The sequence below is a fragment of the Zootoca vivipara genome, chromosome Z2, assembly GCF_965207765.1.
Source record: "Zootoca vivipara chromosome Z2, rZooViv2.hap1.1, whole genome shotgun sequence".
Classification (NCBI taxonomy): Eukaryota; Metazoa; Chordata; class Lepidosauria; order Squamata; family Lacertidae; genus Zootoca; species Zootoca vivipara.
Window position 1 is genome coordinate 32,451,256 of NC_142585.1, and position 69,903 is coordinate 32,521,158.

Sequence of the window (69,903 nt, forward strand, 5' to 3'; positions counted from 1 at the left end):
TGTTATGCAGAAGGTACCAATGCCACTTCATTCATTTCCAAATGTGGCAAGCTAGCTGCCCTTCCTTCCTGGGATTGGGAGACCCCTCTCTCTCCTCCAGGGTTTTTTTTTTTGGTGGGGGGGGGACTGGGCTCCCCTTCTTCCTCAAAAAGCCACCTGCCTTCTGCCTGAAGATGCCAGAAAGACTTGTAAGCGGAAGCAGGAGACCCAATTGTGGAAGGAAGGAGAAGGGGAGGGGGGAAGCTTCCCCTCGGGTCTCTTTTTCCATCGGCGGGCAGAAATGTGCCTGGGCAGGCCTCCCCTTTAAAGAGCGTCTCCGCAGCATCATCCAGAGGAGGAGGAGGAAGGAGGAAGATGCGGCAGAAACGGGGAGGCAGCAGGGCCCCCCATCTCGGCCAGCCTGGAAGACCCACTGCCTTGGACCCACCGAGCCCTGCAGTCCCTGCCCTCTCCAGTCTGGCGTGAACGCAGCGCCTCCCCCCCTTCTGTCCAGGGGGGGCTTAGAACAAAAGAGACACCCCCCTGCACTGCCAGAGCCCAGCATGAGAAGGGTTGTGCAGCTGGTACTTTTTTGCCCCCTCTCCATGGGGCTGCAGGTGAGAGCGAAGGCGGGCGCGGATGTAGAGAGAAACGATGGAAGGGGAAGGGGTGTCTCTCTGGCCTCCGAGCTGAAGCTCAGTGCCGTTTTCGGGTACTGCGTGGGGGCGGGGGCGGGGAATTGATCTCTCAAGATGGAATGAGGCTTCGGAGCAAAAAATAACGATAAAAATGCCGCCCTTCTTGCTGGAGATTGTATACTGAGGCGCCGCGCGCCTTTGCCTCTTGCAATTGACAAGCTTGTCAATGTCAAAGGCAGCTTCTTCCCCACCACTGTCTGGACCGTTTACCGCTTAAGCGCCAAAGGGGTACTTACTTAGGCGTTACCTGATGCAGCAGGTAAAAAAGCAGGAGGAACCTTCTGGGGGCGAAGGAGGACCCCCTCTGGTTGGCCCCACAAGCAGGTGGAGGAGAACTCCTGCACCAGTTCATCTCCTATTCTAGTACACTCCCCTCCTTTTCTGGTTTTTGGGTTTTAGCTTCTACAAGCAGAAGCCCCTGCAAGAAGTGTGTTCACTGTGGAAGCACGTGTATTTATTATTTTTAATGAACCTTGGGGACTGGTTGTGTGTGTGTGGGTGGGGGGGAGATATTGAGGAAAGGCCAGAGACAGTGTGGGATGCCTCTGAGTGCTGGAGAATATTATCTGGCCCATTTGGAGGCAGCCATGCAAATCAGCCAGGCCAGCTGGCAACTGCAAAAGGCCAAGAGTTTGGGTGCATTCTGCACTGCAACATCTCTGGTGCCCAAATGCCAGGCAAATGCTGCAGCAGGGGCACACAAAGTGCCCTTCAAATCAAGCAAGGGTGTGTGTGTGTGTGTGTGTGTGTGTGTGTGTGTGTGTGTGTGTGTGAAGAATGAAAACTGGTTGGAAATGGCAGCGAGACCTCTCTTGAATCCTGCCATTCTCAGGAGAGGGGCAGTAGTGTTCAGATATCCAAAGGAAAAACACTCCCTGCCAGAATGGGTGGAGAGGTGCTGCCAGTCAGTGTTGAAAATATTTTCAGAGGATTTCTACTCAATGGCAGAACAGCTGCTGGGCATGCAGAAGGTCCCAGGTTCGATTCCTAATGGCATCTCCAGGTTGGGCTGGGGAAAGATGCCCTGCCTGAAGTGTGGGGAAGTGTGAATGCCAGTCAGTGTGGACAATACTGAAGCAGATGGACCAAGGGTCTGGCCCTGCAGAAGGCAGCTTCCAGTGTTCCCAACATCCTTTGCAGATGATGGTAAGAAATAGTGCATGGCTGTGGCTAGGCTGCTCTGCTCCCAGCGGGTCTGTGCATGTGTTAGAATAGGCGGCATCTCTTTCCCAAGTGCGAAGGCCAATGGACCTATGGTGGGGACGGACCAGATTTGGAATCATGTGTACAGTTCTGGCCTAGGAGTTGGAAAAGGTTCAGAAAAGGGCAACTGAAAGTGGACATGGAGCAACTCCTAGAGGAAAGGTTGGGACTTTTTATTTTAAGATGCAACATGATAGAAGTTTATAAAATTATGCATAGCATAATTCCTCCCTCTCTCACAACACTAAAACTTGTGGGCATCCAACAAAGCTGGATGTTGGAAGTTCAGGATAGGGAAAAGAAAATCCTTCTTCACCCAGTGCATTTAGCTTGTGGAACTCACTCCCACAGAAAGGAAGGTGACCAACTTAAATTGCTTTAAAAGAGAATTAGACAAATTAATGGAGGAAAGGGCTATCAATGGCTATTATTATTAGGGCTAGTAATGATTCTTCCGAATATTGGTTGCTGGAATCCACAGGAGGGGAAGAGGTGCTCTTATGGTCAAATCCTGCTTGCAGGTTTCCCGGAAGAGGCATCTGGTTGGCCACTGTGAGAACAGCAGGCTGGACTAGATGGGATTTTGGCTGATCTGATCCAGCATGCTTTTAATGTATCCTTTACCTGGGCTGCACTGTCATTGGACGATTTGCTCCATTGAATACAAGGGGATTTACACCTGACTAAACAAATATAGGGTTGTATTGTAAGGGACATTTTTTTCCTGTTTTGCCACTTCTCCCCCAACCCCCCTCACTAAATCGATATAATCTGGGCCAGGGTCCCCAAACTAAGGCCCGGGGGCTGGATGCGGCCCAATCGCCTTCTAAATCCAGCCCGCAGACGGTCTAGGAATCAGCATGTTTTTACATGAGTAGAATGTGTCCTTTTATTTAAAATGCATCTCTGGGTTATTTGTGGGGCATAGGAATTTGTTCATATTTTTTTCCAAAATATAGTCCGGCCCCCCACAAGGTCTGAGGGACAGTGGACTGGCCCCCTGCTGAAAAGGTTTGCTGACCCCTGATCTGGGCCATGTCAATCAAGCGTGTTGGATTTTTTTTAAGCTGATGAAACAGTGACAAGGCAGACGAATTAAGCTTCAATATATTTCGCCTGTTGTGAAAACCTCAATAGTGGCTGCCTTCCTGAGATGCTTTAGGAACTGCATCTGAAGAGGTACAGGTTATTGTTAAGGAAAAGGCCAATATCTTATACTATACTTACTTGGGAGTAACACCCACTAAACGTGGTGGGATTCCTTTCCATTCTTCAATTAGCCAAATGGCAATGTACTTTCTTGCCCACATGAAAAGGTTCGGCAAGGGTGTCCTTTCTCGAGTAAGGAAAGAAATGTTCACAGCCCCAGAGCCAAATCACACTTATTAGTTTGCATCAGCAGAATATTTTGGCAGTTTAATTTCTTTGATGCCTTTTTCAGGAAAGTAATCAAGGAATCTCTGTCATTAAAATACACAAAATTTTAAAATGATACGGACACCAATATCTGTATCATGTTAAAACCAAAGCAGCCCTCCTATTCGTTAAACACATCATGAATAATTGTCAACACAATGCAATTTTTTTTAAAAAAACTATCCCACCAAATGTCTGGGAATAGAGGACTCCCAACCTGCTGCTGAAAAGATTATAATTCATCTTTGCTTTGCAAGACTGAGATGGCCTTTATCAGTGAGAGTGGCATGAGCTTCCATCCAGTAAGCCCCCAAAGAGGCAAAATGTGAATTACATAACTGCAAAGTCCAAAATCCAGAGTGCTGACTCTCCACTGGGGGAGGAACCAGACAGCTCTTTCATCAGAACTTATACATCTAAGCTCAACCTTTGCCTGCCAGATGTTTGTGTGTTGCTGGCTGGTGCTGATGGGGGTTGTAGTCCAAAACATCAGGATGGCTCCAGGTTGGTGAAGGTCAAGGTAGCTTGACAACCTCCAGTCACCACCAGTCCCAAAACTCGCATGAAGAAACCAGCACAGTCAAGTTCCCACCTAAGAGTCACAGAGTAAAATAAAGGTAAGCTGTAAAAATAAATCCAAAATCTGTATTAGGCTAACCAGAAACATAGTGTGCAAGCTTTTCTGATTTCAAAACGTAAATGTGGTTACCTTTCCTAGGGTTGGAGACGTTAAGAGTTGTTGCTATTATTGCTGAAGTTGGAGAGTTTATAAGAAAAACAGCCATTGTGTCCCAAATCTGTCTGGAAACTCAAACCTCTAGTCTCTCAGACCTTTGTTTAATTCAACATTTTGTTTAGAACCACAAGGACTAACTATGCTACAGTCCTCTAACACAAGAACATAGGAAGCTATGGCCCTTCCCCCCTCAATCATGGCAAAATTCTAGTCCTCAAAGTTCTGAAGAAAGGTGAATTGAATAAGGCTGCTGCCTTAAACCGACTCAGACCATTGGTCTATCTAGTTCGGTATCAACTATACTGACTGGCAGCAGTGGATCGCCAGGGTTTCAAGGAGTTTTCCCAAGCATGGCCTAGAGATGCCATTGGAAATTGAACATGGGACCTTCTGCAGGCAAAGCCGGTGCTCTACCACTGACCCTTTTACTTAAGAAATAAGGCTATAGTCCTCATGTTCTAAATAATAAGCCAATTTAAATAAGATGCTGCCCTCTTATCAAGCTGGGCTCATTGTTCTATCTAACTCAGTACTGTCTACACTGACTGGCAGAAGCTCTCCATCATTTCAGGCAGGGAGCCTCTTTCTCATTTGAACCCTGGTCTCTGCCAGGTACTAGCAGCCTGACACTCACCAATATGCCATGCTGACTGGTACGCGCAGGTGCTGATCCAGGCAGACTTTGAAAGAGGAAAAAGCAAAAACGAAACTCTTGGTTTACTCTCGAGCTGTTGTGGTGCCAGCAGGGTTTTTTTCTGGGCTCGGGACACTGTACGTGGGCTGGGACCTTCACCTTGCTGTTGACAGATGTGGATTTTGTGTATATATAGATATATCCTTCCATACCTGTTTTGGCTCTCCTTAAATTTCTTTTGCTCTCTCTTCCCAACCCCACAGAGCCGTCTTCCTGGCATCAAGGTCAAGTACCTATTTTTTGCCTGGCTGGGCATTTTTGTGGGCAGTTGGGTGGTCTACATGCATTACTCGTCCTATTCAGAACTCTGCAGAGGACACGTCTGTCAGATGATCATTGTGAGTATCCCCCATCCACATTTGCAAAAATATTTATTATTACTATGATTACTGTGATTAATATTACATCGGAAGGCAGTGGGGTCTCCTTTGCTGGAGGCTAGGTGACCCTTGGGGGTTCCTTCCAACTCTAGGATTGCATGAATATCAGTTGCTAGGAATTGCAGGTCCTAGGCATTCAGGTCCTACTTCTGGGCTTCCTTTCGGGACAACTGGTCAGCCCCTGTGAGAGCAGGATGGTGGGGTAGATGTGCCATCGGCCTGATGGAGCTGTAACCAGGCTTCTCTTAAGGTCTATTGTGGTAGCATTTCCATTGAAAAAAGTTCCCTGTCAGCTGGGGGTGCTGCATGGACTTGGACCTATAACGGATCTGAAGCCGAATGAGCAGAAGAGAAGCCTGGAACTTTTGGTTGCTGGATAAGGAGCCTCCAGAGGAACTTCGATGGCCAGATGGCTGCTGTTTGCCATCTGCCACTTGCCCAGAGTGGCGCCTTCTAATGAAGAGTTTTCTGAGCTCTGATTTAATGATGGTTCAATGAGGAATGGTCCCCGACTGCTGGGGAAGGAGCAGGAGGGGCTTTTGGCCACAGTGGGGAAATGTGAGATTCTCCATCCTCTAAAAAATGTGGCATCCTCTTTTCTGCCTGGTTCTGGAGGGAAGGAAGTAACATGGGAACCCATTGCTTTGCTGAATAAACTGAGCTGTATAATCATAGAACTGTGGCATTTGAGGGGACACCAGCCCCAGGACATGAAGCTTACTGGTTGACTTTGGACCAGCCACTGTCTCTCAGGCCTACCCCAGGGTTGTTGGGAGGCTAAACAGGGGAAGCAGAGCCACATACACCACCTCACACTCCTTTGAGGAAAGGTGGGATATGATTGCTAACAGTTATTGATTCCTTTGTTTTCTCCCCCTCCTCCTTTCCAGTGTGACCAATATAATAAAGGAATAATTTCTGGGTCGACATGTAAAGACCTTTGCAAGGAGCATACACTGGTGTTCCAGCACTGCCTCTCGTCCTCTCCCACCCAGCAGGTAGGTTGACCTTCCATCGTTGGCTGGAGCTATGGAACGCTTTGAAGTGTGCACAAGTTGTTGGCAGGGTGCAGGGATGAGGTGGGGACATCACAGTGCTGGGCACGCTGCTCGAGTCTTGCCATATGCTGGTGGGAAGGTGGTCATTTAAATTGGTGAATTCGTCCAATCCTCTTTTTAAAACCATACATGTTGCTGGCTGCAAGTGCCTCCTGTGGGAACAAGTTCCAAAGCTTAATTGTGTGTTGCATGAAGGGCTTTTTGTCTGTCCTCGATCCTCCCAACATTCAGCGTCACTGAATGTCCATGAGTCCACGAAGGAAGGAGAAAACCCATTCCTCTTTCTATGCTATGTATAATTTTTGTAAATTTTTTATTTTATTGCCTATCTTTTTCTCAAAATGGAAAAGTCCTTTACTCAGAGGGGCACCGCTCCATCATCTACTTGATCATTTTGATTGCCATTTTCTAAACCTTTTCCTTCTCTACAATATCCTTTTTGCAAAGTCCCTACCAGAGAAGAATGGCAAACCAAGCTGATGGACTATGCTGAGATGGTAAAACTGATTGGAAAACTCAGGAGCCAAGGGGACAAAAACTTTATTTAAAAAAATGGGAAAAATTTGTAAGTTATTTAGGAGACCCACTGTAAGCATATGGAAACAAAGGCAGGATTTTGATTTCACTTGTAGTGTAAAAATTACGATGGATAATATGATTTGATATAAAAAATGGAGTATTGATGAGTATGCAGTAGTAGATATTTAAAATGAGACCCCATGGAGGGGATAGGGCAAAGTCTTGAGATTCAGAGAATCTCTTTATATAGATATACTTTTTATTCTCTGTTTATTTGTATTTTGTATTTGTAAAGCCAATAAAAATGATTTCTAAAAATAATAATATACAATATCCTTTTTGAGGCGAGGCAGCCAGAATGGCACACAATATTCCAAGCACAGTTACAACTTAGATCTGTATAACAGCTTAATGACACTGGCAGTTTATTTCCAATTCCTTCCATGATGATCCCTAGGCATGGTTTGTGTTTTTCATGACCACCAAACTGGCCCAACACCTGGCACCAAGTTCTTGCTCATGGTCCGCCACTTCCAATTCAGACCCCCATGTATGTTGAATTAAGATTTTTTTTGCCCCAGCATGCATCACTTTGCACATTGAGTTGCATCCACCCGATCATTCAGGCCGCCCTTTTAGGAATCTCTATTCTCATATTAACAGGCACATACTTCAGCTGGTCAACATAGCTGTGAATCCTGCGATGCAGGGAGTTGGACTAAGTGACCCTTTGGAGAGGGTGTGTGTCTTCCCTTCCAATGCTACATTCTGTGAACTTTGGGCACCTGTCAAATAAATATGTGTCCTGCAGATCCAGTTGGTCTCTCTAAGGTACATTCCTCTCCTTCGGTGCAGGTATACAGTGGCCTCTGGAAAGAGAAGGAGGTGATAATCAAATGTGGCATTGAAGAGGCCCTCAAGGCCGATGGCAACCCTGACTCAGCCCCCAGGAGAGATGTGGTCCTTTTCAGCAAGCCGACACGAGGGACATCAATGGATGAGTTCAAGGAGATGCTCCTGAATTTCTTAAAAGTGAGTTTGTCACTACACCAGCAGGGTATGGGGGAAGGCTTTCTTGTTTTCAGGGGGTTGTGGATCCAGAACAACAGAGCTGGCTGTTGGAAGTCCTGGAGGGAGGGCAAAGGGGTGGGGCTGTCACAAGCAGGGGTGGGGGTAACGGCGGGAAGCCAGCGAGCTCATAACAGTATTATTTACTGTTTTGGGTATGAGATGATGTAATACCCTGCTACTGCACTTTTGGGGTTGTTAATAATGGTAATAAAGGCTAGAAGCAAACAGGGAAAAAGGAGAGAGAAAATGGAATGAAGTAAAATGAAATGAAAAGCTATCTGTCTTTTGCAGTCCAATCTAGGCGACCAGGTCTCCTTCACCAACTTAGTGAACAAGATAATGGCCATGGCGGATGTCAGTCGAGATGGAAAACTGTCGCTGGCGGAGGCGAAATCCATCTGGGCACTGCTGCAGTTGAACGACTTCTTGCTGACGCTCTCCCTGCATGAGAAGGAGCACACCTCCCAGCTGCTGGGGCACTGCGGGGACCTGTACGTCACGGAGAAGATCCGCCACACCTCCCTCTATACTGTGGAGGTCCCTCGCTTCCTGCAGCCACTGCTGCCCGCGGCCATCCACAGGGTCCTCCACCGGTGGTTCTCCCCAGCCTGGCCACAGAGAGCGAAGATCGCCATTGGCCTCTTGGAGTTTGTGGAGGAGATCTTCCACGGGATGTACGGCAACTTCTACATCTGTGAGGCGGGCTTCAAGAACATGGGCTACAATGACAGGCATGACTTCAAGATGGTGGACCTCCGGAAGGTGGCAACAGAGATGACCATCCGGGGCTTCCTCAAAGGGCGCCACTGCGAGCAGAACGTGGACTGCACCTACGGGAGGGACTGTGTGGCCCCCTGCGACAAGCTCATGAAGCAGTGCAAGAGTGACGTGGTTCAGCCCAACCTGGCCAAGGTGTGTGGGCTTCTGCAGGAGTACTTGCTCCACGGGGCTCCCTCCGATCTGAAGGATGAGCTTCAGAAGCAGCTCAAGACCTGCACAACCCTCAGCGGCTTGGCCAGCCAGATGGAGGTCCACCACTCACTGGTGCTCAGCAGCCTCAAGACACTCTTGTGGAAGAAAATATCAAATACCAAATATTCATAAGTGTGGGACGCTGAAAACCACTGATGTTGCACACAGAGGATCACAGAATAGGAAGAGGGCTAGGGAGCACTCTGCTCTCGCCCCCTGCCCCCCAAAGTATGCAAGCAGGAAGATTTAGCACCAGGGGGGAAAGGACAAGTGGAATAACCAATGGGTCCTCCTCCCTTTCGGATGGACAGACTGTCAGTGAAGCAAGGGAAATTGTTTTGGATGAACAGCTTCTGATGTAAATAAATAGTGCTCTCTCTATCCCTTTGGCCTTGTCCGTAGGTTTATATGCCCTACCCCTCCTTCAAGAAACTCAAGGTAGTGAGTGTATTTTATCCCAACAATCACCCTACAAGGTAGGATAGGCTAAGAAGCAAGCGACTGCCCCAAGGTCAGCCAGTGACCTTCATGGCTGAGTAGGGGATTTGAATCCTGGTCTCCTTATGCAGAGTCACACCCTTGGGTTCATTCTAGCTTAGTGTTGTCCAGAAGGGCTGGAAGCAGCTCCCTAGCAATTCAGACAGGGCACATTCCCAGCCTCACCTGCATATGCTCCAAGGGATTGACCCTGGGGGCACTGATCTACCACCCAGCTGCAGCTTCCGAGCAACTTGCTGGCAATGCCAGGGTTTGAATCTGGGTCTTCACAAGCTCCAAGAGAGCCACAAACCTCATGGCCTCTGGACAGGGTGCAGAGATCTTTTGCAAAATGCTGTTTTAGCATGCTTTACTCCTAGAAACTAGAATTTGCTAGTTTGGGGAATTCCCCAATCTTACCAGTCTTGTCACTTCTTACAACATCAACACATTTTTTTCTTTCCCCCCCTTTTGCCTGGGGGTTGGGGAGCTTCGACAATCAGAGCCATGCCACACATGGCACATAAACACCATAAATCCATATGTGACTGTCACAGGAGGCGCGTTGCGGCTACTCTAGAGTAACAACTCTCCAGAACGTTGCCTTTTCATGCTTTTATTGTGTGCAAACTATTTACAGTGCTGGAGCTGTATAAGATACATATTCTCAGTCTGGGTCAGAACCCTGGAATGGCGATTCCCGCGTTCTTTTCCAACAAAGAAGTCTGGGAATCGCAAATCTCCTCCCCCGTTTCTTTTTGCGCAATTCCGGAACTGGAGGGAAAGGTTTTCTTGCCGTGTTTTCCTTCCTACCCCTTTCCCTCTCCCTTCCTTCCTCTCCCAAGCGGAGCAGGGGCTCTGCGACCCTGCCAGAGCCATGCCCTCTACTTCCTGCTTCCCCGCTGGACTCTTCCCCCTCTCCGCTCCCGCTGGTACTCGGGGAAGAACTGGTTCTCAAGATGGGAGGGGGTTGTCTGTAGTCCCTGTCCCTCACAGTGACCAAGACTGTTTGCTGTTGCTAACCACTTTGAATGACTCACTGGAGCAAGTTCAAGAAGGGTCAAATCTGTGGGAAGTTTTCCTGTCCTTATGTGTTATCTGATACACATCAGTAGACAAAAAAATTCCTTCAGTAGCACCTTAAAGACCAACTAAGTTTTTATTTTGGTATGAGCTTTCGTTTGCATGCACACTTCTTCAAGTACAGTGAAATAGAAGCCCCCAGGCACTTATGTAGAGAAGGGGTGGGGATGGTGAGGGGAGGGGAGGGGGGATCACTCAGAAGGGTGGTGGAAGTGGGTGATTGACTGACTGATAGCTGTTGATGACCGAAAACGACTGCAAATGGTTTTGCATGAAAAAGCAAGGGTTGAGATGGCTGAAGATCGCTTATCATGTATAATGAGATAAGAATCCGATATCTCTGTTCAAACCAGGTCCCTCCATCGGATTCTTATCTCATTATACATGATAAGCGATCTTCAGCCATCTCAACCCTTGCTTTTTCATGCAAAACCATTTGCAGTCGTTTTCGGTCATCAACAGCTATCAGTCAGTCAATCACCCACTTCCACCACCCTTCTGAGTGACCCCCCCTCCCCTCCCCTTCTCTACATAAGTGCCTGGGGACTTCTATTTCACTGTATCTGAAGAAGTGTGCATGCACACGAAAGCTCATACCAAAATAAAAACTTAGTTGGTCTTTAAGGTGCTACTGAAGGAATTTTTTTATTTTACTTCGACCCAGACCAACACGGCTACCTACCTGACATCAGTAGACAGATATTTTCAAGACACTGTCACTCAGTGAAGTAATAGGCTCTCCAGTTGAGAGTTTGGCTTTTCATACATTGGTCACATAGCATTGATGCACACACTCCAGTGAGTTGCACTTGCTGAATGCAGTGATGTGTTGAGGACTTGCTTCAGTATTTTTTAGAGTGGTGGACTGCAAGTGAAAAAAGTATATGTCTTTTGCACATAGTTGAAAAAAAAACCACTTCGTTTGGATACTGGTCTGTGCATCATGGCATCCTGAAAAATTAAGCAAGTGCATTACACAATTTGAAAAGAAAGCTTTGGGCACTTTCTGAAAAATTCGTGCTTGAACACCTTTATGAGCTTCAAAACATGGTTGCAACATTATCTGGCCAGGGCATGTGGAAAAGTCCATGCCCTGGACTAGCAATAGCTTCAGCAGTCTTATCGCTACAGTCTTCCATGCACAGAAAACGCTCGACAACTCCCCACTGCTCCTTGATCTTCACCACAAAATGAAACAAAAACACATGCCTCTCCTTGTGACAGCAATCAGGTATACCATCAATTATAATGTTATAATAGTAGTAGGAATCTCCAAATCCTTTTGCAAAATGCTCACCACCTTTTCCACATATGCTGCAATCAACTCATTTTGAAATCTATTTGATATACAGCTGAAAACAATAATTGTATTCTTCGTTCCTGACTGACTGCTCTCTGCAAGAAGATGCATATCTTGAAGAATACAGGTGAAAATCTCGCCTGTATCGCTTTCATCGACACACCCAAAATTACCAGAATCAGGTCTCTCAAACGGCTCCGGTTGTTCAGTAGAACAACTCCCTTGTTGTGGATCCTTGTTGGGTGCAGTCGTTGAAGTTGTCGTGGTCACACTGGTCTTGCCCATAAGCATGAATGAATCCACTGTGAGAGCGACTGATATGCTCTCTCAGCATCTGCTTTCTGCTTCTTTTTCCTCCTTTGCAGTTTGCACCATGGATGTACCTGTTTTATTGTTCCAACCGAGCTAAATTTTAAACAGAGAAAAAAATGGAAGTTCAGAAACCTTGTACATTCTACACCGATTTAACAAGTATTGTGCACTTCTCAACCATGTTTGCAAAACTAATTCTACACATCTCATTCTTACCCAAGACGAACCAGACACATGGCTCCGACAAACATGAGATGTGACATTGCAGCACTGTTGGCTAATCTGATCTGATGCTACACGTTGGTACTGTGAGCAGTAATGCAGGTGCAGATTTTACTGTCAAAGCCTTGAAGTGCACACAGGCAGGCGTGGTGTTTTGCCCATAGCTGTTTTGCCCAGTAAATCCCCGGTTGTCTGGGAGGCATATGGCATTCTTGGCATGACATCATAAGTCTGGCAGGCCCCTAGTGATGCCCCTGGCCAACTTAGCCCTCCAAGGCCTGGGGCAAGTGTACCTGGCTGCCTCCACTCTGCATGTATCTGGGTCACTACACACACACACACACACACACACACACACACACACACACACACATATGTGTGTGTGTATATATATATATATATATATATATATATATACACACATACCCTAAAACAAACCCTGGTATTTTTTTGAGCTTACAAGTGCAAACTCTACAAAGCTGCTGCATGGCAGCAAAATTCTTCAATCTGTGTCTGGAGAACCTGTTGCCAAGCTTATTTCATGCATTAAAATATCTGCTGCAGAAATCCAGCAGCAACTCTCCTTTGAACAGAAGAAAATAGGGTATTAAACAAACTAATCCATAGACCCTGAAATTATATGCTGAAATTGAAGGCCGCTGAAGGCTTGTGCTGCATTAAGCACAAGAAATCTGCACCCTCATTCCAAATAATATGTGGGGTTATTTATTTGACCTGGAGCAAGCCAGATATTCCTGCTTTAGTTTGTAGTTATACAGAATGAAGCTCAAATATCCCTGGAGGATGGACTTTTAACATCTCTGGTGCCTGGGTGAAAGCAAGCCAAATCTGCAGCCTGACATTATAAAAGGTCCTTGTTGTCTGCTCATCTGATCTACTGGAACACAGTTTATAAAAACACTATTTTCTCCTCACTAACCCATAAACTTCCCAGGTTAAACCCAGCAACATGCATTTTACAAGCGTGAAGAGAGGTGAGCTTGCAACTTTGTCAGGCTGTGAAAGTTGCTCTACCGGGTGGGGAAATTGTGGGAGGCACTGCCTGGAGCTCAGTGGTGGAGCATCTCCTTTGTGTGCAAATATCTGTCTCAGGTTCAATCCCTGACCACTCCAGGAAAGGCTGGGAAAGACTCCCTGCCTGAAATTCTGGACAGCCACTGCCAATCACAGCAGACATTACTGAGCTAGGTAGACTGCAAAGGGCTGGCTCAGTAGTAGAATGCAGTTTATTGTGTTCCTATTTAATTCAGCCCCTTATTCAGAACCATGAAGACTAGAATCTTGCTAAGACCCCTCAGTTTTGGACAGACAAAACATGATTTTTGCAGGAACCTTAACATCACATTTGAGGAAGTTGGGGACACTTGTCAGGCTACCAATCATTCTGAATGCTCACGGCTTGCAGAACACTGAGCGTAGGCATAGTCTGTTCCTTTCTGCCACCTACTGACACAACTCTGGCACATCAGCCACAGCTGCAACGCCTGTAGGGGAATGGGTGTCTCTGGGGATTCTCTGTCTCACTGCAGCTCAGGGAGCATGAGCTTATTAGCCTGGAACGCTGATCTATGCTGTTATTTCCCATCCTGCAAAGAGAAACAAGGAAAGGCATTTTAATCAGGTCACCTCTGGCAAGGAAGGTTCACCTTTGAGCAACCAGCGAGAGTATCTTTGGAACATATAATTATTAAGGCGTGTTATTTTTATATTGAGTCTGGATAGGCAGAAGGTTGAATAAAAAAATATTTGTGATTGTATCTGTGCGGCTGGTTTTTGATGCACAATCAGCTCTGCTCAGCTTACCACTTATGCATCTTACGGTACATCTGAATGAACTTTAGGCATGAGAAAAGGTGTGGGGGTAGCACAACTTTATCCTGATGAAGAGCGCCGAGGTGTGGATCAAAATGGGGACCCATGAGAGCTGCAAGAGCCCAATTTTAATTATAAGGAGTGAATCTATGTATGCATGACAGGGGAGTAGGACAACACAACTCTCTCAAACAAAAGTTTATATGTAGGATAGGAATTCAATGGATCCCTACCCAGACAATAAAAAACACTGCTCAGAGAGGCCACTTGTTGTTGTTTTTGACTGTGCTGACATTAATCTCCTTATTTATCCCTTCCTGAAGAAACTGAGGAAAACCATGAATGTTGCGAGGGAGAGGCTGCACCCCAAATTGTGAACCGGTAAGGCTTCCAGGACATGCTGCAAATACGATTGGTTGATGCCATGCTGGAATCCAGCAAAGCATCAATGGCCATCCCTGAAAAGCCTAGCAGGATGAGCCGAGCGTGGAATAATAATAATAATAATAATAATAATAATAATAATAATAATAATAATAATTTATTATTTATACCCCGCCCATCTGGCCGGGTTCCCCCAGCCACTCTGGGCGGCTTCCAACAAAACAGAAATTCTAAAATACAGAAATCCATCAAACATTAAAATACAGAAATCCATCACACATTAAAAGCTTCCCTAAACAGGGCTGCCTTGAGATGCCTTCTAAAGGTCTGGTAATTGTTGTTCTCTTTGACCTCTAGTGGGAGGGCATTCCACAGGGTGGGTGCCACTACCGAGAAGGCCCTCTGCCTGGTTCCCTGTAACTTGGCTTCTCGTAGTGAGGGAACCGCCAGAAGGCCCTCGGAGCTGGACCTCAGTGTCCGGGCAGAACGATGGGGGTGGAGACGCTCCTTCAGGTATACCGGACCGAGGCCATTTAGGGCTTTAAAGGTCAACACCAACACTTTGAATTGTGCTCGGAAACATACTGGGAGCCAATGTAGGTCTTTCAGGACTGGTGTTATGTAGTCTCGGCGGCTGCTCCCAGTCACCAGTCTAGCTGCCGCATTCTGGATTAGTTGTAGTTTCCGGGTCACCTTCAAAGGTAGCCCCACGTAGAGCGTATTGCAGTAGTCCAAGCGAGAGATAACTAGAGCATGCACCACTCTGGAGAGACAGTCAGTGGGCAGGTAGGGACTCAGCCTGCGTACCAGATGGAGCTGATAAACAGCTGCCTTGGACACAGAGTTGACCTGTGCCTCCATGGACAGCTGTGAGTCTAAGATGACTCCCAGGCTGCGCACCTGGTCTTTCAGGGGCACAGTTACCCCATTCAGGACCAGGGAGTCCTCCACACCTGCCCGCCTCCTGTCCCTCACAAACAGTACTTCTGTCTTGTCAGGATTCAATCTCAATCTGTTAGCCGCCATCCATCCTCCAACCGCCTCCAAGCACTCACACAGGACCTTCACCGCCTTCACTGGTTCTGATTTAAAAGAGAGGTAGAGCTGGGTATCATCAGCATACTGATGGACACCCAGCCCAAACCCCCTGATGATCTCTCCCAGCGGCTGCATATAGATGTTAAAAAGCATGGGGGAGAGGACAGAACCCTGAGGCACCCCACAAGTGAGAGCCCAGGGGTCTGAACACTCATCCTCCCCCACCACGTTCTGAACACGGCCCAGGAGGAAGGAGCGGAACCACTGCATGATAGTGCCCCCAGCTCCCAAGCCCTCTAGACGGTCCAGAAGGATGTTATGGTCGATGGTGTCAAAAGCCGCTGAGAGATCCAGCAGAACAAGGAAACAGCTCTTACCTTTGTCCCTAGCCCAAGTCAGTCCTCTGGGAATATGCAGGTAACCTTGGAAGGGACAGCACATGGAAGAATCCCAACCAAGCCTATGAAGAGGCGAGTAGTGGTGATTGGGGATTCCATACTGAGGGGTACAGAAGCAGTAATCTGTGGGCCTGACAAGATGTCTCGAGAGGTGTGCTGTCTACCTGGGGCCAAGATCGAAGATGTAACAGAACGGCTGCAAGGAATCATAAAACCCACCGACAAATACCCCTTCCTTTTGGTGCATGTGGGAACCAATGACACTGCAAGCCATAGCTTACAGAAGATCAAAAATGATTATGAGGCTCTGGGCAGGAAGTTGAAGCAATTAGATGCACAAATTGTCATCTCTTCTGTCCTCCCAGTTGAACGACATGGCCCAGGGAGAGAGGGAAAAATAGGGGAAGTGAACAACTGGCTTCGCAAATGGTGCAAACAGGAACGGTTTGGATTCCTAGATCACGGTCTGCAGTTTCTTGAAGATGGACTTCTGGCAAGTGATGGACTGCACCTCACAAAAGTTGGGAGGAATGTTTTTGCCACGAAACTCAAAAACCTCATCAGGAGGGCTTTAAACTGACTTATGTGGGGGAGGGAGACAGTGGTCCTGAAGGTAGGAGTCTATCAAATGCTGAAGATGATCATCCGAATGTCAAGGACCAAATGGAGCAAGCAGCATGCAGACCTAGTGGTGGGACGAAAATATCCTTAAATAAGAGACATGGGGGAATGATCAACGGTCTTCAATGTCTGTATACTAATGCACAGAGCATGGGAAATAAACAAGATGAACTTGAGCTCTTGGTACAGCAAACTAAATATGACATAATAGGCATCACTGAAACCTGGTGGGATGAGTCTCATGACTGGAATGTAGTAATAGAGGGATACAATCTATTTAAGAGAAATAGACCAAACAGGAAAGGAGGAGGAGTAGCTTTATATGTTAGGGATATGTATACCTGTGAAGAGATCCAGGATTTAAAACTTCAAAGCCAAATTGAGAGTATCTGGGTCAAAATTAAGGGAGAGAAAAACAACAGTGATCTCATTGTGGGAGTTTACTATAGATCCCCAAGCCAAACTGAGGACACAGATGATGCCTTCCTGGAACAGATGGCCAAGCATTCCAAAGGAAGTGAGATAGTAGTAATGGGGGATTTCAACTATCCTGATATTTGTTGGATGTCAAACTCAGCCAAGAGCATAAGGTCGAACAGATTCCTCACTGGCCTTGCAGACAACTTCATTGTCCAGAAAGTGGGAGAAGCAACAAGAGGATCAGCCATTTTAGATCTGGTCCTAACCAATAGTGATGACTTGGTTAGTGGGGTAGAAGTGGCAGGATCATTAGGTGGGAGTGACCATGCTCTTCTGGAGTTTATTATCCAGCGGAAAGGAGCAACCAAGCATACTAAGGTCCAAATTCTAGACTTTAAGAAAGCCGACTTCAGAAAACTTAGGGAAACGCTGGGTGAAATCCCATGGACAGTAATACTAAAAGGGAAGGGAGTTCACGATGGTTGGGAGTTTGTTAAAAGGGAGATATTAAAAGCACAACTTCAGGCAATACCAATGAGACGGAAACATGGAAGGTGCCTAAAGAAGCCAGGCTGGCTATCTAAAGAACTTTTGACTGAGTTAAGATTTAAAAGGGATATGTACAAAAAATGGAAAAGGGGGGAAATCTCCAGAGAGGAATTCAAACATATAGCCAGCACGTGTAGAGACAAAGTCAGAAAAGCTAAAGCACAGAATGAACTCAGGCTCGCCAGAGAGGTTAAAAGCAACAAAAAGGGCTTTTATGGGTATGTCCGTAGCAAAAGGAAAAACAAGGAAACAGTGGGGTCACTCAGAGGAGAAGATGGTGAAATGCAAACAGGGGACAGAGAAAGGGCAGAACTCCTCAATGCCTTCTTTGCCTCAGTCTTCTCCAAGAAAGAAAAAAACGCCCGACCTGAAGAATATGGAGCAGATGATTCAGCAGGGGAAACACAGCCCAGAATAAGTAAGGAGGTAGTACAAGAATACTTGGCTAGTTTAGATGTATTCAAGTCTCCAGGGCCAGATGAACTACATCCAAGAGTATTAAAAGAACTGGCAGAGGTGATTTCAGAACCACTGGCAATAATCTTTGAAAATTCCTGGAGAACAGGCGAAGTTCCAGCAGACTGGAGGAGGGCAAATGTTGTCCCTATTTTCAAAAAGGGGAAAAGAGAGGACCCAAACAATTACCGCCCAGTCAGCCTGACATCAATACCAGGAAAGATTCTAGAGCAGATCATTAAGCAAACGGTCTGTGAGCACCTAGAAAGAAACTCTGTGATCACTAAAAGTCAGCATGGGTTCCTGAAAAATAAGTCATGTCAGACTAATCTGATCTCATTTTTTGACAGAATTACAAGCCTGGTAGATGAAGGGAACGCTGTGGATGTAGCCTATCTTGATTTCAGCAAGGCCTTTGACAAAGTGCCCCATGGTATTCTTGTAAAGAAGCTGGTAAAATGTGGGCTAGACAATGCTACCATTCAGTGGATTTGTAGCTGGCTTACTGACCGAACCCAAAGGGTGCTCATCAATGGCTCCTCCTCATCCTGGAGAGTAGTGACTAGTGGGGTGCCACAGGGTTCTGTCTTGGGCCCAGTCTTGTTCAACATCTTTATCAATGACTTGGATGATGGGCTTGAGGGAATCCTGAGCAAGTTTGCAGATGACACCAAATTGGGAGGGGTGGCTAACACCCCAGAGGACAGGATCACACTTCAGAATGACCTTAACAGATTTGACAACTGGGCCAAAGCAAACAAGATGAATTTTAACAAGGAGAAATGTAAAGTACTACACTTGGGCAGACAAAATGAAAGGCACAAATACAGGATGGGAGACACCTGGCTTGAGAGCAGTACATGTGAAAAGGATCTAGGAGTTTTGGTTGACCACAAACTTGACATGAGTCAGCAGTGTGATGCAGCAGCTAAAAAAGCCAATGCAATTCTGGGCTGCATCAATAGGAGTATAGCATCTAGATCAAGGGAAGTAATAGTACCACTGTATTCTGCTCTGGTCAGACCTCACCTGGAGTATTGTGTCCAGTTCTGGGCACCACAGTTCAAGAAGGATACTGATAAGCTGGAACGTGTCCAGAAGAGGGCAACCAAAATGGTCAAAGGCCTGGAAACGATGCCTTATGAGGAACGGCTTAGGGAGCTGGGTATGTTTAGCCTGGAGAAGAGAAGGTTAAGGGGTGATATGATAACCATGTTCAAATATATAAAAGGATGTCATATAGAGGAGGGAGAACGGTTGTTTTCTGCTGCTCCAGAGAAGCGGACACGGAGCAACGGATTCAAACTACAAGAAAGAAAATTCCACCTAAACATTAGGAAGAACTTCCTGACAGTAAGAGCTGTTCGGCAGTGGAATTTGCTGCCAAGGAGTGTGGTGGAGTCTCCTTCTTTGGAGGTCTTTAAGCAGAGGCTTGACAGCCATCTGTCAGGAATGCTTTGATGGTGTTTCCTGCTTGGCAGGGGGTTGGACTGGATGGCCCTTGTGGTCTCTTCCAACTCTATGATTCTATGATTCTATGATTCTATGATTCTATGATTCTAGCCCGCCGGAGATCATCAACCAGTGCGACCGAGGCAGTTTCAGTCCCATGATGAGGCCTGAATCCTGACTGGAAGGGATCCAAATGGTCCGCTTCTTCCAGGCGTGCCTGGAGTTGTTCAGCAACCACTCGCTCAATCACCTTGCCCAAGAATGGAAGATTTGAGACTGGGCGATAGTTGGCCATATTGGCCGGATCTAAAGATTTTTTTTTAAGAAGCGGTTTAATAACCGCCTCTTTCAGCGGGTCATGGAGAGAAGCATTTACCAACCCGCGAAGCCCATCGCCCAGCCCTTCCCGGCTAGCTTTTATAAGCCAGGATGGGCAAGGATCAAGGAGACAGGTGGTTGGTTTCACTCGTCCAAGCAGCCTGTCCACATCCTCGGAGGTAACAGATTGAAATTGATCCCACAAAACTTGACTAGACAGGACTCTAGCACTCCCCCGCCCCGGTGGAAGACTGTTCTCTCCCCAACCCCCCGTTTTACAAATTTTATTTATACTTTTTAAGTTTATATATTTCACTAGTTATATACATTTCACTAATTTTACAATCGTTTTAACATTTAAAAACTTGACTTCCTTCCCCCTCTTTCTGCAGTTCCTTAAATTTATTTTTAATACCCTCTGCATATCCAAATTAACTTAATTTGCTCATTTATTCATCTACTTTAAATATATACAGTCATACTTCAGGTTATAGGCGCTTCAGGTTGTGTGTTTTCGGGTTGCGCACTGTGCTGAACCCAGAAGTACCAGAACAGGTTACTTCCGGGTTTCGGTGCTCGTACATGCGCAGAAGCGCTAAATCATGCTTTGTGCATGCACAGAAGCGTTGGATTGCGACCTGCGCATGCACAGACGCAGCACTGCGGGTTGTGAATGCTGCGGGTTGCGAACATGCCTCCTGCACGGATCACGTTCATGACCAGAGCGTCCACTGTACTCTTATAAAACTTCAGGTTATTACAATAACCCTGCCAATGAGCTTATCTGTTTACAATTTATCTGTAAATATTCAATTTCCATTCTTTTATTAAAAGTTTGTTTCTTGATTTCTTATTCTTCTGGTAAGTTTTGCCATTTCTTGCAGGAATTGTTCATTTCAAAGCCCCTCACTTCCCTACTAGGAGGCATTAGCTCAATATTATTTTAAACCCCCGATTCCCAGTAGTCAGTTTGCTAGCTTCAACAGAACTTATGCAAGGCTTTCAAGGATCAGCACCATAGCTGTCAAGTTCTCCCTTTTTTTAAGGGAAATTCCCTTATGCTGAATAAGCAAGGGAAAACTTGACAGCTATTCAGCATACATGTGCTTAAGGACATGTAGTGTTCCCTTTCCATTTCTGCTTTGCTATTTAGTGCGGGTTTCAGTGGCAAAATTGCCAAGCTCACTTTTCCACAGGTTTTTTGAAAATAGGTATTTCTGTTACTCTTTAGATCAAGGTGTGAATTTATTGTGAGATGTTGCCTCACAAACTGTATATTAAGCCGTCTGAAATAGCCTTTATATACATTCTGTCACTTCTACAGTATTTCATATAACAAACCAAGCTTTTTATCCTTTAGTGTGAAAGCTTAATTGTTGGCATAAGGTTAAAGGTAAACACATATTCATAACAAGCACATGTCCTAACTCCAGCAAAATATCCTAAACCTCTTGTCAGTGTGTGTATGAAAGACATGAGTGCTTGGACATGCAGCTGGGTTCAGACACATACTGTATAACAGGTAAAAAGGCAAAGGACCTCTGGATGGTTAAGTCCAGTCAAAGGCGACTCTGGGGTTGTGGTGCTCATTTCACTTCCAGGCTGAGGGAGCCGGTGTTTGTCCACAGACAGCTTTCCGGGTCATGTGGCCAGTATGACCAAACCCCTTCTGGCGCAACAGGACACCGTGATGGAAAGCAGAGCGCATGAAATACTGTAGCAATACCTAAATGACTCCTACTTGGAAGACAGAGCAAGTCTGTTGGAGAAGATTCAAATTATATTTAGGGAATTATTTTTGAGAATTGAAAGTCTGAACATCTAGGGAAACACAGAAGTTAAGGCATTAGGGAGAAAAGAGGAGATTATAAAGCAGGAAAATTGAGATACAAATAAAAGGATGAGATTAAGATGAATTAAGAAAGGTACGGGATGATGAAAATTAAAAGTAATGAAATAGAAACTGTTACGGATGAATTTAAAATGAAAATCAGATAGAGGGGAGCTGGGGAAGCAAAAGGGGCAATGATTTAAAAAGATGATACAAGATGATGTATGTGTTTATTGTTTGTATTGTTGTGTTTTTTTTTTGATGTTTTCGACGTTTTGTTGTGCTAATTTGTTATGTTTTCATGTTATGCAAAATTTTAATAAAAAATATTATATAAAAAAAAGGAAGACAGAGCAAGTCTGTTTTCTGCTGCTCCAGAGGGAAGGACCTGGACCAACTGATCCAAATTGCAATAATGGAGATTCTGACCTTAGGAGTAACTTTCTGGTGCTAAGAGCCCTTTGACGCTGGAGTAGATAAACAGAAGACAGAATCTGAAAACAGAAAGAGGAGGGCAGGCTTCTGGTCAGCGAGTATAAAATGAGAGAAGGAACTCCAGGTAATACACGGTGTTGGAAACAGGACTGGCACATCTCCCCTGCTTGTTTATTTCAAAAAAATTCCTTCAGTAGCACCTTAAAGACCAACTAAGTTTTTATTTTGGTATGAGCTTTCGTGTGCATGCACACTTCTTCAGATACAGTGAAATGGGAGTCCCCAGGCACTTATGTAGAGAAGGGGTGGGGAGGGGTGGGGATGGGGAGGGGGGATCACTCAGAAGGGTGGTGGAAATGGGTGATTGACTGACTGATAGCTGTTGATGACCGCAAACGACTGCAAATGGTTTTGCATGAAAAAGCAAGGGTTGAGATGGCTGAAGATCGCTTATCATGTATAATGAGATAAGAATCCGATATCTCTGTTCAAACCAGGTCCCTCCATGGTTTTGAGCTTGGTGATAATTTATTTCAACACTGCCTTCAGAAAGGACAGGGTATTTAAAAACTGCCACACGAACTAATTAGATTAATTATTCCAGTTAAAACTATGGAACTTGCTCTCGCAGGAGGCATTGATAACCAACTTGGATAGCTTTAAAACAGGACTGGACAAATCCCGGGAGAAGATGGCTGTCAGTGGCTACTACAGCTATGGTAGCTATCCTTTGGCCTCCATGGTTGGAGGCAGTAATGCTTCTGAATACCAGTCACTGGAAACTGCAGGAAGGGAGAGTGGCTGTTGTGCTCGGATCCTGCTTGGGGGCTTCCCATAATAAGCATCTAAGTAGCCGCTGGGAGAACAGGATGCTGGACTAGATGGGCTCCTTTGGCTGGATTCAGCGGCAGGGCTCTTTTTATGTTGTTAATTAAATAAATACATAAATGCTTCTGTTTGCAAACATACCTTTATTTTTTGTAAGGGAAAACAAACATGGGGTTGAAAAAAGGGTGCGAGAAACAACTTCCAATGCAGAAGCAAAGGCATTTGGCCCAGTCTACCACTGCTCTCTATCCTGTGGCACTGCTCTCTAATCTGTGGCCCTCCCGATGTTGCTGGACTCTAGCTTGCAGCATCCCTAGCCAGAGTGGCCAATGGTAAGAGATGATGGGAGTTGTAGTTCAGAAGCACCTGCACAGCCCCAGAGATTTCCCACTCCTGCTGTCCTAGGAAATGCTGGAAGCTATCCTCTTCTCACAATTAACTTTTTCAGATACATGTCCTGCTTCAGAGCTGCTGTTGCTTTAAAAGTGATGATGGGACAGTCAAGACCAGGCTTCCTCAACCTCGGCCCTCCAGATGTTTTTGGCCTACAACTCCCATGATCCCTAGCTAGCAGGACCCGTGGCCAGGGATGATGGGAATTGTAGTCTCAAAACATCAGGAGGGCAGAGGTTGAGGAAGCCTGGGCAAGATGTACAGCAAAGGCGAGGCGGAATGGCACGTCTTGTGGGGTTGAAGGAAAGTTATTGCACTCTAGGCGGAAGTTTCCTGGGAAAATAACCTTAAGAGTTATCGTGGTATGGTATGCATCCGTTTGCTTTCTTGCAAGCATGCTTTGAATTGCAACCTGAGGCCACGCTTAAAACACACAATTAAAGCGCTCCGTTATCACTCTGAACATTCATGGCTTCCCCCAAAAGAATCCTGGAAGCTATAGTGTGTTAAGGGGGCTGAAGAGCTGTTAGGAGACGCCCTCTATCCCATTCAGAACTACAATTCCCAGAGTGATTTAACAATAAGTCCTTGTCCACAGGGAACGCTTGAGAATTATAGTTCTGGGAGGGGGAACAGCATGGTCTCCTTTTAACTCGCAGCACCCTGAACACACTACAGTTCTCAGGATTCTTTGGGGGAATCCACAGCTGTTTAAAGTGGTGTTAAGAATGCTTTGAAATGTATGGACAGGACCTAACACAGGCCACATTCACACCAGACATTTGAAGTGTTGTGATACCACTTCAAACAGCCATAGGTTTACTCAGAGCATCCTGGGAACTTTTGCTTGTTCAGGGTGTCGAGAGTTAGGAGACCCCTCTTCCCTCCCACAGAGCTATAATTTCCAGACTTCCCTGGGGAAGAGGGATTGGCTGCTAAACCACTCTGCAAACTGTAGCTCTGGGAAGGGAATAGGGGATCTCCTAGCATCTCTCAGCACTCTTAACAAACTACAGTTCCTAGGATTCTTTTGAGAAACCATGGCTCTAAAATGATACCATGGTGTTTTAAACAAATGATGTGAATGTGGTTCAGTTGCCTGTAGCCAAGACAGTCTGACAGAATTTGCACCTGGGACCAGCTAGTGAATTTTTCAGGAGTAGGGGGGATGGTTTCCCACCAAGCCGCTCCGGCCTCCTTAGCAAGGCTTGTCCTGCCCTCTGCACAAGACCTCCATCTGCCTCCGCTTGTCCTTCGCTCTCGTGATGGTCATCTTGAAGAGCCGGAGGTAGAGCTCGACTGCCGAGGGGGTGTCGTCATTACCCGGAATGGGGTAGGTGATGAGGCTTGGGTTGCAGTTCGTGTCTACCACGCCCACCGTGGGGATGTTCATCTTAGCTGCGTCCCGGATGGCTATGTGGGGCTCGAAGACGTTGGTGAGGGTGTGGGTGAGGATGATGAGGTCAGGCAGGCGGACGCCCAGCCCATACTGGATATCGGCATTGGTCATCAGGCCGCCCTGCCAGTAGCGAGTGTGAGCATATTCGCCGCATTCCTTGGCGGTGGCCTCTATCCGGTGGGAAAACTGACGGTTCCGGCTGATGAAGAGGATTATGCCTTTGCGGTAGGCGATGTGAGCCGTGAAGTTGAGAGCCAGCTGGAGGTGTGCCATCGTCTGCTCCAGGTTGATGATGTCCTGATCGAGGCGGCACCCAAAAATGTATGGCTCCATGAATCTGTAGGAGACAGAGGCCAAACATGAGCAGTGGTGGGGTTTGGTATTTGGTCTTCGTAAAGCCATGGGAGACTTGACACACCTACAGTACCTCTTTATCTACTAGAACATAAAGCCCTTCACAACTTGGGACCAGTAAACCTGCCGGGTAGCTTAAGCATGAGAACCAGTGTGGTGTAGTGATTAGAGTGTAGGACCGTCCTGTCCCCCCCCGGCCATCAGGTGATCTTGGGCCAGTCACTCGCTCTCAGCCTTACTGACCTCACAGGGTTGTTGTGAGGGTGAAATGCAGAGGAGATGCTCGAGCCCATTCATTTCGGTGGTTCTAGGATGAGAAAAACTGCCACAGGCTGCAATCCATTAACTCAGTCTTTTATTGAGAATGATGAGAACTAGAATCTTATTTAATGTTTAAGAAAAAGACCATGGCTCAGTGCCATGGCATCTGCTTTGCGTGCAGGTTCAATCTCCAATGGCATCTTCAGGTAGGGCAGGGAATGTTCCGTCTGAAAACCTGGCAAGTCACAGCTGCCAGATAGTGTAAACTAGGGGTCAGCAACCTTTATCAGCCGTGGGCCAGTCCACCGTCCCTCAGACCATGTAGTGGGCCGGACTATATTTTGAAAAAAAAATATGAACAAATTCCTATGCCCCACCAATTACCCAGAGATGCATTTTAAATAAAAGGACACATTCTACTCATGTAAAAACATGCTGATTCCTGGACTGTCCGTGAGCTGGATTGAGAAGGCGATTGGGCCACATCCGGTCCACGGGCCTTAGGTTGCCTATCCCTGGTGTAAACAATACTGAGCTAGATGGGCAATTGGCTTGCCTCGGTACAAGGCAGTTCTTATATCCCTATTTCATCCAACTTTTTCTCCAGAATGATGAGGACTAGAGTTTTATTTTCTTATTAGGGGAAGGGCCACTTCTCAGCCAGGAATGTCCCCTGCCTGAAACCCTGGATAGCTGCTGCCAGTCAGTGTAGGCAGTGTACAGTGTTGACGGTACTAAGCCAGATGGATCTTTGCTTCTGTTTGATTCAGCCCTTTCTTCAGAACCATGAGGACTAGAATCTTATTTTATTTTTAGGAGACAAGCCATAGCTATGGATCAAGGGTCTAACATGCTATTAGGGCTCTGTTTACAAGAAAACTGATGGAATCACTGACCTGTGACGGCAACCCTTCTTGTGGCCCAGGTGGACTCTGGCATCAAAGAGGTCCTTTAAGGAGAAAAGCTCTTGCACGTTGAAGAAATCTGGTTTTTTCAGGGGCTCCCCTAGGAGCCTGTCATAATCAACTGAAAGAATGAAAAAAGTGGCTAATTGGCTCACAGGAGCAGAGGAAATCTTTGGGAATTGCATCAAAACCTTGCACAAAAACATCACAGCTCCTCTTGATTTTCCAGCTATTCGCCCCACAACCCTTTAGGGCTACCCTTTCAGTGGCTTTGAAGTTCATAGAAATGGCTACTAACCATTATGGCTATGCTGCTGCTGAATCCCAGTTGCTGGAAACCACAGCAGGGGAGAGGGCTCTTGTGCTTGGGTCCTGCCCATGGGCTTCCTGTTGGGGCATCTGGTTGGCCACAGAGATGCCGGGCTAGACATCCCTTTGGCCTGATTCTGCAGGACTAATTCTCATAGGTTCACTCACCCCATTTTCCTTTCGTCAACACCTCCTGCTCCCCGCCCTTTTCTGAATGGAAGAGAGGGTTGAAATGGCCTAGAATCCCTCCCCCACCCCAATCCAGCCACAACTTGTGACTGGTGTGACTTTGAATCCCAGGGCCAAATCCAGCACTCCCGTCAGCTACAATTCCACCGTCCTCTTTCCCCAGTGATTGCTCACCAGTGGGAACTTCTTCTGGACTTGTTGCTTGAAGAGTCGTATAAAGCCTCTGAAGGGTGGGAGGAGTCTTGGTCCAAGCACCCAAGCTGCAAAGTCTGGGGAGGACTGATCCAGGCAGAGAATACAGAGAGAAACCAGGGTGGGGGTGGGGGACACCACAATTTTGTAGACGGTAAGTCACAACAAACTTCTGAAATAGATGGGCATGGTAACTAAGTCTGTTGGAAGATTCAGGACAGATAAAAGTACTTCTTGGCGCAGCACAGAATTTATGCAGGAATCTCAACTAAAATATACATGACAGATGGTCATGTAACCTGTGCTTAAAAACCTCTGAGGAGAACCTACCACCACTTGAGGGAGCCTGTTCCACTATCGAACAGTTCTTACAGTCATGATGTCTTTCTTCTAAACTTGAATCCATTGATTTGGTTCCCAGCCTCTGGAGCAGGAGAAAACAAGCTTGCTCCAGATGTGAGGGCGATCTGGCTGCGACATCTCTCACCCCATTGATCACCTTCCATGCGACAGCCCTTTAGATACAGGTGAAACTCGGAAAATTAGAATATCATCGAAAAGTGCATTTATTTCAGTAACGCAACTTAAAAAGGTGAAACCAAACTATGAGATAGATGCATGACATGCAAAGCAAGATATGTCAAGTCTTTATTTGTTGTAATTGTAATTACAGTGGAACCTCGGTTTACGACTACCTCCGTTTACGAACGCTTCAGCAAGCGAACGCTGCAGACCAGGAAGTTTTTACATCCGGGCTCCGTGGTGTCGGATGCGCAGAAGCGCTCTGCACAGCGCGCGCAGAAGCGCTCTATCGCTGCTTTGCGCACGCGCAGAAGCGTGCTTTCAGCTAGCGAACGCCTCAGCGGAATGGATTGCAGTCGCAAACCGAGGTACCACTGTATTTGTTGTTAGACGGGTCAATTATAAATGGAATGTAATTAATAAAATGTAATAGCGGTGTTTATTTTTGTATTATTGTAACTATTTGTTTTATTACTGTGGAATTTCCAAAAGAAAGCATTTGTAAAAATTAAAATTAAAAAATTAAAATTGCATTACTGAAATAAATGCACTTTTCGACGACATTCTAATCTTCCGAGTTTCACCTGTAACTGAAGATGGCTATCATATGTCCTCTTGGTCTCCTCTGTTCCAGGCTAAATATACCCGATTCCCTCAACTGTTCACCATAAAAGCTTGGTTTCCAGACCCTTCATAATCTTGGTCACCCTCCTCTGTGCACACTGTCAATATCCTTCTTAAATGGTATTGCTCAGAACTGGACACAGTACACCAACTGTGGTCTGACCAAGGCAGAATAAGGCAGGACTATTACTTTCTACGGCCGGCACACTATATTTTTGTTGATGCAGCCTAGAAAAGCATTAGTGCTTTTTGCTGCTGCATCACACTGTTGACTCATGTTCAGCTTGTAGTCTTATACGTCTCCAACATCCTTTTCACACATACTACGGGCAAGGCAGGTGTCCTCTATCTTATTTTTGTCCAGGTCCAGAGGAAGTCTATCTAAATCCCTAGGTTTTTAGGGAAGTTTGGCCACTACGTGAACAGGATGCTGGACGAGATGGGCCCCCAGCAGCCAGGCACTTCTTAAGTCCTCAAGTCTGCATTATGGTTTGTAGGCCCCGTCTCCATTTTCCTACCCTACAAAAGACTATGAGAACCCCCTAACCCCGATTCAGCAGTCCCGGAGCATGTACAACGTGCCTTTTTCCTTTCCGTACACGCGTGCACGCGGGGCTTGGGATCTGCATCGCGCTTGGAGGCAGACTATTTTGCACCTCCTCCTCCTCCTGCTGCGTTGCAGGCGTAAAAATTGCTTTGCGCGGAGCGCCCAGCGGGAGGGAACCATTGCCCGCCGCGTTCGCCCTTCCTTTTCCTTACCTGCCGCTGCTCCTCGGAGGAGCCTGGGCGCCGCCATCATGCCTCTCCTGGCCGCAGGAAGGAAGGAAGGAAGGTTGGAGGGAGGGAGGGACGAGAGGCCGCCTGTCCCTGCGCGTAGCAGCTCCACCTGCTGTTGCAAAAGCGCAAAACGGACTCAAACGCAATTCCCTCCCCTCCAATGCAGCTTTACAGAACGAAGTGAATTGTGCGCGGTCAATGCGGATCCCCAAAGCCCATTTTTGTCACGCCTGGCTCAGAGACCTAACTTACAAAAATAAGCATTCAAAACAACCTGAAAGAGTCATCAAATAATACATCTTATTGATAGGAACAGGGCAAGCTGCCTTATACTCAATCAAGACATTGCTCCATCTTTTCTTTGTGTTGTCAACTGACTGACAGCTACTCTCCTGGGTTTCGGGGAGAGAGGTTCTTCCAGGGCTGCCATTGGGAACTGAACCTGGGACCTTTTGTACGCAAAGCAGATTATCTACCACCAAACTAGGACTCTTCCCCAAATTTAATATATACTGTATATTATTAAGCAGATCCAATTCAACCCTGCCCCACTAAAAGATCAGCAGGAACCGGGTATATGGCGGTATATAAATTCAAACCACCACCACCTCCACCACCAGGAAAGTCTCTGCCAGTCAGTGTTGACAATACTAATCTAGGTGGGCAAATGTCCTGATTGGTTTAATGCAGCTTCCCATACTCTTATTTAATTCAGCCTTTTATTCAGAACCACGAGGACTAGAATCTTACTTCATTTTCAGGGGAAAAGCAATACAGTACTTCAGTGGTTGAGCATCTGCTTTGCATGCAGAAGGTCTCAGGTTCAATGCCCACTGAAGCATTTCCAGGTAGGGTTGGGGGATGACTTATGTCTGAAGCCCCGAGAAGCTGCTGCCATTCAGTGTAGACAGCACTGAGCTATATGGACCCATGTTCCTGTTTTAATGCAGGCTTTTTTCAGGGCTAGGAGCTCTAGAATTTTATATTATTTTCAGGGGAAGGGCTGTAGCCCAGTGGTCCAGACTCCAGCACCTGCTTTGCATTCAGAAGGTCCCAGGTTCAACCCCCACTGGCATCTCAAGATAGGGCTAAGAATGTCCCATCTGAAACCTTGGAGAGCTGCTGCCAGTCAGTGTCTGCAATATTGAGCTAGATGAACCGGTGGTTTGACCCACTATCAATCCAGAGACGGGGGTGGGTGGGACTTGGTGGTCCTGTCCTATGTATTATGAATTTGATTTACAGCCCATCTTTCCTCCATGGAGCTCAAGGTGGTGTACAACAGCCCTGTGAGGTAGATTGGTCAGTGAGAGGCCCAAGGCCACTGAATAAGCTTCCTGACTGAGTGGGGATTTGAACCTTGCTGTAACTACCACACAACACTGCCTAGTATTACTGGGTGTCAAATCCATACCGATATTCTCGGACGCTGGTCCCTTTAAGAGCTGTTCCTGCTTCGTAGGGTTTCCTAGCAACCCAGTGGCTTTGTTTCTACACAAGAACCAACCACCATCTTTGAGGTCTGGGTTCTTTCTTGCCACTCCCCCCCCCCTCACTGCAGGCTTTCAGAAAGAGAGTTACAACCTCCCCCCCAAAATAGCCCCTTCTCTCTGCAATGTCCCAGGAACAGGTTTGCCCAGGCACAACAGTCTCCCTTGAGAAAAAGGATGGGGAGGTGGGACAGAGGACCTCTGATTACTACAGAGTGGATCCAACCTTGCCTCCCCGATTCAACAACCCTGGATGGTTCCGAGGCTACAGGTGAGAGGGATGGATGGTGGGCACCTGCTTTGCAAACAGGTGTGCCCTCCCCTCAAGGAATCACCAAGTTGGGTGTGGGGTGGGGAGAAGAACCTTGCCTGAAACTCTGGAGAGCAGCTGCCAGTCAGTGCCTGCTTTTTTCTTTTTGTAAATATGATTAAATATCATTTTATCGTGTATATAAAACAAGGAGAACTGTTATAACAGATGCAAATTAAAACATGAAAAATGGAACTACAAAGTAGGCACATAGCAAATCCAGTGCACAGAGGTTAAAATAATGAAACTGCTGCCGTAGTAAAGACTACTTTCACATTTGCCAGGCTTGTGATGAGGTTTGTCCTGAAAATGATGGTTCTGCTGTTTACGTCATAAAGGAATGCCAAATCACATAAAAAGTGTCTGGAAGTTTTAGTCCCTGTTGGGATCTCAAATCATATGTAATTTAACCCATTTTAGCTCTGTTCCAGAGTGAGTGGTACCGAGTGTCCAGTGTCAGTTTTGGGGGTCCCCCCCATTGAATTGCAATTACTGTCCGAGCTGCTAAGATCATATATATGACCAATTCTTCTGCCAACATTGGTTGTCCTAATAGTAATAGGAAAAGTGTGATTACCTATATTCAACTGGAATCCTGTCTTTCAGATATAAAGAGCCCAACCCACTGTTCAGGACCACCAACATGGACTACGGTGGGAAACCCCCCACGGTGCATGACATGCCGGTATGAGCAGTTTTGCTGACTTGTTAAGTTGTGCCCCAGACAGGTTCATGGCCCTTGTGTTAATTCACAGAGCCCTAGAAATCATGAGGCCAAAGTATACCTTAAGAAGCACTTGATCTCTTATGCTCTACGTCAATCACTGAGGTTATGTATTTTATTTATATCCCGCTTTTTTCTTCTTCAAGGAGCTCAAGGTGGCATACTTGGTTCTGCCTTTGCTCAATCTCCACAACAACCCTGCAATGTAGGTTTGGGTGATAGGCAGGGCCTGGCCTGGCCCAATGTCATGCCCAGTGTGCTTCATGGTGAGTAGGGAATTGAACCCTGGTCTCTCCCAGGTCCTAGTCCAACAACTTTAACCACAACACTGTACATGTCCCCGGTTTCTTCTCCTAACATCCCTTCGAGGTAGGCTGGCTCAAGATCACACCCAGTGCACTTCGTGACGAGTGGGGATTCGAACCCAGGCCTCCCAGGTCCTACTCCAGCACTCTAACCACTACACCACACTGGTTCATTCAGCCTTTATTAGGGAGGCCCTGCCCTGTGTAACTCCCTGCCAGTGGAGGTTTGGTAGGAATCATTTTTTTCATTTTTTAATATCTCCTTAAAATGGTGTTACCCAGACAGGCCTTTAGAGCATGGCTTAACCCCCCCCAACCCCCCCCGATCAGTATGTATTGATGTTTTTAGAAGAAAATAAGCAGATACACCAGCAATTTTGTATTGCTGCATTTTTAATGGAAGTGTGGTCTGATATTATAATAATGAATAAAATATCATGAGTTGCTCCATGAGAAGAGCACTCAAAATGCTGCTGGAATCTTACTTTTAATTGTCCCTAAGAAAGAGGGAAATTGCCCCTTAGAAAAGGACCTGTTCTTTGAGAGAAGTTATCCTCATTATGATAGTCCTCTGGGGTGCCATAATTGTGAGCGAGTTGATCATTAGGGACATGGACAACTGTGTGTGCATGGAGAAGAGGGCTATTGATGGCTACTAGGCAAGGTGGCTATGCTCTGCCTCCATAAGCTAAGAGGCAATAATGCTTCTGAATGCCTGTTGCTGGAAACCGCAGGATGGGAGTGTTGCTCATGCGCTCTGGTCCTGCTTGGGAACTTCTGATAGCAGGCATCTGCATGGCCACTGTGATGACAGCATGCTGGACTAGATATGCCTTTGGCCTAATCCAGCAGAGCTATTTTTAGGTCCTTAGGTTCTACATGCTAATTCTGATGCTGGAGTCAGTATGCCTCTGAATACATTGCTGGGAATTGCCAACTGGCAAAGACTTTTCCACTAGGAATTCTGCTTGTGGGTTTCCCATATCGGGCCTCTGGTAGGACTGTAAGAATGGGAAACTGGACTGGGTGGGCCCTGTGTTCTGATCCAGCTGGGTCTCCTTATGTTCTTATACAGACTGCAGGGTGACTTCCCTGACTTCTAGGCAGGAGTCAGTGTCCTTAGTGCACAGGTTCCTATTTTTTTTTCCATTTTGTGTGCCTAGAGGGGGTTCCCTGTGGTCTGAGCTACTCAAGTTAATTTACTAGTCTCGGGGTTCCAGATAATCGTTCACATCCTACTTTCTTCCCAACAGACCAGCTTCCATGTTTCCCCACATGCCTTCTCAAACCAGCTTGTGAAGTTTGGCCCATACCAGAACACCGGGATCAACACCACCACAGAAAAGAGCTATGTGACAGGCTCAGAAAACTTCATCACCTGCTTTGACACGCTCAACTTCCACCCCAGTTACAGGACAGGGGGGCCATCCTTTTGCGAGTAGGGGGCACCTGGAAGCCAAGTTGCTGCCCATTTAAGCTTTCACTCCTTTATCCTAACTAACGACACCAAGGAATGATTATAAAAACTGACTACTTTGAAACTCCTGAAAAAACAACTTTTTTCTGTGGCCCCCACCCCTAGTTTCAGTGAACAATTTCTGCCTACATGCTCCTCTTTATCTAGAAAGCTCTTACAGATTTCAACAAGTGGGGTTAAATGGCTTTGGATTGCATCCAGGGCAAAGAGCTTGCAGAGAATATCACTGTTAGGTTTAATTAAGGTTACCGTGTAACAACTATTGTGTCAATCATTAAAATGTTAGGAATCTGCAATCTGCATGCATTGTCTGCCTTCACACTTGGGGAAGGGCTGTAGCTCATTGGTGAACATGTCGAAGGTCCTGGGTTCAATCCCTGCTGGCATCTCCAGCTAGGGCTGGGAACGCCCTGCCTGAAACCCTGGAGAGACTTTGGAAACTCTGGGAAGACCAGTCATTGTAGGCAATACTGAGTTAGGTGGATTAACAGTCAGAGCTGGAATATGGCCACTTATGTTCCTATTTTATTCAGAACAATGAGGTCCAGAAACTTGGGATGAGTTTACCTGCGAGATTACCTTACTCCGCAAATGCTCACATGACTGCTTCAACCTGTGAAACTGACACTGTTACAGGTGCCACATAATACTCATTCCCCATTTGTAAGAAATCCATCTTTTAGTATGGCAGCACCTATCACTCTGGAACACCCTGGCTATTGAAACCAGGCAGGCACCTTTTCAGCAGGCTTTTCTTTCGTTCTTCCTTGCTGTTGGGAGCTAGCATGCCTCTGAATAGCAGTTGCTGGGAATCATAAGTGGAGAGAGATGCTCTCTTGCTCTGGTCTTGCTTTTGGGCTTCTTCCCATTGGGGGTTTTGGTTGGCCACTGTAAGAAACGGATGCTGGACTAGATGGGACCCCTCTGGCCTGATCTAGTAGGCTCCATTATTGACTGGGGTACAGAATACAACTGTTCCTTTCTGCTTACACCTTAAGATGGTGGACAAAGCCCCTTTGGAAATGGCCTGAGTAAGATAAACAACAGAGGACCATGTGGTGGTTGTGGACCTAAATCTCTCTGAAACATCTGAGACATTAAAAAAGAAAACACTTTTGGTTTCATGGTTCAAACTCTGAACCTAGTTTATTAAATCTTATAAATGTATGAATGTATGAATGTACACCACTTCTTATATACAAAACAAGTTCAAAAGTGCTTCTTCAGTCAGACAGAATCGAAACCACAAGCTACAAAGTACTGCAATTTGAGTGATGAATACAGATGCACCCTCCCCCCCCCTGCCCCGAGGGTCCCCATAAACTGATCTGGGGGTTTAAAGAGCAATAGAAGAATTTATAGTAAGGGTTTATAGTGAGAAGAGGCAGATTGCCATGAGGTTTCAATGTAAAATGAGATGTGAAAGCAGCATTAAAAAAATACAGACTAATTGGAGGGGGAAAAATGCAGATTCTGAGATGCAACCACTTTCTGCTATCACGTTTATCTTCTATGAAGGAAGGCAGAAGTAACTTCAATATACCTGCTCTTGGAAAGAAACACTTGACTCTGTGGAAGTGTTTAAGACAGCCCTCACCAACCAGGTGCCTTCCAGAAGTTCTGGACTACAACTCCCATCAGCTCCAGGAGGCTGGGGAAGGCTGTTCTAAGAATAAGGTCAAAAGTCTCAGACCAGAGTTATATTCATTGTCTGTGATAAGTGGGTGGGGAAACTCCTGCACCCTCCAGATATTGTTAGATTCCAACTCCCATCAGCTCTATACCAGCATGACCAGTGGGTGGGGATAATGGGAGTTTTACTCCAGCAACATCTGGAGACCCCACAAGTTTTCCAATCCCAATGAACATGAACTACAGTTCTCTGCAGTTAGGGGTGCTCTATACACTGTTACAAAAAGACTCTCCTAAAGCACTTTTAAAATAACTTAGAACAGTCTTTAAAAAGGGAGGGGAGGGGAATCAAGTCCATGTAATAGGTGACAGATTCCTTCAATGGAAATATATACTGTCGGCATTTGTCCCAAATTCTCTTTCCATTTTGAATACTTTGAAGACCACGACACTCTGGGCTGCTTAATAAAGATTACATTTTCTTTATCTGATAAGGATAAATCTCCTGGTCGGGGGGAGGCATAGGTTTTCCACTGTGGGTGGATCTTGAGGTGCAGAGTAGATAATGGAGTTGGGCTAGATGACCCTTTGGATTCCTTCAAACTCTACAATTATAAGATTCTGTCCTTGTAACTCAAGGATGATGCAGGGGAAGGTGAGGAAAAGAACATTCATCCCAATCTTCATAAGCTGCAACAAAATCCTCACCCCTTCCAGCATGAAGATTAATCAAGATGTCAGAAAACCTAACTGTAATGCAGGCTTTTACCTTAAAAAAACAAACAAACCCACACACAGATGCTGTAAAAAATAAAGCCCTTCCAACTGGAGACCTTGCTTTTCACCAGTGTGCATACACCACTGGGGTTACACCTAAAAATTCTGCACAGCCTTCCTCTAAAACTTTCTGGGTTTGCTCCTCTGCTAGCCTATCCTGGCCAATCAAGGATTCTCCATCTGTTGCAAACTATAAGAGCTGCTGGGAACTTTACTACACTCCTCCCAACTGGTGTGAAGCTCCTGGGTTTCCCCTTCTACCCCATCAGGGAACTCAGCATGGCAGGACACTGTGCTACAGTAACTCTGACCCCTTGGTCATTAGTTGTGCTGGGTACATGCAAAGGAAAACCATGGCTGGAGTCCCTCCTGCAGCAAGGCTCCAAAGGTTTAATATCTGCTAGGTTGACTGCTTCATTGCATAAATAAACTTCCTCTGTTTCCCCTTGCCTCTCAGTCAAAAAGGGACAAGCCCCTCCTGAAGATAAATCTGCCTCTTTAAATCCTGCCTGACACCTGGATCTTAGAACCCTCTCTCTCTGCAGTCTCACCATCCGCCTCTTACCAAGCAAATCTGATACTGGGACACCTCCCTGCCTCTTGAATGACAGCTCTTCACCCTGCCCTTTCCCCACAAGCACAGGTTTTTTTTTATTCTGAGTGCTTCTGAGGCCTGCTATAAACTTGCTGGAAACTTTGAACTCATATGGGCTTTTCCTTTTGAAAGAAGACAATGACTTAAAGTAATTTTGTGATTTAAAGTTCTCAGATTTGCCCTTCCCAGGTGGAATGTTTCTTTGGTCAAGCTTGCTATCATAGCCAACCTTTCTTTGAACCACTGCATGTTTTGCAGGTAAACCAGATCTTTTTGTTTGCACAGTACCTTGACTGCACAGATCCCACTCAGAAGAGACCACCTGCATGTCACAATGAGAAACATTTTGCATTGTCTCTTCTTCAGCCTTCAGAGAACTTCTCAACACAATCATAAGTGGACCTGCCTTCTTTGCTTTTTTACTCCATTCCAGCAAGGTATTGCCTCCGTCTCTGAATAGCTGGTGCTTGGCTTTAGATACGGCTGTTTGGGGTTTATCAATTTGCAAGGTCTCAACAATCCCATCGGCTCTGGGTACTTCTGTGGAATCTTTAGCCTTTTCTGCCAAGAACCTCTGGATTTCTTGCTCGATGCTGTCATCACTATCCATGGAGCTGCTGTTGTCTGTCAGGGATGTGGCAGCCCAAAGACACTGATTGCTTTTTGCTCCATCCCAAGTTTTAGGCCCTGCCACTGACTTAGTGTGGCATTCCTTTTTAAATTCCAACACACACTCTGTGGCTTTTACACTTTGGGACTTCATGATGCTTCGGAGCCCTTTCTTTGCATCCTCTTCCCCAAAGTTTATTCCGGGGCTCATGAGGCAACTCTTCAGCAAGGAGGGAGCTTTGGGTTTGTAGTCTGTTTTTTTATCCCCCAGAATCTGCATCTCTGTCTCACTAAACCGGACTCTCTTCTTGCACAGGATTCTTTGGTCTTTGGGCTTCTTCTTTAACTTTCGCTTGGACCTCAAGAGGTCCTTGATGGCTGTGTCCAAGTCCTCATCACTGTCAAAAGAACTGCTCTTATCCTCTATGATGTACTTCTGTTGACCCCATGCCATGCTTTTAAAAAGTTCTCTAGCACCAAGCTGTCCTTGTGACAAAGGGTTTCCAAAATCTATTAAACTGGCAATGGTTACAGCATCTTGTTGGCAGCTAGCCACTGCCCCTCCAACCTTATTGTTTTTCAGTATGCTCAAACCACCTTCCCCTTGGGGCATATCTGACAGCACTAGTTGTGTGCTTTGGCCTTGCTTGCTTCCTGCCTTGGGTTTCCTTTTTTGACTTGGTGACAGTTTTAATGGTTGCCCAGAGAAGGGAGAAATTTGGGCAATATGTGAGACCCCTTCATTTTTTGCTACAAGGCCTCCTGCTTGTGCTTTGACCGCCAAAAAAGTTCTTATCTCTTGCTCAATGCTGTCATCGCTGTTCACGCTGTCGCTGTCACTTTCAATTTGGAAAGGCGGCACACTCTGGGAGCAGAATGAAGGATCACTTGTGGCAAATGACCTGCTGTTGCTGCTTCCTGTAGGGAGAGGTAAAATGGTCTTGGAGATGTCCAGGATGGCTTCTGCACACATCAGCTCAGCAGCAGTGTCTGTCCTGCAAGAGGCCTGGAAGGTGAGTGCACACTTGGCAAAGCCATCTTCCAGAGTATGGCCAACATTGCCTTTCTCTGCTGTCTTGCTGCAAATGGTATGGAACTTATTTAATTCTGCTGCTTTAGAGCAGTTTTGCCTCCCCTTCCTGCTCAAAGCTTTCCTGGGGATCTCTGGCAAGGCACCTTTTACTGAACGGATCATCAACCTGGCGGATATGTCTTTTATCCTGATGGCCCCAAACTCTTCTTTCGGAAAAGGAGCATGGCCTGCTTTGGAGTCTGCTGCCTTCCTGGTTTTCTCCAGCTGATACAGCTGGATAGCTTCTTCAATGCCATCGTCACTACTTGAATCAGAGATGTCTATGCTTTGAAGGGTTTGCTTTTCCCTGGCTTTCCAAAGTGCCTGCCTTTTCTTGCCTTTTCTGCTTTGCTCCAGGATGCAGGAATGACCAGCCAAAGGTGTTTTCAAGGGTGCTTGGCCTGTTGTACTGAAGTCACCAAGCTCCTCTCCATTGGTTTTTGACTCCTGTTTAGAAGGAGCATTGGTGCCTCCGAGTTCCAGGTGGTGCCTTAAGAAGAGCGCCTTGCCCCGCTCTTGCTTCAGATATCTTCGCCCACTTTCTTTCCGGTTCCTAACTGTCTCTTTCTGGTGAAGTTTACTATGCCCCAGTGTTATATCCTTTTTCCTTGACTGCTGTTTCTTCTCATTTAAGAATTGCTCTATCTCAGCTTCGATGCTCTGTTCAAAAGAGTCGTTGCTGCTCACACTGCACGGGGAGGAAGCAGTGTCTCCCTCAAAGTAATTGCGGGAACAGGGGCACTGAACCTCATTCAACTTCCCATCTGTAGGGAACAAACTACAAGCTGCATTGTCTACACTGTGCAAATTCTTGGCCTCGCTTGGCAGTGGAGAAATGCACTGGCCTTTGTTTTTCAGATACTCCTGGATGGCCTCTTCTATGTCTCGGTCAACGGAATCATCACTATCAGAATTCAGCAAGAGAGGGCCAAATTCTGAGCTCTCTTCCACCTCCATGCCATCAGAGTCGGCAGGGCTGTGACTCTGGGTGTATTCAATGTGTTTCTGCAGCGTCCTGCCGCTGGCCCTGAGCTTGGGGCTCCTGACCTTGGTTCCTTTCTGCTTTTTCTGCATAAGGCAGCCATATTCACTGCAGCTGGCATCCAAGGATGCCTCTTCGCTCTGGAGGTTGTTAATAATCACCTGAACTTTGGCACTGACAGCTGTCCTAGCAATGTCATCTTCAGATTCTGAGAAGCAGATGGGGTACCTGCAGTTCCTTGATGGGACAAAGGGCTCCCATGTCCTCTGGAGGGCCACCAAAGGGGGGGTGTTCATGAGAAACATCCCAATTGGTAGCAAGGAGGCCCTCTCAAGTACTGGTTCTCAGGCAAGTTGTTACACCATCCTAACACAAAGGAAAGAAAAGATGCATATTAACACAATGCCAGTTATGCAGAAAGCCAATGCATTGAAGTTTCCCAATCAAATTCTACATATGACATGTTCTATATTAACTAATACCCTTTCAATAGCAGATGAAGGGCTGTTAAGTCCTATCTGGAGATGCCATTGAGGATTGAACCTGGAACCTCCTATATGCAAAGCAAATGCACCACCACTGACAAAGTCACAGTCACAATTTCTAAACTTGTACCTGTACATGTAAATTAGGATATGCAAATTTAGGGAAGGGCCATAGCTCAGTAGTAGAGCACATGCTTTGCTCAGTTCCAGGTTCAAACCCCTATGGCAGTGATGTCCAAACTTTTATCAAAGAGGGCCAGATTTCATGAAGTGAAGGGCCATGAGGGCCGACCAAAGGGCTAACTAAAGTTGTTGACTTTTTTAAAGGATTAAAGTTATTGACCTTTTAAAATTTTATTTTACCCCAAAGTTGTTGAGGGGTTTTTTAGGATTGAAGTTGAGGTTTTTTTTTAGGATTTTACCCCAAGAAATAAATTGCCACAGGGGCTGGATTAAACCAACCAGTGGGCTGGATTAGGCCCCCGAAACGGACTTAGCACATGCCTGCCCTATGGCATCTCCAGGTAGGGCTGGGAAAGACCGTCTGGACTCTGCCAATGAGTGAGCTAGATGAATACTGAGCTAGATGAACCAGTTCCTCTGGATCTGTAGAAGGTAGCTTCCTGTGCACCTGCCTTGCATGCTGAGTCCCATGCTGAATCCCAACCCCTGGCATCCTCAGGCAGGACTGGACCCTGGAGATCCGCTGCTGCCAGTCAGTGCAAACAGTACTGAACTGGACGGAACTCAGTTGCCTAACTCAGCACAAGGCGGTTTTCAATGAAATCCTGTGTCCTTAAATACACGCTGAGTGTCCGCTTTAAAGAAACAGCCTCTGCAGGTGAATCCTCGCCCTGATGGGTACGGAGGATGAGGTGTTTTGACGAACGTATTCCGCCACACCTCGCTTCAATGTGTATTTCGTTTTCTGTAAGTCGCTTCGAATTGCCATAGCAAAAAAGCGGCAAATAAACTTAATACATTATTATTATTATTATAATTATTAGTGGGGAAAACGCTTCTTCTCCCCTGCCCTGCCGCCCCTGGCCTTGGGCTCCCTTCCCGCGCCAAACTAGCGCCCTAAAACCGCAACGGCCATTGCTTGTCTCCTTCGCCCAGCACGCCCCGCTTCCGTCCTTTGCCAGGCCCTCCTCCCCCTAAGGCCTCGTTGCCAAGGCAAACTCCCGGGCCTACCGCCACCGCCAGCAGCCTCCTGCGCAGTACCAACAGGACCCGGGCCAAGCCGCCTCCATTTCCCGCCCTCCGCTGCTACTTCCCCGGTCTCACATGCTCCGAGGGAACACAGCTCCTCCACCTTCTCCGCAGTAGCCACCGGGAGGGGCGGACGGGACCGCCTCCAAGACTTAGCCCGGCGTCCCTTTCGCTGCCTTTCCCCCTTCTTCTCCGTCTTCTTCTGCTGCTGCTGCCGCTTCCGCTGGTTCAAACCGGCCCGGCTGTTCCGTCCCTCCGTCCCTCCGCCTCCGTCCCTCCGCCCGCGAGAAGAGAAGGAGCGGGGAGGCGGCGGCGAAGACGTCGAGACCCGGGCTCTGCCAGTGGAGGGGAGAGGGCGGCGGCAAGTGGAAGAAAGGGTTAATGGAGGCAACCCCCCTCCCACCACAGGGAGATATTTTGGGTGGGGCTTTCTCTCTCCCCCCCCGTCTGCTTTCTGTCTCCCTGTGCCTCAGTTACCCCCCAGATGCCTTCTCAACCTTTCCTTCCTTTTTCAAAACCATTCTTCACTTTCTTCCACTCTGCTCCAGTTTTACCTCAAAGCTCCTCTTCCTTCCTAACGTTTATTTTCTCTTTCTCCACTTTTTTCTGTTTCCACTCCTGACTTTCTCTATGCCTTAGTCAACCACAAAATGCTCCCCCTTCCTTTGCTTTCCTTCCTAAATTTCCTTCTTTCCTTCCAAACCTCTGCTTTATTCCATTCTGCCTCAGTTTCCCCTCAGAGTGCATCTTCTTCCTTTTCCTTATTTCCTAACATTTATTTCCTTTCTTACTGCAAAATCTTTTCCTTTTATTTCCTTCCTAAACTTATTCACCCCCTTTCTTCCTGTATTTCTTCTGCACTGCCTTAGTTTCTTTCAGCCTGCTTCCTTTCTTCTCCTTTTCTAACATTTCCTTCCTCCCTTCCTAAATCTGTTTGTTTATTGTTTCCTCTCACCATAGTTTCCTGTTCTTCCTTTTCTTTCTTCCCTAACTTCCCTAATTTATTTATTTCATTTCAGCTCATTTTCTCTCAAAAACTCTTTCTGTTTGTGCAAATTTACTAAATTAAAAAATTATGGGGATCTGCCCCCCCCCAATTTCATAACAATATTTCTTCTTTGGGTGACACTCAAAGACCACCAAGGAAATTGGTGCTAAAGAGAATGTTCCAAGGGCAAGATAGCTTGGACCACTCTTATTCATGCCCCTGGCCCTAGGTGAGTCACATCAGAGGGCTAACTTTGGAATAGGCTATCTGAAAACATTAGCTGAATATATTCACTGTTTGTCATTTCCTAGTTCATCGGGTAGAGGGACCCAGGTGGCGCTGTGGGTTAAACCACAGAACCTAGGGCTTGCTGATCAGAAGGTCGGCGGTTCGAATCCCTGCGACGGGGTGAGCTCCTGTTGCTTGGTCCCAGCTCCTGCCTACCTAGCAGTTCGAAAGCACATCAAAGTGCAAGTAGATAAATAGGTACCGCTCTGGTGGGAAGGTAAACAGCGTTTCCGTGCGCTGCTCTGGTTCGCCAGAAGCAGCTTTGTCATGCTGGCCACATGACCCGGAAGCTGTCTGCGGACAAACGCTGGCTCCCTCGGCCTATAGAGCGAGATGAGCGCCGCAACCCCAGAGTCGGGCACGACTGGACCTGATGTCAGGGGCCCCTTTACCTTTACCTAGTTCATCGGGTAACAACAACAACAACACTATCGCTAGTAAATGGTAGAATTTAGCATTTGGAGTATTACAGGAAGGTGCCAGGCACAGTGTAAAAATATAGGCTGTGTCAGTTCTGTTCAGAAGTTTGGCTGACAGAGGTGCCATCAAAGAACAAAGACAGGTGATGGCAGGGTCATTACCCTGACAATAGGTGAGAGACAAAAAGGGGGTGGAATTCATCCAAAAGCTATATGTTAGCAAAAGACAATAGCAGAGCTGGGAGAGGACGTTGCCAGGGTTACAGGGGCATGATGTCACCATAGGAAAAAAGATGCCCTTTTTACACGAGGCTTGAGTAGTTAGAGCAATGGTTTTTGGGAAGAAGAAGGGAGGGGCAAAACTCAATGTGTGCTGGCTAGGAGATGCTGCACCAAAAGACCGGGAAACATGGCTGGCTTTGCTCTGGGCCCAAGCTTGCTGAATTTAGGAAAGCAACAAGAGACGTTACTGGGATGTAATGTCCACCGGTGGATAAACCATATTTCTTAAAAACAATACAGTACAGAAATACTACAGGATTTCTTAAAAACACTAGTGTCCAAAGGAACATAAACCATGGTTAAGTGCCAAGAGCCCTAGAATTTTGCTACTGCTTGGCAGAGATTGAGGTGGCCTGTAATATGCTGGCTGTCTCGGCATCAGATTCTGGTACCCATCAACTTCACGATGCACAGAAAAACTCAATTGCTACAGCTATAGAACTACACCACCTAGCTGGATTGTTGACCCTCAAATTGAAACACAATATGAGGAACCAGTGCCTCCATCTCAAATTGCTTTCCTGGAGTAATTGCTCGTGGGAGGAATTGTTTCCTGCCTATTCAGAAGCCCCCAGTTGTTTTCCCCTCCTAATGTGAGGTCACTTCTCCACACACACAAACACATAAAGGAGCAGAGATCCTGTGATATAAATTAACTTCAGAATTAAAGGTGCTGGCTTCAACTTTGTCATCTCCCCACCCCCCCATCCCCGCCACTAAGAACATAAGAAGAGCTTGTTGAATCAGACCAAAAGTGGCCCATCTAGTTCAGCATCCTGTTCTCACAGTGGCTAGCAGATTCTCATTATGGGAAGTCCTCAAGCAGGATCTGACAGCAACCTTTCCCTCCTCCAGTTTCCAGCAACTGGTATTCAAAAGCATTACTGCCTCCAACCATGAAGGCAGAGCATAGTCATTGTAGCTAGTAGCCAGTAATATCCTTCTCCTCCACAAATTTGTCCAACCCTCTGTAGCTTTGTTGGTTACAACTTTCCAGGTTAAATTCAAGAAGGGGCACCCCTTGCAACAAAGGTGCAAATGTGTTGCTCTCCGGATGTAATGAACCACAGCTCCCATCAGTCCCAGACAGCAAGCGATGAACTTGTAGTCCACAGTATCTCTGGGGAGCAGCATGCTGGTTACCCCTTCTTTATACAATTTGGGATGTTTGAGAGGGAGTATTACTGAATCTGTATGCACACTGTATGCACAGAAGATCACTTCTTCAGGTGATGGCTCCTTGGCACATATTAGGTGGAGGGCACTGTGTGTGTGTGAGGTGTGTGTGTGTCCCTCATCCAGAAGAGAAATATCAGAAATTGGGGAAGGGGTCGTAGCTCAGTGGCAGAGCAGATGCTTTGCATGCAGAAGGTCCCTGGTTCAAACCCCAGAAGCATTTCCAGGTGGGACTGGGAGAAATCCCTGCAGAAACCTTGGAAATACGCTGCCAGACAATACAGATTTATTTATTTATTTACTTAAAAATTAATACAATGCCTGATCATAAAACATCTAAAAGCTGTTTACAACATCTGAGTTAGATAGACCAGTGGTCTGATTTGGTAGAACACAGCTTCATATGTACCTAAGTGATTTCGACTCTTTTAAGCCCTACAATTTAGAGGATCCTGAAAAAAAAAACACATTTCTTTCACCAGGGCTTCATACTTTAGTGCCTGGACTCAAAAGCTGTTAAGTAGATTTTGCTTCCAATGTTTATTGATCTTAGTTGCCGATGTTTTATGGATCTAGTTTAACAGTTTTACTCTATTCTATTGCCTTGGTTGTGAGCCAGCATGAAGGTTTATTATTATTATTTATTTTTATTTGGTTGAAGGTACAAGTTTATAAACAAATATGCATGTATACACATCTGTGACATCCATACTTTATATTTTTGCTGTGGGAAATAGGTTTAATTTTTTTTTTGTAGCAAATGTTTAAGAGTTGGGGCAGGCAGGAGATTCCGACAGGCAGGTTTCAATGACCTAGCTGTCATTAATGATATCCCATCAGATATTTGAAAGGAAGCAATTCAGGCAACAGAGTCATTTGAACAGGCTGCCCGTCATATTCTGTTGCCTTTGGCACTGGGAAGCAGATGGTCAGCTGTTTTGACAGGGAGCTGGTTCCAGAAAAGATCAGTCTGGATTAAGCAAGCCTGATCTGCTCCTAAGGCTGGGAAACAAGTGTGGTATAATAAGCAGATCCTGACAGTTAGCGATTTCTGCCAAAAATGTTGCCTAGCTGATTTTTTACTACCCCCAGGCCACCTTTTTAAAAAACAAACTACCATTCTTGACCATTTCTCCAGAGCAGATCCATTTTAGATAATTGATTGTTGCCCCAGGCAAAAGATGTTATAATGGTCCAGGGAGCAAATCATGTCAGGTATCAGTTTCAAGCTAAAACGATACTTGTCCAATTCTGCTGGACAAGCAGGAAGCCAGATTATTATGGGTTTACTGAACCATTTTTTTAATGGGCAACTGTGGGAAATAGGATACCTGGTCCTATGACTCTACCTTGGCTTCTCCTTGTGTGAGCCAGTGTGGTGTCAGACTAGGACCTTGGAGGACAAGGATCAAATCCCCACTTGGCCATGAATTCCACAGGGTGACCTTGGACCAGTCACTGCCTCTCAGACTAATCTACCTCACAAGGTGTTGTGGGGATTAAATGCGGAGGAGAACCATGTTTGACACTTTGAGCTCCTTGGTGGAATATAAATATAATAAATAATAAAACCACAGGCTTAATTGCCAGGGCATTTGGTAACTTTCTACACCCCTCAAGGGCAATGCTCTGTGAAAGTCCCTGCTCCCAACTGTGCACTGTCAGTCAGGACAGGATGGTAATAATATAGTACCTCTCTATTCTGCCCTAGCCAGACCCCACCTGGGGTTCTGGGTCCAGTTCTGGGCACAATAGTTTAAGAAAGATATTGATTAGCAGGAGGGTGTCTGATATGATGAAGGGTCTGGCAAACAAGCCTTATGAGAAATGGTTGAGGGATTTGAGGATGTTTGGCCTGGAGAAGAGGAGATATGAGAGCCATCTTCAAGTATCTAAAGCAGTGGTTTTACAACCGGTGTGCTGTGGCACCCTGGGGTGACTTGAATGATGGCCAGGGGTGCTTGAGCAGCACTGGCTGCCATCCTGCCTTCCTTCCCTCCCGCTTCTGATGGGGGGGGGAACTGTTTCCAGCGCAAAGCTGGAAACTTCCTACTCAGACAGACAAAGGAGATGCACCTCTCTACTTTTTCATCTATCTTTGTGCTATGTGATGCTTGTTGCCATTGAAAGATTGCTGCCTGAGTGTGTACCTCTTTAGCCCAACTCTATGATCCCAGCTGCTGTGGGGAGGCCTGAGCACTAAGTCACTGCCAGTTGGGACTGTTAGGAATCCTGTTTCAGTTTTTTTTTATTGGGTGCCATCTTACAAAAACAACATTGAGCGGGGTGATGAATGACTCATAATTTTTAAAAAAAAACCTTTTCAAAGCTGCACTGCAAGGGGTTGGACTAGATGACCCTTGGGCTCCCTCTCAACTCCACAATTCTGCCATTCTATGGATTCAGTTATAGATTTTTTTGGACATGCTTTGCTGGTCACAGACAAGAACAGCCTCTATTAAAATTTATTGTGCACATTAAAATAACTTCTCAAATCTTTGTGGTCTATTCATCAAGCCAGTATAGTAGAAATTGGCTTTAAAGGAATAGCGAAGACAACAACAACCCTGAGCGAGGCATTCTGCCCTAGCTGCCAAATCCCAGGCTTGCTTTTTTGGCAGGCTTGCTGTCCTGAATAAATACCTGTGGCGTCTCTTAGATGGTAATGGCTTGGACATTCATCCATCACAGTGCCTGAGCAAAAATAAAAGCTCAACACTTCATGTTAAGGTAATTCCCCTCCCCAGCCCGCCAAATAAAACTAGCTTCCATTGTAGCTGGAATCCTTGTTAAAAAGAAATTGCACATTGCTTCCAAACGAGCCATTTCACAGAATCGTAGAACTGTAGCATTGGAAGGGACCCCAAGAGTGGGAAGGCCCCAATCCACCACAGCTTTGACTACTCTTATATTTTGGTGGGAATATCACTTATGTCCACATGATGTCAGGCTTCTAACATCAGAAACCCACATGGCTTATGAAAATCTTAGAGCTACCTATCAGTGTGGATAAAAGGGGCGGTGGCTCATTATCCAGTCCTATTAGGATCATTGTGAGCGGCTGTCAAGAATGTTACGACTTGTCAAGAAGATGAGGGACAGGCTGCATGGACAAGGATGTTTTGTTTTCCATACTAAAACATTATGGATGTCAGCTGTGCAAATTTACCCCTGAATCTTGTGAACTGTAGTTTGTTTAGGGTGTTGGGAATTATAGCCCTGTATGAGATAAACTACGGTTCCCAGGGATCTTCAGGGAGGGGCAATAAATGTGCTCAGTCTATGCAGCTGCTGCCTCTGTTACAGTCTCCATAAAAGTGAGCTGTCATGCTGTGGCCCCACAATAGCACTTTGCAAACCTGTTTTTCTTGGTTGTTTCAGATTTGCAGCAGCCTAAGGAAGTCTTTGTACTTTAAGGGTGTCACCCCTTTCCATGAATCTGCTGAATCATAGGAAAACTTGTTTATTTGGAACACAGAGGATTAGCAATAGGGATCTCCTCTTTTGCTCAGCTCCTGCTTGTGGGTTTATCATTGGGGTATCTGGGGTGCCACTGTGAGAACAGGATGCTTGACTGGATGGGCTGCCTTTGGCCTGATCCAGCAGCCTCTACTGATGTCCATATGCAATTAAAATGAGAGGTAGTGGAAAGTGATTTCTGTGCACACATGCATTTGGAGAAATTCTTGGTAAAATGCTAGTGAATTTCCACAAGGTCTTTAAAAAATGAATAAATCACAAACTGATGTCAAAATGTGGAGAATCAAACTTCTGATTAGGAAAAAATGAGAAACTGAAATGGACTGATTTCCCCTTCCCTAGCTGTGAGGAAGGTGGTGGTGATGACAAGATGTTCCAGCACAGTCCTCTTTGGAAACACATAGACAGCAGCATTGCTTTCAGAAACGGAGGCAGAAACAGCAGGCCTAGTGTTTTGTGGACCTCGTGATAAAAATCTGTCTCCCATGCTATTTCTGGAGAATCTGTTCTCGGCACAGAGTGTCCTGCCAGGATGTTCCCGAGAAAGACACTTGTCATTTCACAAACAGAATGCTCCCCACCCAGTCAACCCCCACTATTCCCAAAGAGTACCAAATTCTCAGAATAAAAGACAATGGGTTTTGTGTGTGTGATGTTAGCAACACTCAGTTTTTGAGTGAAATGTTAACTACCTTGGCTAACTTTGGGAAAGGGTTGTAGCTCAGTGGTATTTGCTTTGCATGTAGAAGGTCCCAGCTTCAATCTCAATGGCATCTCCATGTAGTGTTAGGAAAGGCTCCTGCTTGAAACCCCGGAGAGCTGCTGCCAGTCAGTGTAAACAATACTGAGCTAGGTGGACCAGTTGTCTGACTCAGTAGAAGACAGTTTCAAAGGTCATAGCTGCCAAGTTATCCCTTTTTAAAAGGGATTTTCCCTTATGCTGAATAGGCTTCCTCGCGAGAAAAGGGAAAACTTGGTAGCTATGAAAGGTTCCTATTTAACCCAGCCCTTTCTCCAGGTCTTTGTCAGCTGGAATCTTAATTTATCTATTTTGGGGCAGGGTCTTGGTTCAGCTGAAGAATCGCTGCGCACAGGCTCATAAACTGAAAGACACTACACACAGAAAAGGGATGGGGAGGGATGAGGATAAAGATAAAGCCAGGAACTAATTTGGTGCTTTTTCCTGTAGCAGTAGCAATGGAAGAGTCAGAAGTCCTAGTTGTGGGGGAGTGGGGCAAATCAGTAAGGTTTCCCCAGTATAGCTCTTTGAGGAAGCCCATCACTTGCCAATGGACTGCAGTTTGCTAGAGAATCATAGAGTTAGAAGCCATTCCAAGGGTCATCTAGCTGAACTTTCTGCAACACAGGAATCACAGCTAAAGGGACCGAGTCCTAGTATTGATTAAGGCAAAGGCTATTACCAGGCTACGGTAGTAGTTGTTGCCTAGAAGCTGCATTTATTTTTCCTCCTGGTTTTTTTGGGGCCACTGAGAGCCACAGAAACAGTGCCCCGCTCCCAGCTATCAGTGACACTTCATCTGAATTCTTGCCCGCATCTCTTGACCCTGTACTGGGACTGAACATTTCTGCAGTCAACACCACCTTACATGCTCTGAAAGCATTCCAATAGTTATGACAGGAGAGGGACTAATTTAAGCTTTAATTATGCAAATGCGTCTTGACGGGAATCTCAGCAGAGGTGATTTTCTTCCTTGCACCTTCCCCTCTCTCCTTCCTCACTGTGGTGGCTGCCCCACTCTGCATCTCAAAATAACATCTGCCAGAAGTAATTTGATGGATTCTGTATGCCAAAAACACACCTGGAAGTTAGAAGACACCTGCAGGTGCTGTCTCCTGATGACTTACACCCTGCCACCTTCTCTGCTGTGTTGGGTGGCCAGTGCAATGTGGGAATGTGAGGGTTTGGGTGTGTACAGATTCGTTAGTCAGTGGTTGGCAATGTGGAGATAATGCATAACATGCTGCTTATAAGTTCATAATTTATTTTATTTATTTCATTTTTGTCCCACCTTTTTCTGAGACATTTGGGTCTGAAGATTGGGAAAACATTGCTTAGCAAAAAGTAGAACAGCTGGATGTCATCCTTGAGTGAATGTTTTGAATACTGTAATTTCTTTTATGTAATTGACAGATGGAAAATTGGAAGACTTCTCTCTCTCTCTCTCTCTCTCTCTCTCTCTCTCTCTCTCTCTCTCTCTCTCTCACACACACACACACACACACACACACACACACTATCTCTTTTTTATCTTCTTCCTTTTCTCTCTTTTCTTATGTTTTCCTTGGTGTCCTTTGCTCTGGAGTGGACCATTATTGGGATCCAAGGATTACACACACATGAAGGTGATAAGCTGGCTGGTGAAAGAGAGACCGGGATGAGAAAGGGAAGCTCTCAGGTGAGTGCTGGGAGGGTCCACCTCTTAGTGAGACGAGGGTTAAGAGCTACCTTTGAGAGAGGATTATGCATTTCCTTTCCTCCCCCCCCTTTTGTTTCTATTTAGATTAGTTTCTTTTATTGCATTATACATGAAAAAGCTTAAAGAAAACCAAATGGGGAAAGGTAGGTAGCCGTGTTGGTCTGGATCGAAGTAAACTAAAAAAATTCCTTCAGTAGCACCTTAAAGACCAACTAAGTTTTTATTTTGGTATGAGCTTTCGTGTGCATGCACACTTCTTCATCTGAAGAAGTGTGCATGCACACGAAAGCTCATACCAAAATAAAAACTTAGTTGGTCTTTAAGGTGCTACTGAAGGAATTTTTTTATTTTACAAATGGGGAAAGAAACCTCACATGACTTTTTTTTTTGCTTTCTTGTGAGGAGGACATTTGGTTCCCCAACACCCAGAAGATGTCTCTCCCAGTGGGAGGGTGCTGGGCTGGTGGTGGGAGGCAGGCCAGGAAGATATCACATTTTCTCTTGTCACATCCTCCTCTCCCTTGAGGCAGGTGTCGTAAAAGCCAGCATGTTGCATCTCTCCTCACTTCCCACCACAACCATATTAAGCAACAGGCTGTAGAAAGTAACAAGTAGAGGCGGGGATGGGGTAGGTGGGAGGAAGTTCAAGTCAGTCTGCGGTTAAATGTGACCTTAACCTGATTTGCAGGTTCTGAAGCAATGCAGGAACCAGAAACACAGCCATCCTTCAAAATCCCACCAGGCTTCTCTGAAATTTGCAACGTTCTCCAGCCGAAATATGCCTACAAAAATAGCATGTGCTATGGAAAAGGGTATACAAAAATGCATACATTAGTGAAAATAGCATTAAAAATGTATTATATTAGGGGAAATTGCTGTACAAAGATGTGTTTACTTTAGGGAGACTTGCATGTAAAAAATGTGCATAGAAGCAGAAATTCACACAAATGAATTTTCCTGAGATTTTTTTTTTAAATATGCAGATGTGGCAATGTGAAGAAGTAAGCTTAAGAATGGCAAAAAGGAGAAACTGAAATGAGCAGATCCACCTATCCCTATGAATAAGGAAAGTGACCTTTAGGTTCATTTTTATTTTATTTTAATTCTAATACAGTAATGTTTAATTGTTTTTGAATTATTGTTTTCCCCAACTGTTTTCACCTGTTTCTGTTTTAGCTGTAAGCCACTTAAGCCCTTGTCAGGGAGAAAAGTTGACACTTGAGCTGAGATTGCTACATTGCAAGGGGTTGGACTAGATGACCGTTAGCGTCCCTTCCAACTCTACAATTCTATGAATAGACTAAAAACAGATTAAAACTGGCACCAGCTTTTTAAACATCTGGCTTGCCTAAACAAAGACTGATGTTAAGAGGCAGGGACTTCCAAAGTGTAGGTGATGCCACACTAAGAGATTGAGTACTTACAAATGCAGAATAAGAATTATGTGGCGGCTGTAGTAATGCCAGTTTTGATCATTGAAGTGTTTGAGTTGGCGCGTCTGGTGTAAGACAATCTCATAGGTAAACTAGTCCCTTGTTGTTAAGGCCTTTATATACTACCGTAATAGCAACACCTTGAATTGTCTCATCAGCAAATTGGCAACCAGTGAGATCTCTGAGCACAGCTGTTGTATGACAAGACCTCATTCCTGTCAGCAATCATGCTGCAACATTCTGCACTGACTGTAGCCTCTGGATCAGGGGTCAGCAACCTTTTTCAGCCATGGGCGGTCCACCGTCCCTCAGACCATGTGGTGGGCCGGACTATATTTTGGAGGGGGCCCCACAAATGCATTTTAAATAAAAGGACACATTCTACTCATGCAAAAACACGCTGGTTCCCAGACCATCTGCAGGCCGGATTGAGAAGGCGATTGGGCCGCATCCGGCCCACGGGCCTTAGGTTGCCTACCCCTGCTCTGGATCAAGCACAAGAGAAGCCTCACAAAGAGCACAGAAGTCACCAATGCATGAACTATACCTCTAGATGTAAATTTGCTGGTCCTTTTTGATATGCGGTCCTGCCTTTTGCTTGCTGCTTTCAAGGATGACTGACCTGTGGTCACTGAGCAAATGGCTGGCTGGCTGTGTTTGCATTCTAGTTTGTTGTACACTCCATTTCCTATGACGAAAAATGGTGAGGTTAGTAATGTGATCCATGTCTTTTGCCTCTGTTTCCTTGAGCAGAGAAGTGACAGAGGGGAAAGAGAGAAGCTGGTCTCTCTGGTGAAGCTTGAATAAAGGTATTTGGGATGCAGCGTATGAGAATGAAATGATGCTCAATGCTGGGAGGAGATTCAGAGCACCAAGGAGATGTTTCTGATGGCTGCTATGTCCTTAAAGACAAAACAGAGACAGGCCATGAGCAAAGCAGGGATGTCCTATTCTCTTTCTGGAACGGCTCCTGTACCTTTCAGTTTGAACATAAAGGTAAAGGGACCCCTGACCATTAGGTCCAGTCGTGACCGACTCTGGGGTTGCGTGCTCATCTCACATTATTGGCCGAGGGAGCCGGCGTACAGCTTCCAGGTCATGTGGCCAGCATGACAAAGCCGCTCAGGCGAACCAGAGCAGCACACGGAAACACCGTTTATCTTCCCGCTGTAGCGGTACCTATTTATCTACTTGCACTTTGACGTGCTTCTGAACTGCTATGTTGGCAGGAGCTGCGACCGAGCAACGGGAGCTCACCCCGTCGCAGGGATTCGAACCGCCGACCTTCTGATCAGCAAGCCCTAGGCTCTGTGGTTTAACCCATAAGAAGACCAAAAGTCCAGCAACTTGTTCTCACAGTGACCAACCAATGCCCATTATGGGGAGCCCACAAGCAGCACTTGAGCAGAAGAGCACTCTCCATTCCTATGGTTTCCAGCAACTGGCATTCAGAAGCATTGCTGCCCCCAACTGTGGAGGCATAGCTATTGTGGCTAGTAGCCATCAACAGCCCTCTCTTCCATGAATTTGAATCCTTTTTTTTTGAACCTTTTCTGGCTCTACAATGTCCTTTTGGAGGTGAGGCAACCAGAGAGGCAGAGACCCATGTCCAGCTAGGCATTCTCCCTTTGCTCTCTGGGCCTCCTTCCTCTCGCTGAGGTGTCATTTCTGAAGATTCCTGCTTGCATGGGTGGCAGAGGTGTGATTTGCCGTACCCCCTAAATCTCCTGGTGCTGACTGCCTCCTGCTCATTAGGGCTCTCGGGCGTGGAGAGGGAAGAGCTGGAGGCCTCTTGATCAGAGCTGGGGATTCAAAGTGGTTCATGAGTGGAGTCGGATTTCTAATTATCCCTCTTTAATGAGCACCCAGCCTGCTTCAAGGGGCTCCTTTGGGGCTAAGCACAGATCCAGGCAGCTTTAATTACCTTTTTCCTCCTTCCATCTGCATTAATCCCCATCTCCATCTCCCACCCAGCTCCTGCCTGACTTTTTTCTTTTCATGTTTGGTGTGTGTGTGTGTGTGTGTGTGTGTTTATTATTATCAGGAATGGAATCATTTCCTCTCATATTTATAATTTGCATTCTGATCACATCTTGGGGAAAGTTAAGAAAGCAGAAGTGTAAATGAGGACCTGTGTTGGTTGCGGATTTATTTTCTCAACGTGGGAGATGGGTTGCTGTGAAAAGCTTCAGGTCCTTGAGACTTAATTCAATTTGGGGATGGACCTATTTCCTGCATTACTGAGGGCTCTACCACAGCCCTGAAGATTGCTATATGTGGTGAAGTGGATAGAATGTCAGACTAGGACCTGGGAGACCAGGGTTCAAATCCCCGCTCAGCCATGAAGCTCATTGGATGACCTTGGGCCAGTCACTGCCTCACAGGGTTGTTGTGGGGATAATTGAGGAGAGGGAGAACCATGTATGCCATCTTCAGATCCTTGGAGGAAAAGGTGGGATATAAATGCAACCAATAAATCAATAAATAAAAATCCCTCGGAACAAGGGCAGTCTCCCGAGTAGAAAGATTTGTCTCTCCTTCTCTCATAATATACTATCCACAAGGCAGCAATGCTTCTGAGTACCAGTTGGTGGGAATCACAGAAAGGGAGAGAGCGCTTGCATTTGGGTTCTGCTTGCATATTACCTGTAGGGGCATCCAGCACCAGCAAGCTCCTCTTATGTTCTTATGTGAATTCTCACAGGCGAATTTCCTTTCAACAATGCTGCCAGGGAATCCAAAGGCAGCTTCTTCTGTGTTCAATATACTGTACATGAAGTAAAACCAGGAGGTGGTCAAGCCAGGGGTGGGGGAGTGTTTGTGATTGCTTTTGTAGGCACTCTAACCACAATTGCTTTCATTCAGCATTAGAGCATGCTTGATCAAATGTTAGCTGATGCTCACCACAGTAGCACTCTCCTCAATGGGGAATCCCATCTGCGGAACCATCCGGGCTCTCTCTACCCTAACATAAGAGAGCAAGCTGACCATGGAATAGCGATGTTTCTCTTGGTTTTTCTTTTTTCTTTTCCAGTCGTTAGGTTCATCTTGCTGCATTTCCTCATTAGTTTGTGCAGACCTTGCAGTTTGTGTGAATCAGATTGAGTTCAAAGGCTTTATTCATGCAACACCTATTTATAGTATGAGTGGAGATGAGAGAGAAAATAGCAGCATCTTTTCTGGAGAGAAGACAAACAGAATGACTTGGCTTTTAGTGGTGGAGTTAACTTAGATAGAGATGCTACAAGCTGGGGTGGGTCAATAATTAGACAAACAGTGTCCTTGTGTAGTTTAAATTAACATATGCATTAAGTTTGTAAAGAGAAGCAAATGTACTTGCTTTTCTCCAACAATTAAGATAATAAGAACTTTGAAATGCCTTACCTATTAACATTAGGCAGATGATATCATTTTAGATGCCTAAACTATTCTGCTGGATCCAGCCAAAGGGGGCTCATCTAATCCAACATCCTGTTCTCACAGTGGCCAAGCAGATGCCTCTGCCAGCAGGATCCAAGCACAGGAGCACCTTCCGCTCCTGTGGTTTCCAGCAACTGGTATTCAGCAGCATTGCTGCCTCTGAGCATGGAGGAAGAACAGAGCCATTGTGGCTGGTTACAATTCTCCTCCATACATTTGTCCAATCCTCTTTTAAAGTCATTCAAGTAGTACAGTCCTAGAACTAAGAGAAGGAGAAAAAAAAATCTCTAACCACTTTCCCCATCAGCTATCCACTTGCTTAGCACTGTCTACACTGACTGGCAGCAGCTTTTTAGGATTTCAGATAGGGAGTCTTTCCCAGCTGTACTTGGAGATGCCATTGGGGATTGAACTTGGGACCTTTTGCATGCAAAGCAGATGCTCTGCCACTGAGCTGTGGTCCTTCACTTAGAAATAAAGTAAGATTCTAGTCCTCACGGTTCTAAATAAATAGGAAGCTGGCGTCTTCTGCATGCAAAGCAGATGCTCTCTCACTATGCTGTGGCCCTTCTCAAATAAAGTTATTGCCTCAAATAGTTCCCCCCCTCCTGCACTACACCTTCTGATCTCATATACCTAGCCAGCACTCAGCACTATCCTTGACTGAGCTGAATCTTCCCTAGAACAGACGTTCCATGCATTGCTGACCAAAAACGCGTTGCTGTTTTCTCACCAAGACCATTTCCCTAAGACGAATGTGACCCCCATTCTTTCTCTCAAAATGAGAGTGAGATTGTGCTGCTCCTGGGCTCTGAGCGGCCTTCACAGCTGCCTCCAGAAGATCAGCAGTGAGGAAAGTGATAATTAGTTCAGTAATAGGTCTGCCAGCAAATTCAGGCATCACTGAGGAATTCGTGTGGCACGAAGCACATCAAAACACATACCCTGCTCCCTCCCCCGTGCAGAGGAATAAGCTTGTGCACACCAGATGTTGCTGGACATCATTAAAACATAAGAAGAGCCCTGAAGCTGGATCAGGCCAATGGCCCATCTAGTCCAGTACCCAGCTCTCACAGTGGCCAACCAGATGCCCCAGTGGGAAACCTTCAAGCAGGACGTGAGTGCAATAACCACTCACCCCACTTTTGATTCTCAGCAACCAGCATTCAGTGCTAGATTGCCCCTGGGAATGGAGGTTCTTCTCTCAAACTGGACCTCCATATAGGAGAGTCCTGCTGGATTGGACCAAACATCTATCTCCTGTCCTCACAGTGGCCACCCAGATGTCCTAATGATCCCACAAGTCCCACAAGCAGGACCCAAGTGCAGCAGCAGCTGGTATTCAGAAGCATTGCTGCTTCCAACTGTGGAAATTACCTGCAGAAGGGCAACTCAAGGCAGGAGGGATGGAACATTTTCCCTGTGAAGAAGGGTTGCAACATTTGGGGCTTTTTAGTTTAGAGAAAAGTTGTGTAAGAGGTGACATGATCGAAGTTTATAAAATTAGACATGGCATGGAGAAAGCGGAGAGAGAGAAGTTTGTCTCCGTCTCTCGTAACGCTCAAACTTAGAGTCATAGAGTTGGGAGAGACCACAAGGGCCATCCAGTCCAACCCCCTGCCAAGCAGGAAACACCATCAAAGCATTCCTGACAGATGGCTGTCAAGCCTCTGCTTAAAAGACCTCCAAAGAAGGAGACTCCACCACACTCCTTGGCAGCAAACTCCACTGTCGAACAGCTTTTACTGTCAGGAAGTTCTTTCCTAATGTTTAGGTGGAATCTTCTTTCTTGTAGTTTGAATCCATTGCTCCGTGTCTGCTTCTCTGGAGCTAGCAGAAAACAACCTTTCTCCCTCCTCTATATGGCATCCTTTAATATATTTGAACATGGCTATCATATCACCCCTTAACTTTCTCTTCTCCAGGCTAAACATGCCCAGCTCTCTAAGCCGTTTCTCATAAGGCATCGTTTCCAGGCCTTTGGCCATTTTGCTTGCCCTCCTCTGGACACGTTCTAGCTTGTCAGTATCCTTCTTGAACTGTGGTGCCCAGAACTGAACACAGTACTCCAGGTGAGATCTGACCAGAGCAGAATACAGTGGTACTATTACTTCCCTTGATCTAGATGCTATACTCCTATTGATGCAGCCCAGAATTGCATTGACTTTTTAAGCTGCTACATCACACTGTTGACTCATGGATTCAGGACAGCTGAAAGAAAGTCCTCCCCACAGTGCATAGTTAAAACTATGGAACTTGTTCCCATAGGAGGCAGTGATGACCACCAACATGGGTGCTTTAAAAGAAGATTAGACAAATTCATGGAGGAGAGGGCTGTCAGTGGCTGTGCTCCACCTCCATGGTCAGAGGCAGTAATGCCCCTGAGCACTAGCTGCTGAAAGTCAGAGGAGGGGAGAGTGTGTATGTTCTTGAATCCTGCTGGTGGGTTTCTCAAGAGAGGCACCTGGTGGGCTACTGTGAGAAGAAAATGCTGGACTAGATGAGCCATTGACCTGATCCTGCAGGCTCTTCTTACGTTCTTAGATTTAAAATCACCAGCAGGAAAAATTTTCCCAGCTGCCTTTTGCTCAGCCCATGAACACTTTGGAAGCAGACGCTTCCCTCCTGGAGGCTCCCCTGCCTTCCCTGGGCAGGGTTTTCTCATCTTATAGAAGCAGAGAGAGGTCTGGAGGATTCTCCTGTAGGATTATTTGTGTGTTAGCAAGAACAAACAGCTTATTAACGTCTTCTCTGTTTTTTTTTTGTGGGAATCTTTCATCACCGGCCCCCAGAAGAGCCTCTGCCGGGTAGCACCAATTTGATGGCTTTGATTTTGTAATGTGCCATTATGTAACCTGACAGGAGCTTTTTTGCTGTACGGGTGCAGCAGAGGGCCTGAAAGATTGATGCAGGTTACCCTGAGGATTACTTTGGGGCTTGCAGTGGCTCAGCTCTGCTCTTTATCAATGTTGGAAGAGTTCCGGACACATTGCACTAATGCTGCCCCAGTTGCCCCAGATGCCAGTGCCTTTGTGAGCTCAGTCCAAAGTGTCAGACTTTTCTACAGGGCAACACAGTGTTTGTTTTGCATTTCATAGAGTTGGAAATGACCCCATGGGTAATCTAGTCCAACCTCCTGCAATGCAGAAATCACAGTGAAAGGATCCCTGACAAATGGCAATCCAACCTCTATTTAAAAATCTCCAACCTTCCTAATGTTTAGTCGCAATGTCCTTTCTTATAATTTGAATCCATTTGGTTTAGGTCCTATCCTCTAAATCAGGCATGTCAAACCTGCGGCCCTCCAGATGTTTTCGCCTACAACTCCCATGATCCCTAGCTAGCAGGACCAGTGGTTGGGGAAGATGGGAATTGTAGTCCAAAACATCTGGAGGGCCACAGGTTTGACATGCCTGCTCTAAATGAATGGATTCAAATTTGTAAGGAATCATTCATTCACTGTGGCAACACTTGCACTTTGGAACTCCGCACCTAGTGACATTAGGCAGGTGTTCTCATTAAACCTAAGAACGTAAGAAAGTGGCCAAAAGTGGGACCCAAGTGCATTAGCAACTCGGCCTATCTGTGATTCCCAGCAAGCAGTATCCACAGGTATACTATCTATGACAGGAGAGGTGTAACATCAGACAAACCTGGCTGCTGGATCAGGCCCAAAGGGGGAATCTGGTCCAGCATCTTGTTCTCATGATGTCAACCTGAGCTTCTGCTCCCACAGTGAACTTCCATATGGAGAGCTCTGCTGTTTTGTACCAAAACCCCATCTCGTCCAGCATCCTGTTCTCACAATGGCCGGCCAGATGCCCCAACGGGAAACCCAAAGCAGGGCCTGAATGCAGCAGCAACTCTTCCCACGTCCGATTCTCAACAACTGGCATCCAGAGCCACATGGACTCCAGGGGAGGCAGAACACAGCCATCAGGGTTGGTAGCCACTGCTTTGATGCTTCAAAAGCCACCCAGAGAAAAATGTGATTGGTATCCCCGCAGCAAGCAAGCAATGTGTAAAACCTACAAGGAGATTCTGACAGTCGCCACTGAGAGGCAGCACTGCCTGTTTGTTGCGGTTTGTCATTGAGGAGCAGAACACAATGTGGAGGTAAGGACTGTTGCAGCAGAGAAGATATAATGCTGTGGGGGGGGGCGTGGTGTAGAATGCAGGAGGTTTGCCCTTGGCATTCGCTTGCTCCTGGCAGATTGCAAAGAATTCAACAGTTTAAGGACCCAGCTCAATGTATATATATTTAAAAAAAGACTTAACAGAAACATAGTAATTTATTTTAGTTGGCATCCTTGAATTTAAAAATAGAAAAGGACACCAGAGAAAGTCATGACAAAGTCAAAGGAACATCCTCTTGCAAGGAGAGATGTGCTCTAAAGTGTATGTGCTTCAATCATAGAATCATGTTGTTGTTTAGTCGTTTAGTCATGTCTGACTCTTCGTGACCCCATGGACCAGAGCATGCCAGGCACTCCTGTCTTGCACTGCCTCCCGCAGTTTGGTCAGACTCATTTTGGTAGCTTCAAGAACACTGTCCAACCATCTCGTCCTGTGTCGTCCCCTTCTCCTTGTGCCCTCAATCTTTCCCAACATCAAGGTCTTTTCCAGAGAGTATTCTCTTCTCATGAGGTGGCCAAAGTATTGGAGCCTCAGCTTCAGGATCTGTCCTTCCAGTGAGCACTCAGGGCTGATTTCCTTCAGAATGGATAGGTTTGATCTTCTTGCAGTCCATGGGACTCTCAAGAGTCTCCTCCAGCACCATAATTCAAAAAAACCAATTCTTCGGCAATCAGCCTTCTTTATGGTCCAGCTCTCACTTCCATACATCACTACTGGGAAAACCATAGCTTTAACTATATGGACCTTTGTCGGTAAGGTGATGTCTCTGCTTTTTAAGATGATGTTGTATAATTAGTTGGAAGAGATCTTGAGGGTCATCTAGTCCGTCCAACCCCCTGCAATGATGAATCACAGCTAAAGAGTCCTTGACAGATGACCATCCAGCCTCTGCTTAAAAACCTCCAATGAAGGAGAGTCCACCACCTTCCGAGGGAGTTCGTTCTCCTTACCGTCAGCTCTTACTGTCAGAAAGTTATTCCTAGTTGGAATCTCCTTTCTTGTCATTTGAATCCATTGGTTAGGATGCAAACCTCTGAAGCAGCAGAAAACAAGCTTGCTCCATCTTCCACACGATGGAAGATGGCCTTCAGATATCATCAAAAGATGGCTCTCATATCACCTCTCAGTCTCGTCTTCTGCAAGCTAAATATACCCAACTCCCTCAACCATTCTTCATAAGAATCAGTTTCTAGACCCTTTATCATCTTGGTTGCCCTCCTCAGCCCACATTCTAGCTTGCCCAGGAAGCTTTGGAACAAGGCTACAGAATCTCAGTCCCAGGGGCCAAACATAACCCTCTGGCTCTCTCTGCCTGGCCCTCAAACCCTCCCTGGGCCATGTTCCTCCTTGAGTGTCTTGGAACCATGATGGTACCTCTTGCTTAACCTGGATGAAGGATGGAGAGATGTGTAGTGTATGTGTAAAGTATTGGCCATGCTGTACCTTGCTAGTTGCTTCTGGATGCCAGTTGCTGGAAACTTCAAGAGCAGAGTTGCTGGTGCACTCATATCCTGCTTCTGGGCTTCCCATAAGAGGCATCTTGTTGGCCACTGTAAGAACAGGATGCTGGACAAAGTGGGTCCCCTTTGGCTTCATCTAGTAGCCAGGCTCTCCTTATATTCCATCTCCACTCCCAGAGGCAGTATGACTCTGAATACTAGTTGCTGCAAATCAAAAGTGAGGGAGAGCGTTGCTGCTGTGATGCTCAGGTCCTGCTTGCAGGCTTCCCATGGGGCCATCAGGTTGGCCACCAGGGGCACCATCTTGCCCTCAGGGTTGTGGGTGACCGCCACCGCACGTGGATGTGCAACATCTCACCCACACCCACACACCTGCACTTAGTGTGTGTGACGTCATATAGCCAGCACCAGCAAGGCACCCTTTTCCACAGTGAGGGATTCAGACTCGGACACCTGAGCCCCACCACCCAGAAAAAGATGCCTCGCTAGCTGGCTGCGGAGGACAGAGCTGAACTGCTTCTCTCCTTGCCAGCCTTTTTATTGACTTTTTGGGTGCCTGGCCCCCACAATTATATTATTGTGGGTGCCCAAGCACCTTCAGCCCCTGGAGTTGGCTTCTAGGTCGGCCACTTTGAGAAAAGCATGCCAGAACAGTTGGACCTCTGGCCTGATCCAGCACTACTTGTCTTATGTTTTAAGTTCCAATAATAATTTCCCCTCTTGCCTGAGCTTCCAAATGCTCAGCCTCATGGAACTCATCTGCGACGGATATTTTGAGCCCCATCCCATCCATTGAGCCGTTAACTCAATTTAAAGAATCATAGTGCAGTTTGTGACCAGAAAGAGACGGCTATTTCCAGAGGACAAATAACAGGCAGCCGGGAGTACCTTGCTCCAGAATCCAATACCTAGATGCATGATGCCGGGCCTTAATAGCTTTTATTCACAGACCTTTCCTTGCCAACATTCTTAGTAAATCTCTGAAGAGCTTTTCTCTCACTGCTGACATAAAGCACCAGGAGGGCATTGCGAGATTAACAGCTCTGGTGTCCGTGGCAATGGCGCCCAATGGGGTGCTTGGGAAGGTCTCTCTTGGAGAGAGATGCCCTCCTAATAACCTGCGTTGCTGCAGCGCAGTTGCCCCATGGGGATCACCAACATACAGGGCCACAGGGGACTCTCTGTCTCTGTCTCCCACCTCCTTTACTTTATATGGAAATCTGAACTCTCTGGATGGATTTGCCATCTGTCTTCTCCCCAAGCGTTTACAAGTTTTAACTAGAGGGGAACATGTATATATAATCCTATAATTGCAGAGCTGGAAGGGGCCACAAGAGTAATCCTGTCCAATCCCCTGCTGTGCTTCTCCTCCCGTCTCCCACCCCCTTTTCTGCCATCATTTACCCCTGCCATTGAGATCAATGTGCTGCAATTTCTCTGCATTTTTAAAATAAACCCCCCCCCCCACTGTTCTCAGGAGCCAGGGCATTGTGTTGTGGGGGAGGCCTCTTACAAATGCCCTGGCTTAAAATGAGACCATGTTCCTGCTGCCTGGGGCACGCCAAACATAGCTTTGTGATCACCAGGCTGCTTTCTCAAACTGCGCCATTGGCATTGATTTCCCTGTTTGGAAAAGGCTTTATTGATCCAGGGCTTCATTTTGAGCAGCACCCCACACAGAGAAGCCTTGGCAGCGGAGCAAGGAGGAGGGTCCACAGGGGTCATAGTTTGGCCAGCTAGCTACCAACAGCACTTCTTTATAGACATCTAAAAACACCTGTAGGGCTTTTCTTTAACCCCTCCATTCAATCCGCAGTGTACTGTCTAGCTCTTACAACCGAGCTTTGGGATTTGATCAATTGCAGCTTTGACTCATGAAAAAAACCCACATTCTCTCTCTGTCTAATGATGCCTGTCATGCTGCTGCCAGCAATAACATGGGATGCAGCCAAGTCCTTGTCATTATTTAATTTTGATCAGGTGCCTGCTTGTCAATTTTATTTGATTTTCTCAAAGCATTCTAGGAGGACACAGGAAAAGAGAGACCACTGTGGCTCAACTCAGCATCCTACCGTAAAAGACTGTGTGAAGGTGGGGGGGGGGGTAGGGAGGAAGTTTGGTTCTGGTTTTCATCATGGCCTCTCTCACTTCCTGGAAACAGTACGCAAACTGAAAGGCAGCTCTTTTCTTCACAATTCACTCCAGCAGGGAGGACTTGAACCAATGGATTCAAATGACAAGAAAGCAGATTACAGCTAAACATTAGGGAGAATTTTCTGACAGTAAGAGCTGCAGCCTGACAGTGGAATGGACTCCCTTGGAAGGTAGTGGACTCTCCTACAATGGAGGTTTTAAAGCAGAGGTTAGATGGCCATCTGTCACGGATGCTTCAGGCGAGATTCCTGCATTTCAGGGGGTTGGGCTAGATGATACTTGGGAATCCCTTCCAACTCTACAAATCCATGATGAATTTTTGTGAGGACTCTTAAATTCCTTTTGCAAACAATGCAGACATTTGGCAAACTGGGCTGAAGGCTGGAAAAATGAGCAGCTGAGAAGAATGATAAATATCGACACTATTGGGTGTTTCTCTTTCCTGCACATTGTTTACTGGCTCCCCTGTGCTGCAAGAGCAGTGTGTTTTGTTTGCAACATGTCTGCACTCAAGCACAGCTCACAAAATTAAACCTTAAAAAAAATCAATAGCCAATAATCAATTAAGTAGCAATAAAAAAAACACAGTCAAGCAATTAAAGCATTAAAAGACAATAACACGTAAACTGTCGGCTGAGATTTTAAATGGCCTGGAACTGTTTTAATTCCACTAGTAGCGGATGGCACAGAAAACACGGTATCAGCAGCTATAAGAAAAGAAAACAGTGGAAAGAAAATAGTAATTACTACCTCCACCCCCTGAATGGAACAGAAGCTGAGGAATTAAGAGGCAATTTATTACTTCTTTACCCAGGAAGCAATAAATGGGACAGAATCAGCAAGGTGGAAGCTTTTAATTAAAAGCACAGGAGCTCTTAACAGCACTTTACTGCCCCCAACAGCTGAGCCCAGCAATTGCACTTTGATCACACAAAGCCAATCTGAAATAACAAAGAAAGCACTAGATTGCAGGGATCTGCCAATGACTTTGTCCATACAGAGTTTAGGGTAGTGAAGGCTCCTCAATTATTCCATGGGCCTTATGACACCTGCTATCAGTAGCTTCATGTAGTGGCTGTCTGATGAGCCACCTCCTTCAATGCAGTGTTAAGCTTGGTAGTGGGGGTCCTGTTGGTTATTCTGCTGCCCTCAGAAATTTGGCAAGTCAGGGAAAAAGGCCTTCTCTGTGGCAGTCCCTAAGCTGTGGAATTCCCTCCCTGCAGAGATGTGCCTGTTACCTTCATTGCATAGCTTTCACCTTGTGCTGGAAGCACACCTCTTTACCCTGGACTCTGACATCATCTCTCTCTCCCCCTCCCCGCCCCCACCTAATAGTTTAAAAGGATTTGACAAATATGTGGAGAAAGTTGTTATGAAAGCCCAATAGTCCATTATATTTGGTTACAATTATACACTTTTCTTTTAAAGTATAGGGCAGCAGGAAATTGCCGTGCTTTTCATGGAAATGTTACTAGTGATGGAAAATTGCATATGAGGATTTTGCTGGCATCCATCCCATCCTAAAAAGGCTGCCTGACATGGAGGCCTACATTAATAGGGGTGTCTGGTTTTTGTGTGTGTGTGTGTGCCATCGTAAACCTGACCTTTCCTACTTCTGTTTGTTCCTCCATTATCCCAGTTGACATACTGAGTCAAATCTCACTGCAGTTACCTTACACTTTCCTGGCCCTCCAAACTCTATCCCAGGTTGGGTGATCACAGTAACATTGGAACTTGTGTTACACTGGAGGAGACCCTTGGTCCCTAAAGACTCAGTATTGTTCAAGAAGTTGATTGTCCCAGCCGTATCTGGAGATACTATGGGGGATTGTACCTAGAACCTACCACTCTACCACTGTGCTATGGCCCTTTCCCTGAAAACAAAGTAAGATTCTGGTCCTCACGGTTCTGATTAAAGACTTGATTTAAATAGCAACAAAAGAAACTATGTTATCCTGAGTCAGACCATTGGTCCATCTAAGTCAGTAGGGCCTACTCTGACTGGCAGTGGCTCTCCAGGGTTTCGGGCGCAGCAGATGGTCCACTGCTGAGCCACATCCCTTCCCCTAGACATTAAGATTCTAGTCCTGATGATTCTGAATAGGCTTGATTTAAATAGCAAACTAAGAATCTGCCTTCTTTTGAATCAGACCCATTGGTCCATCTAGCTCAGAGTTGTCAACACGGACTGGCAGCAGCTGTCCAGGGTTTCAGGCATGGGACGGTCTCAAGCTTACCTGGAGGTGCCATTGGGAATTGAACCTGGAATTCTCTGCATGCAACCCAGAGGCACAGTCCTTTCCCCCAAAGAAATGGGGAAATAGTGATATGTACAACTTGAAAAAGGCGCTTGACATACAAAACCTGAAAGCATCCCAAATGCTGTGCATTCCTGCAACCTCCTAGAAAAGCCCAATAAAAAGGTATAAATAAACAATTTGCCTCTCATGCAAATGCCTGATTTTAATGAATATTTCATAGGCTCGAGGAAGGGGGAAAAAGTCATTGACATTTTGCTGGATTGCTTCAATTAGCACCTAAGACTTGTGCTCCTACCAGCAACATGATTGCTTATCATAATGCTTTATTAAGCCATTGCCAGGGTGCGAATTTACCCAGGCATCACTGCGCGGACCTCCTGCGGCAGCCTTTATTGGATATAAATGACTTAGTAATTGCGATTGATCATTAACAGAGAACAATATTATTTTGAAATTAGGCAGCGGAGGATCTCAGGAAAAGGGCACAGGGCTTGTTCTCGCATCAGAGCCATCACAGAAGTGTTTTGTATTCAGAGATGCAACTAATGGATCTCCTGGAAGAAAAAGTGTGTTTGGATTGAAGGCATCTGAGGCGATTAGCTCAATTCTCTTGCATATTTCTGTATTGACGGTTTCTCAGTTTTGCCCCATTTTTGTATAGTTTTCTGGGGAAAAGAGGTCAAAGTGCTGGCCTGGGAAACTAGAAGCTTTGTAGAGAGAAAGTGCTCTAACATAAAAGAATAGAATAATAAAACTGTGGAGTTGGAAGGTACCCCAAGGGTTATCTAGTCTAACCCCCTGCAATTCAGGAATCACATCTAAAGACACATTTTCCCTCCTCTTCCTAATAAAACAAGAAGAGCTCTGCTGGATCAGGCCAATGACCCAACTAGTCCAATATCCTGTTCTTACAGTGGCTAACCAGGTGCTCCCCCCTCCTTTTTGACAATGGGGGCAATATTTGCCCACCTCTAGTCTGAAAGGACCACACCTGTTCTCCAAGAATTCTCCAAGATTATAGACGGAGGTTCTGAGAGGACATCTGCAAGCTCCTTTAGTGCATCTAGAATACTGTGTCCAGTTCTGGGGGCCACTAAGAAGGATATTGACAAACTGGAACATGTGCAGAGGAGGGCGACCAAGATAAGCCTTATGAGGAATGGTTGTGGGAGTTGGGTATGATAATCCTGGACAAGTGGAGACTGAGAGATGATTTGACATCCACCTTCAAATATACAGTATAAAAATACTGTTACATGGAAGTAGATGGAGCAAGCTTGTTTTCTTCTCCTTCAGATGGTGGGACCTGAACCAATGGATTCAAGTTACAAGAAAAGAGATTCCAACTAAACATCAGGAAGAACTTTTGGACAGTAAGAGCTATTCGATAGTGAAACAGACACCTTTGGGAGATGGTGGACTGTCCTTCCTTGAAGGTTTCAAGCAGGTTGGATGACCATCTCTCATGGATGCTTTAATTGGAATTCACGTATTGCAGGGAGTTGGGCTAGATGACCCTCAGGGTACCTTCCAAGTCTACACTTCTATGATACCATGGCAAACATATCAAGCCTCCTGTATTAACTTGGAGAGGGGAATGGAATAGTTTGGGAAGCATGGTGACTGTCTTAACACAGGGTGGTCCAAAACATGGCCCAAGGACCATTTTTGGCAGCCCTCAGAAATATACAATGCCTTCCTCCGCAGGCCTCACGCTGCCTTCCCAAAGCCAGGTAAGTGAGATGCTGGGCTTTGGAAAGGAGGTATGAGGGCTCTGACAGGGTCCTAGGTTCCTCCTGGCTCCTTCCCAAACCATACTTAGCACTTTCCCAACTTGGGGAGGAGATGGGAGGGCTCTTCACCCTGCCAGAGACTTGTGCCCATTTCTCAAAGCTCGGTGCCTCAGTTATCTGACTTGGGGGAGGCAGGGCGAGGGCTGGAGGGAGGGGGTCAGATATTGGCCTTGAAGTACTCTTGTGGCCCACTTGGTAGGAATAGTTGGGCTGCTTTGGTCTGGCAGTGCCTGCAAAGCGGAGGGGGCATCTGACTCCCCGTGGCCCCTGTGGTTTTCCACCACAATATGAGATCCATGCCAGCTGTATAGATAGCTCCTTTCTCTCTAAGTTATCTATCAGTGTTAGAACACCTGTCAGGAGCTATTTGAATTATATTTCACTCTGTGGCTGGCAAGGTTTTCATTTTGCAGACAAATTTTCCCTTCTTCTACCAGCCTCCTTTTCACTGTAAGGGAGACCAAAAGTGGTATTTAGCTATCTTAATGATGATACATTATGTGTATGTATACCAGTCACTTATTGAATGGATGGATAGATATACAGTGAGCAGATGAGGCATCTTTAGCCAGTGTGGTGAAGTGATTCAAGTGTTGGAAACCTCCCTCATGGCCATGAAGTTCACTTTTTATTTTCTTCTGTTCTACCAGTCTACCATTCATACATTGCAAGGGGTTGGACCAGATGACCCTTTGGGTCCCTTCAAACTCTACAAATCTGTGCTTCCATGCCCTCACCTGTATCCTGTAGTTGAATAGTTGCTTTTGTTTTTTCTTATCATTCTACCCTGTTTATTCTTTTTGTAATAACTGTGAAGTTTTCCTTTACCATCAAATGCTATATCAATTTCATAAAATAAAATAAATATGTAAATGGGGGTGGGTGGAGAAAACCTTTGAGCAATTTGGAGGACAAATTTTTGGCCCAGTGCTACATGCAAAATTAGCATGCAGGTGTTCCCTTAAAAGGCTTTTGCCCCACTCTTTGAATTCCAGAAAGACTTTGGGTTTCTTCCTTGATTACTGTCATCCATGATATGGTCTGAACCCTTCCCTTCCCCAAGTATCCTGGAAGCCACCCCTCTCACACAATCTTCAATTATTTTAACATGCAGAACTGTAAAAAGGGGTAAAGGGACCCTTGACCATTAGGTCCAGTCGCGGATGACTCTGGGGTTGCAGCGCTAGCCGACGTACAGCTTCCAGGTCATGTGGCCAGCATGACTAAGCCACTTCTGGCGAAACCAGAGCAGTGCATAGAAATGCCATTTACCTTCCCACCAGAGTGGTACCTATTTATCTACTTGCACTTTTGTGCGTGCTTTTGAACTGCTAGGTTGGCAGGACCTGGGACTGAATAACGGGAGCTCACCGCGTTGCGGGGATTCGAACTGCCAACCTTCTGATTGGCAAGCCCTAGGCTCTGTGGTTTAACCCACAGCACCGCTCGCTGTAAAAAGGGGTAGGGGTGTAATTTTTTAAAAGTTTTTAAAATAATGTGGATAAAACAGTGAGAACAGTTATAACAACAGATAATTAAAAAATGAAAAACAAAACCATAAAATAGGTACTAAAATAGATTCAGTACATGGGTTAAAATAACAAGGTCCAAGTAAAGACTACTAGCATTATCTGATTATCAAGTCTTAGAATCATAGAAATCTAGAATTGTAGATTTGCCAGGCTTGTGATGAGGCTTATCTTGAAAATGATGGTTCTGCTGTATATGTAATAAAATAATGCCAAATCATATAAAAAGTGCCTGGTTTTAGTACTTGTTGAAATCTCAAATTATGTGTAATTTTCTCCATTATAGTAATATTCCAGAGTTGGTGGCACCAAGTGTCGACACAGTGTCAGATTTTGGGCTGTTTCCATTGAACTGCAATTACTATTTGAGCTGTCACAATCATGCATCAAAATTAAGTATGGACAACAAACAATAGTTTTTAAAAAATCTGTCAAAATCATACTTCAAAAATATTGCAGCAGTTTATATTCCCACCAGTAAAAAGCGACCTTGAGACACCTTAGCAGGTTGACAGAGAGCTTTTTAGAGGCTGCAATAAATGGATTGTTACGTTTTTAGCAAACACCATTAGGGAGCGACATGTGTGTGTATGTATAAACGTCGTAGATCCTGCACATTTGCGCACACAAATAGATCTTGTGCTGAGTCCCCAAACCCTTCCCTGGCAGACGTCACTGCCTGCAAACGGGTTAGTTGGATGCTTTATTTATGAGGTGCTCAGTCGCGCAGCCTCCTCCAGTGAGTCTCAGGCTCTCAATATTTCATGCAGGAACCCTCCAGCTGCTTGCCCCCATTTCTGGCATAAGCTGCTTTATTTTGCACTGGTCTCCAGGGGGGCATGGAGGCTTGCTTGGTGCATTCGCTTGTTTCCCCACACAAAGAACCTTAAAAGCCATCCTCTGGTTCGAAGAGATTTTCAGATCCCTCCCTCCCTCCCTCCCTCCCTCCCTCCCTCCCTCCCTCCCTCCCTCGCCAAAGGTTACTTTGGGTCGTCATGTACAATGGGACCAGCCCTGGAAGCCAGGATCTGGCTGCATGATCTGTGGTTTGCTTGAGGCAGATTTGCAACACATTATGTTTTGCAATACGTTTATTGTTTGTTTGTTTGTTCATTTGTTGCATTTATATCCCAGCTTTTTCTCCATGGAGCCCAAGCATGTTTCCCCCTCCCTCCTCATTTCACAGCCACAACAATCCTGTGAGGTTGGTTAGGCTGAGAGGTCCAAGGTCATTCTGTGAGCTTCAGGGCTGAGTAAGGATTCAAACTTTTGTATTTATATTGAGAAACCCATGACTAAATTAAGGTGCCTAACCAGCTCCCTTTGCACTGGTGCTGGAACGCCTGCTCACGAGCCCTGATTAAAAGCATTCAAGGGGAATAATGTAAATCAACGCTGTCGCCCTCTCGCAGTGAGGCATTAGTTTATTCACGCTTCTCTGTCTTGCTCATTTAAAGCAGTTTTAATCACAGATGCAAAAGGACTTGATCAGTGGGGCGGGCTGCCGAGATGTGGCAGGCAAAGCGGCGAGTACCCATCTGGGGACAGTGGGGGCCTGGCTTATAGGGCGATCTGAAGGCCAAATTTTAAATTACTGCCTTTGGACTAAAAAATTCTTCTGGAGGATAATGACTGAGTCCAATGGCTGCTGCAAGAAACGACACATGACAGATCATAAAATTGAAGAGTTATAGAGTTGTAAGGGACTCAAGGGTAATCTGGTCTAATGTCCTGCAATGCAGGAATCACAGCAAAAGAATGCCAGACAGACAGCCATCCAATGTCTGTTGAAAGACCTCCAATGGAGGAGAGTCCATCACCTTCCAAAGTAGCCAGTTCCACTGTCAAGCAGCTCCTTAAGTCATCCTGTGGAGGGTGCAGAGCAGGGCTAGTGAGGGAAGCAGCCTGGAGCAAAAGGGTGGGACCCAATGGGCAGTCTGAGTGTTTTGGGGGGCCGCATGGGGCTCTGCCATGTGCAAGGCCCCCCCCAGCCTTCCCTTACACAATGCATTTGGGTAACACATCATTTGGCTGGAGAGCTGCATTGCAAAATTCAGAGATTTCAAAGGATTGGGTGCCTTTCGTGCGTTCTCTGTGGGAAGTGCAAATGAGGGAGGTTGGCGTTAAAAGGCAAACCAAACAGGATTCCTCCCCCTATCCCTAACTAGGAAGACAGGTGGCCAGTGGGCCGATGTGTTTGTGTGGGTCTTTCTTTTTCCTCTTCTTAAGCTTTAATTAATTGAAAGGCAAGGTGGCAACTCAGCTGTTGCTCCCGGCTCCCTCCTGCGCTGCTGCTGCTGTTGCTCACCATGGAGGGAAGTCTCAAATGCTCTTGGGAAGTGACCCACTTTCCTCGTTCCTGAATCT

The 69,903-nt window shown here is 46.0% G+C and overlaps 4 protein-coding genes and 1 non-coding gene across 7 annotated transcripts; 2 read left to right on the plus strand and 3 right to left on the minus strand.

Moving 5' to 3' along the window:
• Nucleotides 1-261: 261 nt before the first annotated feature.
• DIPK1B (divergent protein kinase domain 1B) lies at nt 262-9,107 on the plus strand. 2 transcript variants are annotated; one of them, XM_035112913.3, is made up of 5 exons: nt 262-596; nt 4,930-5,064; nt 5,997-6,104; nt 7,539-7,715; nt 8,046-9,107. In XM_035112913.3, exons 1-5 carry the CDS (start codon nt 543-545, stop codon nt 8,856-8,858), a joined length of 1,287 nt encoding a protein of 428 aa, XP_034968804.1. In that variant the 5' UTR covers nt 262-542; the 3' UTR covers nt 8,859-9,107. The 2 variants fall into 2 exon arrangements, with proteins under 2 accessions (XP_034968804.1, XP_088520854.1); XM_088664728.1 differs by lacking the exon at nt 262-596 and adding an exon at nt 3,737-3,913.
• Nucleotides 9,108-13,504: 4,397 nt separating this feature from the next.
• LOC118084602 (small nucleolar RNA SNORA17) lies at nt 13,505-13,638 on the minus strand. The gene has a single exon (XR_004692524.1). It is a non-coding gene; the product is annotated as a small nucleolar RNA SNORA17 (small nucleolar RNA).
• A 9,168-nt stretch (nt 13,639-22,806) lies between these two features.
• On the minus strand, nt 22,807-28,648 carry MRPS2 (mitochondrial ribosomal protein S2). 2 transcript variants are annotated; one of them, XM_035113942.3, is made up of 4 exons: nt 28,591-28,648; nt 26,668-26,772; nt 25,987-26,116; nt 22,807-24,812 (listed from the first exon to the last, which is right to left on the minus strand). In XM_035113942.3, the coding sequence occupies exons 1-4, from the start codon at nt 28,628-28,630 to the stop codon at nt 24,275-24,277; spliced, it is 813 nt and encodes a 270-aa protein (XP_034969833.1). In that variant the 5' UTR covers nt 28,631-28,648; the 3' UTR covers nt 22,807-24,274. The 2 variants fall into 2 exon arrangements, with proteins under 2 accessions (XP_034969833.1, XP_088520855.1); XM_088664729.1 differs by having other exon boundaries at nt 26,294-26,857.
• A 1,438-nt stretch (nt 28,649-30,086) lies between these two features.
• On the plus strand, nt 30,087-33,210 carry PIERCE1 (piercer of microtubule wall 1). The gene is made up of 3 exons (XM_035113708.3): nt 30,087-30,369; nt 31,015-31,093; nt 32,691-33,210. The coding sequence occupies exons 1-3, from the start codon at nt 30,224-30,226 to the stop codon at nt 32,877-32,879; spliced, it is 414 nt and encodes a 137-aa protein (XP_034969599.1). The 5' UTR covers nt 30,087-30,223; the 3' UTR covers nt 32,880-33,210.
• An 817-nt stretch (nt 33,211-34,027) lies between these two features.
• Nucleotides 34,028-41,398, minus strand: PPP1R26 (protein phosphatase 1 regulatory subunit 26). The gene is given in 4 exon segments (XM_035113705.3): nt 34,028-35,497; nt 35,500-35,620; nt 35,623-38,947; nt 40,382-41,398. Coding segments are annotated over 3 exon segments (3,495 nt in total). The 5' UTR covers nt 38,887-38,947; nt 40,382-41,398; the 3' UTR covers nt 34,028-35,387.
• Between the last annotated feature and the right edge of the window lie 28,505 nt (nt 41,399-69,903).

What these genes read in the sequence shown, in the direction of transcription:
- PIERCE1 (XM_035113708.3), top strand. Translation starts at nt 30,224, where the DNA reads ATGTCCCAGGAACAGGTTTGCCCAGGCACAACAGTCTCCCTTGAGAAA. An exon ending in GGATGGTTCCGAGGCTACAG is followed by an intron (nt 30,370 to 31,014) that starts GTGAGAGGGATG and finishes CCTGTCTTTCAG; the next exon opens with ATATAAAGAGCCCAACCCAC. An exon ending in CCACGGTGCATGACATGCCG is followed by an intron (nt 31,094 to 32,690) that starts GTATGAGCAGTT and finishes TCTTCCCAACAG; the next exon opens with ACCAGCTTCCATGTTTCCCC.
- DIPK1B (XM_035112913.3), top strand. Translation starts at nt 543, where the DNA reads ATGAGAAGGGTTGTGCAGCTGGTACTTTTTTGCCCCCTCTCCATGGGG. An exon ending in CCCTCTCCATGGGGCTGCAG is followed by an intron (nt 597 to 4,929) that starts GTGAGAGCGAAG and finishes CCAACCCCACAG; the next exon opens with AGCCGTCTTCCTGGCATCAA. An exon ending in ACGTCTGTCAGATGATCATT is followed by an intron (nt 5,065 to 5,996) that starts GTGAGTATCCCC and finishes CCTCCTTTCCAG; the next exon opens with TGTGACCAATATAATAAAGG.
- MRPS2 (XM_035113942.3), bottom strand. Translation starts at nt 28,630, where the DNA reads ATGATGGCGGCGCCCAGGCTCCTCCGAGGAGCAGCGGCAG. An exon ending in TCCAGAAGAAGTTCCCACTG is followed by an intron (nt 26,117 to 26,667) that starts GTGAGCAATCAC and finishes TCATTCTTTCAG; the next exon opens with TTGATTATGACAGGCTCCTA. An exon ending in AAGAAGGGTTGCCGTCACAG is followed by an intron (nt 24,813 to 25,986) that starts GTCAGTGATTCC and finishes TGTCTCCTACAG; the next exon opens with ATTCATGGAGCCATACATTT.